Source organism: Neltuma alba, unplaced genomic scaffold (assembly GCF_004799145.2).
Source record: "Neltuma alba isolate B1F8T4 unplaced genomic scaffold, ASM479914v2 tig00012187_pilon, whole genome shotgun sequence".
Classification (NCBI taxonomy): domain Eukaryota; kingdom Viridiplantae; phylum Streptophyta; class Magnoliopsida; order Fabales; family Fabaceae; genus Neltuma; species Neltuma alba.
Window position 1 is genome coordinate 20,457 of NW_021636728.1, and position 72,089 is coordinate 92,545.

General features: G+C 32.4%; 3 protein-coding genes and 1 pseudogene across 4 annotated transcripts; 2 read left to right on the forward strand and 2 right to left on the reverse strand.

Annotated features, from left to right (window-relative positions):
* The first annotated feature begins 19,021 nt into the window (after nucleotides 1-19,021).
* On the forward strand, nucleotides 19,022-28,429 carry LOC114724395 (guanylate-binding protein 2). Its single transcript, XM_028910728.1, has 14 exons — nucleotides 19,022-19,467; nucleotides 22,013-22,174; nucleotides 22,335-22,400; nucleotides 22,521-22,664; nucleotides 22,796-22,909; nucleotides 23,167-23,268; nucleotides 23,399-23,584; nucleotides 24,050-24,139; nucleotides 24,208-24,342; nucleotides 25,039-25,161; nucleotides 25,269-25,354; nucleotides 25,426-26,038; nucleotides 26,230-26,307; nucleotides 26,851-28,429. The coding sequence occupies exons 1-14, from the start codon at nucleotides 19,213-19,215 to the stop codon at nucleotides 27,886-27,888; spliced, it is 3,192 nt and encodes a 1,063-aa protein (XP_028766561.1). The 5' UTR covers nucleotides 19,022-19,212; the 3' UTR covers nucleotides 27,889-28,429.
* A 2,436-nt stretch (nucleotides 28,430-30,865) lies between these two features.
* Nucleotides 30,866-35,648, reverse strand: LOC114724386 (NAC domain-containing protein 73). Its single transcript, XM_028910721.1, has 3 exons — nucleotides 35,089-35,648; nucleotides 34,781-34,970; nucleotides 30,866-32,026 (listed from the first exon to the last, which is right to left on the reverse strand). The coding sequence occupies exons 1-3, from the start codon at nucleotides 35,293-35,295 to the stop codon at nucleotides 31,401-31,403; spliced, it is 1,023 nt and encodes a 340-aa protein (XP_028766554.1). The 5' UTR covers nucleotides 35,296-35,648; the 3' UTR covers nucleotides 30,866-31,400.
* Nucleotides 35,649-53,349: 17,701 nt separating this feature from the next.
* On the forward strand, nucleotides 53,350-55,328 carry LOC114724443 (serine/threonine-protein kinase-like protein ACR4; annotated as a pseudogene).
* A 6,284-nt stretch (nucleotides 55,329-61,612) lies between these two features.
* On the reverse strand, nucleotides 61,613-65,594 carry LOC114724405 (receptor-like protein kinase HSL1). 2 transcript variants are annotated; one of them, XM_028910744.1, is made up of 3 exons: nucleotides 62,812-65,594; nucleotides 62,141-62,561; nucleotides 61,613-61,821 (listed from the first exon to the last, which is right to left on the reverse strand). In XM_028910744.1, the coding sequence occupies exons 1-2, from the start codon at nucleotides 65,405-65,407 to the stop codon at nucleotides 62,167-62,169; spliced, it is 2,991 nt and encodes a 996-aa protein (XP_028766577.1). In that variant the 5' UTR covers nucleotides 65,408-65,594; the 3' UTR covers nucleotides 61,613-61,821; nucleotides 62,141-62,166. The 2 variants fall into 2 exon arrangements, with proteins under 2 accessions (XP_028766577.1, XP_028766576.1); XM_028910743.1 differs by lacking the exon at nucleotides 61,613-61,821 and having other exon boundaries at nucleotides 61,863-62,561.
* Between the last annotated feature and the right edge of the window lie 6,495 nt (nucleotides 65,595-72,089).

The window sequence follows — 72,089 nt, forward strand, 5'->3', positions numbered from 1 at the left end:
GGATGCCAATTTAGGGTTTTTATCTTTGGAGTTAGAGAAATGCATCGCTATAGCTACTTCCATTGCCATGCTATTCTGCATAGTACTTTTGTCATCTGGAGCCTTTGTGTCAATGGAATACCTATTTATATCATATCAACTGCAAGTGGTGACATCAAATCCAGGCCCCAAAGCTAACTATTTTATCATATTAGACACATTTGTCTCCCTCCAAACCTTTTCCTTGAACCACACTATAAATGTCTTGTTATACTCATTAGCTATCTACCTATCACTTTTTTTTTCTTCAAATATTTGTCCCTTAAACTCTTCTTATGGTCATCTAAGTACGATTGAACTTCTTTCATATTATTTAAAATGTATAAGTGCACTTGGAACACTTCTTCATGGCCAATGCTCTTCACTTTGAGCCCTCGAGTTCCCTTACCTATCTCATCTTCATGTCGAGCCTGTGCCTCAACTCTAAATAGGTATCCTTTGCAAAAGTCCATAGCCCCTTCAGCTATATATCTTTCAATAATTAATGCCTCAGGTCAATAAAGATTCTTAAAATAACCTTTTAAGACTTTTATGTATCTCTCAAATGGATACATCCATTTTAGATATACAAAACCACAGAGCTTTATCTCTCTTGATAAATAAACTATCAAATGCACCATGATATCAAAAAATACCGGAAGAAAGTGTATTTTTAGTTGAGAAAGAATAACATACCTTTCATTTTCTTAATTCATCTAATTTTTCTATGTCAATGACTTTGTTGCAGATAGCATTGAAGAAAATATACAGTCTAGTTATCGTGCTTCTCATATCATCTTTCATAATGCCTTGAATAGCTATGGTAATAGTTGATGTATCAATACATGATAATTATGGGACTTTATTCCTACTAACTTTAAATCGCCTATCAAGACAAACTTTTCCACATTATAAGAATAACCTTGTGGCTCCTTAATGTTATGCAAACATTGTTATAAGCTAGTTTTCTCTACTTTAGACAACGTGTGTGCCACTGGTTCCAAATAAGCCCTTTTACGATCATCTTTTAGCTGTGAATGTAACTATTCTCTTATTCCTATTTCAGCCAAGTCTATCACATTGATTTTATCTTTAGTCTTTCTTGGTATGTGCAAAAGAGTACCAATAAGATCACAAACGTTTTTCTTCACATACATAATATCAAGACTGTGTCTAGCATCAAGATTATACCAATATGAAAGATCGAAGAAAATAGACGTCTTTTTCCAAATATTCTTCTCACCTGTAAGCTTCTTATTCTTACCAAAGACAACATCAATTTTGTCCACCTTACAATAAGCTTCCTCTCTGGTTAATGGCTTTGGAGTCATTTCATATTCTGGTAAGCCATTAAAAACCTTTTTCAATCTATTGTATGGGTGGAACTGATCAAGAAATCTCCTTTGATCGAGATAAACTATTTTCCTTACGTGCTTAAGTTGATGGTAGTGTGTGTCTACTTCACATATAGGACATGCTTTATGTCCTTTTACACTGTATCTTGACAAGTTTCTATAGGCAGAAAGTCATTTATTGTTGTTAAGATTATTGCATGCATCTTAAAAGACTCATGCTTATGTGCATCAAACACATTCATGCTTTCCTCTCATAATTTCTTTAAGTCCTTAATCAAAGGTGCCAAGTAGACGTTGATATTGTTTCCCAATTGTTTCGGTCCCTGAAATCATTATAGACAACATCATATACTTGCATATCATGCACAACTAAGGAGATAAGTTGTAAATCACTAGCAGAATTGGCCATATTCTATGTGTACTATTAAGAGTATCATAAGGATTGATTCCATCCTCACAAAGCCCAAGACAAAGGTTTCTTGGCTCACTACCAAATTCTAGATATATGTCATCTATTTTTTTCCATTGAGGAGATTCTGCAGGGTGCTAGAGATGTTTTTCATCTAATGTTTTCTCATCAAAATGCCATGTCAACTTTTTTACTTCCATTGCATTAGCATTAAATTGTGATATTTTCATAAGATACCATCATACCTTTAAAGGTTGCCCTTTAGGTGTCTCATTAACATCACCATCACAACCTATGTCCTTCTTTACTTTGTATCATGAAGTTTTACATTTTAGACACTTACTAAAATCGACATACTCTTTCCTTTGTAATATGTAATCATTAGGACAGGCGTATATCTTTTCATGGCTCATGCTCATCTGAGACAAGATTATCTTTGTAATAATGTTCTTCCTTTGTAATATTTGGAAGAACATTATCAGTTGGAAGCATATCACCTAGCAATTAAAGTAACTCTATAAAACTTTTATCTATCCACACATTAGTTGCCTTTAAATGAAATAATTTCAACGTAGTTGTCAACCGTGTATACTTAGAATACTCAAGATATAAAGCTATCTTCACATCACTCTACAAGTTGTCATTTACATGTGATTGCGAAAAGAACCATATTCCAATATCATGAATCATATCACTCATTCTATCATTTAAAACACCCACAACTTCCTCTTCTTCAACCAGTGGTGTTGTTCCTTTTTCGTTATATCATATCCATCTTGTATATCGAAGATTTATCCCCTCACAAAATAAGTGATCCATTATATCATCAATAGCCAATCGTCTCCCATTCAAAAAATTGACACTAGAGCAAAAATAGTTTCTATTTTTATTATAAGCATTCCTTTTAGCAAATTCAGTAAATTCTTCTACCTCATCTCGCTTATTCTCAAAGCACTCATTCAATTACGATCCATTTTACTAATATATAAGTAATTCTAAACAATTTAATTCAAGACCAAAATCAACAATACTTTAATTCAATTCAACTCAATTCCAAAAAAATTAAAGCAACTCAAAACTAATTTCAACAATTTAATCTAACAAATTGAGCAATTTAGAAAATTTAGAAATAAGAAACATAAATTAAAACTTTTTACAGGAAATAAAAGATTAACTAATATTAATTAAGTTTTTATCTTATAACTTGATCTCAAATATTAGAATTGTTAACTTCATTATTCAACTTAAATAAAAGTATAAGTTAATATTTTAAATATATTTTTATAGGTTATTGCAAATTGACATTTTTTATAAACAAAGAAATAAAATTAATTAATTACATAGTTAGTATTTATAGTTAATATATTTTATCATAAACTTTATTATACATTAATATTGATCATGGTTCACGCATGATTTATCCAAAGATGAGCAACTTGGTGCCAATAAAATTTTCTAGGACATGGGCAAATTTTATTCATTTCCAAAGAATATAATTTATCATAATTTATCATCTAAAATTTTTTTAGAATAAATAAAACATGTTTGCTTCTATTTAAACCCACCAATTTATTTAATCTAACCATTGTTTCTAGCTCAAATTCATATAGCTCATACATATAGGTATTTCATCAAATATCTAAAGTACAATAATAAAATCTTTAAAATTAATCTTTCTTCATAATTCGTGGCCATAACAGGTTAAGCATAAACAAATAAACCACTAACCAAACATCTAAATTGTAACAATAAAATTGCAAAACTCAAATTCATTGCTTATATATAGAGGCATTTCATCAAACATCTAAATTGCAACAACAAAATCACAAAACTCCTAATTATCATAAGTTCAAAAGCAGCAACACAAGTTATAGACCACCAATCCTTCAACTCAGATAAGATTATTGCTAACTTATGAAGTAAAGAAAGAAAATGAAGCTTTCCAATGAGACACACAAAGAGACCTACTATGATTATCCTTCACCATGGTGAGCTGTAGATGGCTCCCGTGACCAGAGGACACACCCATGACGAGACAAGACCCACAGACATCGACGACACCCATGGCGATCTGATCTGGGAAGGAGAGAAGGTAAGAAATTTGAGTAAGGAAGGAGAAAGAGAGGGGAGAAAACACGAGCAAGGAGGCAGATCTAATGAAAAAGGGAGGAGCATCGAATTTTTTTTTAAAAATGAGGACCCCATACTTGTTTGTTGGACCAGATGAGACCAGTATATCGGCCATACACTCGTTTGGTCTAATGGACCAAACAAGTATAGGGTCCATGCTCATCTAGTCTGGCCTAACAAATGAGTAAGGGGCTATATACTCATTTGTTTAGTGTAGCCAGATGAATACATAACCCTTTTCTCCTCTATTTTTAATTTAAGGAAAAAATAGGGGACGAAAAATGTACTTTTTTGTAGTAATGAGAGTAAAATACTCTGATTACCTTTATAGTTTACATCAATTATAATGATCTCCCTTCTATCTTAAAAACATGTAGTTTGGTCCAATCAGTTAACACCATTAGAAATATTCTAAAAAAATTCTAAAAAATATTATTTTAAACTAAAAATTATATTAACATAAATTTTATTTACAATTTTACTCCTTCATTCTAATAAATCCCTAAATTATATTTTTACAGTGACACGAATTTCATTCAATTAAGGCAAATGTAAAAGACTTGAGTAAAAATTTAACTAATTTTTTTAATAAATATATATATACTTGACTAAATATGTTCATAAACTTTTGTAACCAAGATGTTTTTAAAAGTTTTGAATTATAAATTTAAATAATTTATAAAATATTTCAAACTAAACTTTATGATAAACAAAAATTATGTATTTGAAATATGTTTTTACACTTTAAAAGAAATCAAAGTAAATAAATTTTAATGAATGTGATAAAAAATTAAAATTATAAAATTTTATTATTTAAATCAAAATTAATAAATTTTATAACATATTAGAAATTTTAAAAATATATGTATTATAATTATTTTTTGGTTTTATAAAAAATATTTTTTGGAAAATGTAAATATCTAAATAATTATTATGTTAAGAAGGGATATTTTGGTTAAAAAGTAATTTAAAGTCAAACTTAATGGTCAACTAACGGTTTTGGTTAATAGAAATGAAATCTTAAATATAGAAGGAAAGTTTGTGTAATATAAATTTTAATTTTAAGGGAGGTTTATATAGGTTTTCAAAATAGAAGGGATGTTTCTGTAATTGAGATAAAATAGAAGGGTGCTCGATGTATTTTACTTAAAAAAAATATAAGAAAGACATATAATTAATTATGGATAAAAATAGAAAAAAGTGAATTAAAATTTTAGACATCTCCAAAGTATAATTTATAAAAAAAGATTAAAATATTCAAAAAGAAATTAAAACTTATAAAAAGGAAAGGGGGGATATAACTAGTTTTGAAAGGGGAAATTGAGATAAATCTCTCATAAAAGATTAATTGGCAAATTGTTTAGATGATTGATTGCACACAAAAAAAAGTTGCACATAAAGAAAGTTAAATTGCACAAAGAATAAATTATTTACACAAAACATTATTTAGACATAAGGGATCACTTTTCATATAAAGAAAATGACTTGCACACAAAAAAAGATGGATTACGCATGAAAAAAGTTCATTTGCACAAAAGAAAAGGATACTGCGCAAATAAAGTTAAATTACACACAATAAAAGTTAAATTGCCCAAATCTCTTAGAATTCATTTGCCAATTAATTTCTTTTTGTAATAGTATGATTATGCAACGGAAGATAAATTGATTGGCAAATTGTCTCTTTGAAAATTGATTCCACAAAAAAAGATAAGTTACAAAAAATATTATTTAAGTATAAGAAATTACTTTTCACGTGAGGACTATTACTTGTACACAAGAAAAGTTCAGCTGAAAGATATCACACAAGTGAAGTAAGTTGTCCAAAACGAAAGTTGGATGTGCTTTTCCTTTTTGATATGAAGAAAATTAAGTTATTACTTAAGATAGAGTTAACTATTTAAGCACTTCCAAAAGCATACGCCCATTTTCGCATTAGGTTTATTTCTGCAATTAAATATTAACATGTAATTTTTATTATTAAGGATAGTCTGACAAAATTTTAAAATCCTATCCATGTGCATTTTTACTAGTAAAATTTCCATGCGCTAGAATTTTATTAGAAACATGATGTCTATCCGATCTCTATCTACCCTAGAGCGTGATGAACTGGTCTGAAAAATTATATATTTGTTTATTTGAAATGATCTTTCAAATTTATGACAAAAATCATAAAACATATTTCATATTAAAATCCAGCCTTAATCATTCCCAGACAAATATATTATTTTTTATTTACTATTTCCTTTCCCAATATCTTTGTTGTAGCACATGTAATTTTTTGTGTGACTAAAATATACATCTGATATTTTAAGTTTAAATCCAGTTTCAGTTTAACATTGTTAAGTTTATGAAACACAATTTTAGTTCTTTTAAGCTGACACCGTTAATTTCTTTTAACCAAAATACTAACAAGACAAATTTAAGCGAGTAACACGCAATAAATATTGACAGCTTATATATATTGCCAACTACATTTTACTCTTTTAATATATTATTTTAAAATTCAAAATATAAACATATTAACGAATTAAATTACCCCGTTATTACTTAAATTTGCCTAGTCAGCATTTTGCATTAAAAGAAGGGAAATGACATTGAGGTCCCACAGAACCAAAAATATAGCAAAAAGGTCCCCTGAAATCCCATAATTTTTCTGAAGTCCCAAAGGGACTTGGATGCAATTTTCAGAATCTGGAAATTACCCTCTTGCCCTTGCTTATGAGATTCGAAAATGCTGAAAGGAGATTAGAGCCTCTATTTTTTGTTCGACCGGAAGAAAGCTGAAACCGTGTTGTGCCTTTGTGCTGCTGGAAATCCAGTGACAACCCATCGCGGTGCTCAAATTCCCCTCACAACCTGCCGAAAATCGTGAGCCTTTGTGCTGGTTGGTGTGTGTTGTGATTTAAATTGGGTGTGTAGAATGATAATGGGTGCTCTGTTTTTGGGTTGTTTTTAGGTGGTTTTCCTCTGTTCTAACATTAGTTTAGTGGCAAAGAAAGAAAAAGATGAAGGTTAGTGAGGGTAGAAACCCTTAGCACGAAATGGGACTGTATTGTCAATCAGGCCGCGATTGTTGTCAATGTGTGCCGCTACACTTGTCAATGTAGCTCCTTAAGTTGTCAATGACAGTTGCGTGCTTCTTGATGCAGGTTTAAGTTACTGATGGTATTTCAAAGCTTTTGTTTTTGGTTTAGGATTCAGAAGTTAATGAATGGAAAAGCTATGTTTTTTGTTGGTGTGTGTTGTGATTTAAGTTGGGTGTGTAGAATGATAATGGGTGCTCTGTTTTTGGGTGGTTTTCCTCTGTTCTGACGTTAATTTAGTGGCAAAGAAAGAAAAAGATGAAGGTTAGTGAGGATAGAAATCCTTAGCACGAAATGGGATTGTGTTGTCAATCAGGCCGCGATTGCTGTCAATGTGTGCCGCTACACTTGTCAATGTAGCTCCTTAAGTTGTCAATGACAGTTGCGTGATTCTTGATGCAGGTTTAAGTTACTGATGGCAAGTACATCTGGAAAACATCTATTTTGCTTTGTTCACATAGGGAGAAAGTTTATAAATGATGGAGAAGATAATATGAGATATGTGGGAGGTAGTGTAAGAACAACCAATGTAAAGAGGGCACAAGTTATGAAGAATTGAAGGAAATTATATCATCAATTGCTGGAAAAGAAAGCAACTCATTTCTTCTGAAATTCTCAGTTGTGTTTGATAAAAAAACTTTTGTGGAGTTGGTAGATGATGATGGGGTGGAACATTTGATAAAGTTCAATGAAGAAAGTGGTCATGTGTATGTCGAAGAAAATGAAAATGAGGACCACATAGAAGCAACAAGGATAATACAATGGAGGAGCAAGATGTGTAAGTATAGTTGAACAAAACTGTAAATGGGTGTGAAGAGAATTTTTTGTAAATGGATACACACCAATAGTTAGTTTCTCGTAATTACATGCAACCCCTGTGTTTTTTTGGGATGGGTTGTGAAATAGGTGTAGTTTCATGTATATGAAGGTGTAAATGAAAGTTGACTATGAATTGGCATGTTAGATTCTGTTGTCATTTAAGTTGTCATACCTGCACCCTGTATTGTCATTAGACCTGTTATGACTTATCAATATAGCACTGTCACTTGTCAATTAATTTGCTGATGTAAGTTGTCAACAATATGAATTCAAGTTACATAACCTGTTTTAGTAACATATGATATTTTCAATCACTCTGTCATATTATATTTTTGGTTATTTGTCATATATAATCATTATTAATGAAGTGTCAATGGTTGCACTGTGATTTGTCAATGGTGGCATAGTGACTTGTCAATCATGTCCTTAAGACTTGTTAATGGTGGTGCTGTGACTTATCAATGGTGGCACTGTGACTTGTCGTTGGTGGCACTATGACTTGCCAATGGTGGCACACTGACTTGTCATTGGTGGCAATGTGACTTGTTAATGGTAGCACACAGACTTGTCATTAGTGGCAATGTGACTTGTCAATGGTGGCACTGTGACTTGCCAATGGTGGCACACTGAGTGGATTTTAAGCACCACGGTGGATTGTTAAAGTTACAAAAATGAGGCTGAATAGTTGATATGCCTTGCTTGGAGTTCAAAGTATTTGTGAAGATTGTATGCTCTGTAGTGGTTACTATATTCCTTTGTGGGGATTTCTATTTCCATATTGATGATTGCGTCTGAAAAAGAGGACGAATAAAGGGCACTTTAATCCCAAACACTTTATGGCAACACAGACTATGTGTATTTATTTGCTGCTGTTATACTTGTCAATGACTACTCTTATAGTTGTCACTAGCAGCCTGTGTAGTTGTCACTGCATGCTCTGTTAGTTGTCACTGGATGCTGTGTTAGTTGTCACTGGATGCTGTGTTAGTTGTTATCACTTACTGTTAGTTGTCACTGGATGCTGTGTTAGTTGTCATCACATGCTCTGTTAGTTGTCAGTGGATGCTTAGTTGATTAGATGTTGTGTTAGTTGTCACTGCATGCTCTGTTAGTTGTCACTGCATGCTCTGTTACTTGTCACTGGATGCTGTTACTTCACACTGGATGCTCTGTCATTTCTCACTGGATGCTCTGTTAGTTGTTAGTGGATGCTGTTTTTTGTTACTGGATGCTCTGTCCCTTGTCACTGGATGCTGTGTTACTTGTCACAATATGCTCTGTCCCTTGTCACTGGATCCTGTGTTGTTAGTAAAACCTTTTGATTATGTGTTTTTTTTTTTTGCAGATGAACTGTTTCCATACGATGTTGCGTGCTGTTAAGCCAGATGAACTGTTTCCATACGATGTTGCGTGCTGCAGGATATACCATGCCACGATACTCCAATGATGAATTGCAAGAGTTGAAGGTTGGCTGTTTGTGGTGGTTGGTTACCCATCCACAAAATGAACATAGGGATGAAGTAATGTCAATGCTATCAGACTTCAACAAGAGCAAGAGGAGGAGATAGAGGAGTCCATTAATTTTTTGTTCTGTTATGCCAGGATGTGTTATGAGATGATTGGCACCTAAGGGTGTGAGCCATGAGTGGCAATAGCTTAATGGTCAATAGGTCCTTTTGTAACAAATTAATCAAATTATGTTTATAATATTATTATCTTTGTTATCAGATGTTATGATACCAATTTCTTGGGGACAACTCACATTTTTATTTTTTTTGTTTTATATCTTTATTGATATCGACAAATTTATGTAATATTAATAAGTAATATAACATGAGTTAATGACAAGTGATATAACAAATGAATATGTGGATATTAACAATTGATATTCAAAATTTTTACAACTGAAGGTGTTATTTATTTGTAATGTTAAGTAATATTTATATTAAAATATAATTAATCAGAAGGTGTTCCTCAGAGTTATGTTCAATTAACAAGTCACTCTGCTCTATTGGCAAGTCACAGTGCTACTAGTGACAAGTCACAGTACTCCATTGGCAAGTCACAGTGCCACCATTGATAAGTCACGGTGCGATGATTGACAAGTCATCTTGCCACCAATGACAAATCCGTGTGTCACGAATGACAAGTCATAGTGCCACCAACGACAAGTCAGTATGCCACCATTGGCAAGTCATAATGCCACCAACGACAAGTCACAGTGCCACCATTGATAAGTCACAGCGCCACCATTAACAAGTCTTAAGGACATGATTGACAAGTCACTATGCCACCATTGACAAGTCACAGTGCCACCATTGACACTTCATTAATAATGATTATATATGACAAATAACCAAAAATATAATATGACAGAGTGATTGAAAATATCATATGTTACTAAAACAGGTTATGTAACTTGAATTCATATTGTTGACAACTTACATCAGCAAATTAATTGACAAGTGACAGTGCTCTATTGATAAGTCATAACAGGTCTAATGACAATACAGGGTGCAGGTATGACAACTTAAATGACAGTAGAATCTAACATGCCAATTCATAGTCAACTTTCATTTACACCTTCATATACATGAAACTACACCTATTTCACAATCCATCCCAAAAAAACACAAGGGTTGCATGTAATTACGAGAAACTAACTATTGGTGTGTATCTATTTACAAAAAATTCTCTTCACACCCATTTACAGTTTTGTTCAACTATACTTACACATCTTGCTCCTCCATTGTATTATCTCTTGTTGCTTCTATGTGGTCCTCATTTTCATTTTCTTCGACATACACATGACCACTTTCTTCATTGAACTTCATCAAATGTTCCACCCCATCATCATCTACCAACTCCACAAAAGTTTTTTTATCAAACACAACTAAGAATTTTGGAAGAAATGAGTTGCTTTCTTTTCCAGCAATTGATGATATAATTTCCTTCAATTCTTCATAACTTGTGCCCTTCTTTACATTGGTTGTTCTTACACTACCTCCCACATATCTCATATTATCTTCTCCATCATTTATAAACTTTCTCCCTATGTGAACAAAGCAAAATAGATGTTTTCCAGATGTACTTGCCATCAATAACTTAAACCTGCATTAAGAATCACGCAACTGTCATTGACAACTTAAGGAGCTACATTGACAAGTGTAGCGGCACACATTGACAACAATCGCGGCCTGATTGACAACACAGTCCCATTTCGTGCTAAGGGTTTCTACCCTCACTAACCTTCATCTTTTTCTTTCTTTGCTACTAAACTAACATCAGAACAGAGGAAAACCACCCAAAACAGAGCACCCATTATCATTCTACACACCCAACTTAAATCACAACACACACCAACAAAAAACATAGCTTTTCCATTCATTAACTTCTGAATCCTAAACCAAAAACAAAAGCTTTGAAATACCATCAGTAACTTAAACCTACATCAAGAAGCACGCAACTGTCATTGACAACTTAAGGAGCTATATTGACAAGTGTAGCGGCACACATTGACAACAATCGCGGCCTGATTGACAACACAGTCCCATTTCGTGCTAAGGGTTTCTACCCTCACTAACCTTCATCTTTTTCTTCCTTTGCCACTAAACTAACGTCAGAACAGAGGAAAACCACCCAAAAACAACTCAAAAACATAGCACCCATTATCATTCTATACACCCAACTTAAATCACAACACACACCAACCAAAAACACAGCTTTTCCATTCATTAACTTCTTAATCCTAAACCAAAAACAAAAGCTTTGAAATACCAAAGGCAAAAACGATTTTTTCATTTCTCATTCCCAAATAAATGCACAATTTGTCAAGAAAGGTAGGAGAGGAGAGAAAAGAAAGTTCCACACCTGAAGATTTGTCAAGCTTCAACATCTTCTTCACGCATGGAAATCCTCGTATTTACAGAAGTTTCACCATGATAATTTTGCGTGGGAAATCCTCACCAAATGAACTTCTCCGTCTCTTTTTCTAATAACAGGTCCAAGGCAAGAGGGTAATTTCCAGATTCTGAAAATTGTATCTAAGTCCCTTTGGGACTTCAGAAAAATTATGGGATTTCAGGGGACCTTTTTGCTGTATTTTTGCTTCTGTGGGACCTCAATGTCATTTTCCCTTAAAAGAAACTAACAGTGTTAAATTAAAGGAACTGAAAACATGTTTTGTAAATTTAAGTGATTAAAGTAAAATTCAATGTAAATTTAAAAGAGCAAACATATACCTTAGTGTGTTTTTTTTGGGGTCTATTATTAGTTTATAATACATTTGTTCCATTTGTTCCTTCCTTTCATCTAACGGATTCAATGGTTAGTTTGGCTCAACGAGAGAAAAGAGAGGGGAGGGATTTTAATGGAGAGAAGGGGAGTGGAAGAATTTTAATATTACCTTGTTTAGATTTATAAAAAAAAAGGAAGGAGAGGAGTTTTAATATTACCTTATCTGGTTCTAAGTGGAGGAGAGGAAAAAATATTTTAACATAGACAATTTTACCCTTGTTTTATTTAAGATTATTTTTTCAAATTTTATAGAATGTTTAATAAAATATAATTGTAAATAACATTTAATATATTGAGCAATACTTATGCCAAAATTCTCATATATTCTAGAACGTGAAATATTATTAAAAAGAAGGCCAAAGTAATGTTCAGCCACAACTTGTACTGTATCCCATATTTGAATGAAATGTTTGGTCATGTAAAAGAGAGAGCAGCGTCTGGAGACAAGAAGAAAAGGATTTAGAGTAGTATATGAATATTAAAAATAAATATGGGTATAACGGTCACAACATGACAAAATATTATCCTTTCCCTCCAAATCCTCCCAATTTTGGAGGGAAGGTTGAGGAGGGGTGAGGAGTTCCCTCCACTCCTAAAATTTATGTGTTGTCAAATGAGGGGAAATGATTAAAATCTTTCCCCCTCTCCTCCAAATCCCTCGTACTAAACACACTCTAAAGCTACGAAAGGAACAGATCATCGGGAAAAAAATTGAGCAATCAATTTCTAACCATGAATTAATATTTTATTACGTGATAAACTAACATAGTACATTTTATTAATATCCAAAAATAATTTTTTTTTCTAGACATATTTTTTTTTGGAGGCAATCAAATATTGAGGCACTATGAAACACTAAATGTGAATACTTTTTCTAATAAAAATTTGAACATTAATTAATCACCCTGTGAAGTACTAGTCTCTTTGGCTAGAATGAACCTCCGCTAGTAATATTAAGAAAATAAAAGTAAAATATTCTAACTTCTCTTGTATTTTGGCTTAATTACATGACCTTTACTCTATTTTAAAAATGTATAGTTAAGTTCAAACCATTAACACCATTAAGAATATTTCAAGAACATGTTTTTTTAGTTAAAAATCATATTAGAAAAAGTTATTTACCATTTTACCCTTAATCATGCTAAATCCTTAATTTTAACTAAAATTGTTTAGAAGAATGTTTCAAAGTTTTTTTTTCTCTTCCTTAATTTTATTTTTTAAAAATTATTTATTTTTCTAATGTTTTTTTAGACAAAACTTAAATAACTTAACTAATGTAGGCCTTACAAGTTTGATTAATTCTTTAAATAAATTTATAATTAAGCAAATATGCGTTTAAATGTTTGTAACAAAAAGTTTGTTTGAAAATTTTAAATATTAAATTAAGGGGGTTTTTAAACCCAAACATAATTTTAGAAGTGCTTTTACGATATATGAAGTAAATATGTAGATGAGTTTGCCTCGTTTTATGAAAAAGTGTTTTTGAAAAGCACTTTTTGAGTTGGCCAAACACCTCCTAAACTATTACATAATCTCTTAAACTTACATCACTTATATTATATAATTAAAAAATTGCATTTAAAACATTTTTTAGCCATCTATAGAAACCTAAATCAATCGATTTGAATTGAGGTAGTGAAAAATTAAAATTATAAAATTTTATAATATAATCAAAATTAACAAATTTTATAACATATTAAAAGGTTTGAAAATATGTATTAAAATAATTTTTGATTGTATCAAAATTTAATTTTTAAACAAATATAAACGTTTGGCATAAAAAAATATAAATATTTAAATAATTCTTATGTGAACAAGGGGTATTCTGATTAAAATAAAAGTTCAAAAATCAAACTTAACAGTCAACTAATAGTTAAATCAGTGAAAACAGAATCTCAAATATATAAAAAAAGATTTGTATAATATATGCTTTCAAAATAAAAAGAAATTTTTGTAATTTAGATAAAATAAAAAGATGTTAGTGTATTTTACTCAAAAAGTAATTGATCATCATTATTGTATACATCAATTGGATTATGCATCCTTTTGTATAGCCCGTAATAGGTGGGCCACTGAAAAGCCCATTTAGTGGGGAAAAAAACTCAATTCAAAGCCAAGATGGGCTTTTGTGGCCCACAAATTGTTACTGGGTCATCTGGTGGCCCAACAAATTGATCAATGGGTTGTCCTTATGGAAGAGTTGTAATTATTTCAAAAGAAAAAAAGCATAACCAACGGAGATTGGGTTTAGTGGAAGGAGCTAGTCTTCCACAGTATGGTGAACCAAGGTTCGAATAGCTGCTGAGAGAGGTGCTTACATTTAGTACCCGACAGTGTCTCGAATAGAATTGCCTCCAATAAAAGGATACCTATATTTTAGCAAAAAAAAAGAAAAAAGACATACCAACAAAAGTTAGATCTAGTGGAAGAAATTAGTTCTTCATAATGTAGTAAACTAAGGTCCGAATCCTCCTGAGAGAGGTACCCACATTTAGTATTCGACAGTGCTTCAAATATGATTGCCTCTAATAAAAGGATATCTATGCTTTAGCCAAAAAAAAAAAACAATAAGAATTAGTTCAGTTGGTAAAAAGTCGGCTCATAACCTACAAGATCGTGAGTTTGAATTCTGCCGCAAATGTAAAGACGTTATTGGTAAGTGATCTGTAAGGACTCTCTGGGTCCATAGGTATGCTTTAATCCTGATGAACCCCGCAAGCAAATGCTCAACCCTCACAAGGAGAGGTGCCCACAATGTCTAACAATGTTCAAATAAGCCTATCTCCTAGAGCTAGTAATATGGGTTGAATCTGCAAGTCCAACCTGCCAAAAATGACAGGTTAGGGTTGGCCAAAAGTCAACTCGCCACCACCTTAAAAAATATAACCGCACCATCATAACCCGAACCTGCAACGGGTTGGCCCACCTATTTTTAAAAAAATAAAATAATGAAGGCAAAAGTAAAACAGATTTTCACTTCAAACTTCATTACCATTAGAAATGATTAGATAAAGAGGGTTATTCAGTGTTGCTCATTGGTTTCATTAGAAAAAAATGTGTGAACTTGTATATTATCATGTTAGGAAATTGCATAATCATATACTATTTGTATTTTATTGTGTTGTAATTTTTATTTGGATGTTTGTAATATTTTATATCATTTCTAGTGTTTTTATTTTTGATTATATATAATTGTTAACATTTAAAAAAATAAGAAAAATAATAAAAATAATAAAAATAAAAAGCAAAAAAATAAAAATTCTAGCTGGTTGGTGGGTTAAGGTTGGCAAAATACCAATCCGCCAGAAAACAGGCATTTTGAACCGGCATCGTGTAACCCACAGCTCACTATGGCCAATCCACAACCTGCGGGTTGATCTGTTTTACCAGCTCTACTGTCTCCAATAAAAAAAATTTGTCTCGCAAAATAAAAATCTTTTTGATGGCCCCCCCCCCCCCGGGACTCTGAAATTTACCTCGCCGCTAATAGCTTGGGACGTAGCACATATGCTTTATCATGGGATACTGGTCCCCAGTCTTACTTTATTGTTATTAGTCTAGACTTACTGAGAGAGATTCTGATATGAATCCCTTTTAATTTGTTAAATTGTGTTTTCATACATGGAGAGTGTGTATATACACACACATATGTGAATGTATTATTTTGTTTAAAAAAGATATATATATGAATGTATTATTTATTGCCAAAAAAATCTTTATTTTATTGGACCACAAACTTTTACGCTTTTGCCTTTAAGAAAACATAGAGGTATGCAATTAAAAGAGATAGAAATAATCATTACTCTCTTTAAAATATACGGAGTGGGTCGCACCATAATTTTTATTCTCTTTAGCATATGTTAGTAGTTTTTAAATTTTATCTCAATGTGCATTATTGCATGACAGAATAATAGTTGATTATTGGTTAAATTATACAAAATTTTCCTGAATTTTACATCAGAGGTAAATAATCTCCTTAATTTTTAAAATTTTACCATTAATTTCCCCAAAACATTTACGTTTATGCATAGAAACTCACATGTAATTAGTTTTGTTCATTATTAATTTGCACATGACTTAAAATTTTAAAATATTATCTGCATACAACTTGAAGTTTTAGGGGGCATATATGTGTATCAGTGTATATCAAAACAAGGGGCATTAAAAGTTTAAATTTACTATTATATTTTAAAAGTTAAGAATGTTAGTTATACATGGTTCTAACTTCTAAGTTCAGCGAAGTCTAATGTAATTAGTCTTGGTTACTCATAATTTCAGCTATGTTACCCTATACAATTCACCCTTAGTAGGAATTTTCCAAAACAAATGAAAATGCAACATTATAAAGAAGGAAATAAAGTATTTGGAATGAGTTGCACAAAAAGCGAACTAAAGAGTTCCCAAAAACAGCTCTAATTAGTTGGCCATCATTATCGATGAATCCAACTATGTGTAATCCTCTTTTGTCCCAAAAGGGTGGAAGAGGCACATATCAAGCGTTATCAAATATATGTACTTGCTCGTATATCAACCCAAACTTAGTGCATAAGTGTGTTTATTGTAATCAATTCATCAGTTCAACTGATCAAAATTCCCTCATGTCAATCATTAATCTTGACTTCCCTTTTGGTGCAAATTAAAGTGGGAAAAAAGGGAGCAGCCAAATTTCTGTACTTGTATTTGGGGCAGTAAAAAGTAAATTTTGACGGAAGAAAATTCCTCAACGTTTGATACACTAATTTGCCTATTTCTGATTTTTAGTATAAAATCTAGTTTTTAATTTAATTTTATAACTTAAATTAAATTATAAATTAGAGTTTATATCAAGGAGAGGAGATAGTGGGTTACTAGCTTTCATGCTATTAGACTCAAGTCTATTGGCCCTAACATTTAAACACTATACACATCAATAGTGCATTAGAAAAAGAAGAGAATGCGTTTAAAAAAGAAGTAGAAATCTGAAGAGAGCTGTGTTTGTACATGCTAATTACATTCCTGAATGTAACAGAAAAATAGGATTAGAGTATTAAAAGCATTATGAATAAAATGAGAGTGTTGGATGCATTTTTATTAAAAAAAAAAATTCCATCATATCCTCCTATTGCAATGTGCTTAATTATTAATGATATGTTACACACAACAGAAGATATGTTACACTCATAGATCATAATTGTACTTGCTTAAATTCATGTCCTTTTAGTCAATTAAATTTTTAACTAGAGATTTTTTTACCAATTTTCCCTAGCTTCTGAGCATTGTACAATATGAAAATTATCGGAAGGTTCCATTTGCAACTTTCTTTCTATATAATTTTTAAGCGCTTCGTGTTCTCCGGATTGATTAATACCTATTCATGTGTTGTGAATTGTGACAAAATAAAACGTGGTGTCTAAAGATTTTTTTTTTGCTAGCTAGGATAAATTTAGGCACATGTATTTTTATATCTACACTTTTTTTTGAAAAAAAATTTCAATATTTCTAATGTTCATAGTCAACGCTTGCCTCCATTTGCCTCTATTATGGATTGAGATTGTTGTAGCCTTTTTAGAGTTGATACGGGTAAAATGACATCATAGTAACTCATTTACATGCGAGCACGTGTGAGACTCTCATCACTTTATAGATATATATATATATATATATTTAATGTAAATCCATTTAAATTTAAGACTAATCTCTATTTCAGGATTTAAATTTATGTTCTCTTATTTATGGGATGACACTGTTTATCATTTCAACCAAAAGTTTGTTGTTGTACTCTTTCGGTTCTTAATATAGGACTTAATTGTTGAGTTGGTTTTAGTTCTAAATATAAGACCCATTTTTCATATTTATCAACTTTCTCTAAATTACCCATATGGATACTCCCTTAACCATAATCAAGTAGAAAAAGAAGAGGAGATATTAAGAAAGATGATTACGGTATTTTAGGAAAAACGTGTCATATTTTTTATAATTAACTAACTTACCTAACTTCCTTAATTTAATCAAATTAGTTAAATGGGTCTTATATTAAGGATCGGAGAAGTATTATTTATTTAATATATTTTTTTTGCCAGCTATTTATTTATTTATTTAATATATAGTCTTATATTTGTCATGGGGTGGGGATTTTTGTACATTTCCTGGAGTTAATAGACAAACTTGTACTATGCTTTGAGTTTATGATTCCAGCAGCTCTATGCAAAGTATTTAGAGTTTTCTTTCCCTTCAGCTAATTAATTATTTAAATATCAATATCTTTCATTGCAGTTTTTCTCTTCCACCAACAAAATATAGATTAATGATAACGCCCAAAACAATAAATAATTAAATAAACTCTAAACCCTCACGCCGTTTTTTTTTCCTTTTGGTATGTTGTATGAAATTTTTTAAATTTATATTGTCCAAGTCATAATTAGTGGATGATAATGATTGATATAAATTGCATATTTTTATGTATTTTTGGCTTGAAACATTTTTATGTTTTTAATAAATAATTAGATATTGTTACCAAAACATAATTACATATTAATATTGGAAGTTTATAATTGATTTTAATTGATAATTATGGTAATTATATTGTCATATATTAACATTAATTATTAATTAATACTATATACATAATATATCAATTATTCAATTTAATAGTTGTAGTTGATATATTTTGACCAAAAAAATTAATAGTTCATATATCATTACTTTTATTTTGGGGTTAACATGATTTTTTGTCCTTCAAATTATGAATGGAAAAAAACTGAGAAACTAAAATTTAAAATTTAAAATTTGAGAAATTAAAATTAAAGTCAGGGTAAATTAAAAAAAAATTATATTAACCTTTATTTTATTAGCCCCTTCTTCGTTCCCCGGTTTAACTCGACGCGCCCGCTCGGAAACACAGAAGGAAAACAATCACGTCTTTTTGACCGCCAAACCCCTCTTGTTTCTTCTTCCCCAATTTTGAACCACTTCGTCACTTTCTCTTCTCACTGCTAATAAAAGTAGCACTGAAAGAAACTTCCCAAAGCCAAGAAAGCAGGCTACTCTGTAACTTTGAATCAAAAGGGGAAGTGGAAACCATAAAGCAAGGCCAAGAAGCAGTCAGAAAGTAAACGCACTAGACATGCTGGGATTCTTTCGAAGAGACAACTCCGCCGATGCTTCACCACCATTCCCGGCGGCGACGTCCTCGTCGTCGCCTTCTGTGCCCCCGGTGACTGGCCCGGCGAGGCCCATACGATTGGTCTATTGTGACGAGAAGGGAAAGTTTCGGATGGATCCAGAAGCCGTCGCCACTCTTCAGCTTGTGAAGGAACCCATTGGCGTGGTCTCTGTTTGCGGACGGGCTCGCCAAGGCAAAAGCTTTATATTAAATCAGGTAAATTTTCGTCCCCTGAAATGGAATTTCAGCGAGGGTTTTTAGTTTTTGGTTGAAAGGGAAGTTTAGGATTAGGGTTCATATTTGCTGGCGCTGCTTAATTAGGGCTTTGAAAGGTTTCTATTTTGTTGAAGGATTGAATATTTGATATTTGGATAATACTGTTGTGCTTCTGCCCGCGATCATATTTTTCTTGACTAAATTGTTGTTGAATGGCTCTGAGACCATTCTTACCAAGCTAATACAACACGGGAGATTGGATTTTTAATTCGGGGCTTGTGGAGAGCCCCCCATTTCCCTGTTTATGTGCGACAATTACCTTGAGGATTGTGAATAAATAGTTTTCTTTCTGAATATTTATGTGCGGCAATTTTGGAGCTCTTCTGGAGCGTGTAATAGTTTGTAAGAGTGAGAAACTCTTGGGACCTTTTTGTGTATCTTCTAGCTCTGCTTGATTGGATATGTTTTGAGAGACAGTTAGTTAAAATGTAACTGAAGAGATGTGAATAGTGATCGGTTGAGAGCTTATGCGGTAGCTTTAAGGTTCCTTCATAAATCGTTTGTAACTTCTTATTCTATTCTTATTTATTAAAGGCACCTTTTGTGTGCAAGAAATTTTGTATCAAGGGTAGGTGGGAATGCTGAATTGTTTATTTTTATATGTAGCTAAAAGTTAACATCCTGATGGACCTGGCCAAAAAGTTGCTCCAGGAATATGGTTGAATATGGTTGATTGTTTTGGTGGGGTGATTTAAGGGACTTCAATATTACACGTGTTTTGGGATTCTGTAGTATAAGATCTAAAGAGGAAAAAACACACACATACCGGTGTGTCTGCATATGCAAACACACATTTCCATGCATAGAGTCTGTGAAGAAAAACAATAGTCGTGATATACGCATAGTCGAGTGTGTATCTGTGGAGAACAGTAGTCTGGATCTAGAAGAGGAGAGAAAGAAGCTTGATTGTAAAGGAAACCTCAAACTGAAAAATCATTCATTAAATCTCCTTGGTTCATACTGAAGGCTTATTGTGAGGTCAAATCTCATGTTTAAGTTTGGTTACACTATAGATTGAGACATGCAGTCTTTGGAAGACTATAAAAATACTTTTAACCATGGAATGCTTCTGTCAGATCAATTTGTGTTTCTTGTTTTAGGAAGCTTGTTTCATTAGGAAAAATAAGGGGAAAAAAATAATAAACTAGCGATATAGTATTGACATAAGCACTATCTAATAAAGAATTTGATTTGATTGTTATTAACTTGGCAGCTTCACTGGTTTGCAAATCTCCCTATATAAATTCATTGTAGATATAACTTTTATCATTCGTAGCTATAAAATTCTCTTGAAAGCAATTCACAGTAGCCTGTTTATCATGATTTGATGGAAAACATTTCTGACTCATGGGAGAGTTGTTTCATGGCTGGAATTGATGGGAAAATCACTTTAATTGTGCAAGTTGTGCTAGGAATTCCAAATGTAAGTTTCAAGGATTCAAAACAACCAGCTTTCTCTTGTTTAGCATGGTTTGTAAATGACTTGATGGACCTGAATTTCAAAGATCATGTTCAGCCACTCCTTTTTTGGATAGGCTTGGTGGAAAATTTGCCACGAAGAAATTGATTAGTTTCCACTTCCTTCTCTAATTTATCTCTAGTACCGGCCATGTTTTATCTATATGTTACCAAGAGTTGTTAGTTTAGAGTCTGGTCTAGTGTAGTGTTCTCGATGATGGACAAAGCTCTGGGTGATAGTGATGACATTTGTCTCACAAAATTGGAGAACAATTAGTTTTGGACTTGGTTAGTTCTGAGTTCTGAGTTGTTGATGTTGTTGTTTAATAGCTTATTTGAGACTGTGACTTATGCTTAGTTTTTATTTTTTCTCATCAGGGGTTCCTATCTGATATTTGTGTGTAGGCCTTGTCTGTTGCCAATTGGATGCAATTGAATTCCATTTATATATTACATCACTATTCATGATTGTCAAACACTAGTAAGGAAACCTTGTTTAACGTAAATTCTCAATCTTCCAAAGCATATGTTCTTCAGCTGGTGTCCACTTCATCCTCCAAACCTTAAGAAAGAACACAACTTGATATCATAGGATCACTGTGTCATATGTGATAATTTTTCTGAGAAATAAAGGTTATTTTCCACTGCTAAACCATCTATTGAGTCAGATTTCCAATTGTACATCTCTTGCTTCTTTCAGTCCTTCAACACAACAACTGTACCCAAGCTTTGTTTCCAGTTCTAGTCCTTCTAAGGTTTCTCCTATAATAGGTTCCTACTTCTTTCGGTTGCCAAAAGGTGCTTGCGTCTTACCTAAAACAAGTGCCTAAGGAGGCAAAAGATGAACGCCTTTTGGTGCCTGACTTAACCCAGCACCTCTCATGCTATGACAAACAGCAGGGGTCTTTGCTGCCTCACCTTAGCACCTTAGGTGGTGAGGCAGGCGCCTTTGATTGCACTGGTCCTGAAATAAGATGAGGCCATCTAATTGCATTCTAACTTCATGCCTTTCATATTTATATTGCAGCTTTTAGGGAAGAGTAGTGGATTCCAAGTAGCACCAACGCATCGGCCATGTACCAAAGGTCTGTGGTTATGGAGTGCACCTTTGAAGAGAACTGCACTTGATGGAACAGAGTACAATCTTCTGCTATTAGACAGCGAAGGAATAGATGCCTATGATCAAACGGTCAGATTTTCAGTTTTCCTAGTGATAAATGTGTTTTTCTCCTATTGTAGATAAATTTCTATTTGTAATTGTTATATTTCATTTCTAGTTTACATACAGGCATCTCTTTGTTTCTTCTTATTTGACTTGTTAAAATGTTTTGCCCCTTTGGTTTATACAGGGAACATACAGCACCCAGATATTTTCATTAGCTGTGCTTCTGTCTAGCATGTTCATTTATAACCAGGTGTGAACCTCTTCTGATCCTGGATGGTCACTTTGTATTCTGTTGCCTGCTATAGGATTTTACTCCATTTTCTGTTCCCTTCTCTTCTACATTTCTTGCTGAAAATTTTCTCTCGTTCAGATGGGTGGTATTGATGAGGCTGCCCTGGATCGTCTGTCTCTTGTCACTCAAATGACAAAGCACATTCGTGTCAGAGCATCTGGAGGAAGGACTTCTGCATCTGAGCTTGGGCAGTTTTCCCCAATTTTTGTTTGGCTTCTTAGGGTGAGATGTTTGGAGCCTTTTTGTTACTGTTTGCCACCAGCTAAACTGAAAATATGAACTTTGAAGTTTGATGGTTTTGGTTTTGTAGCATAGTTGAACTATTTAGTTATTTTCTGCTTTGTTGCTTGCAGGATTTCTATTTGGACTTAACAGAAGATAACAGAAAAATAACTCCTCGTGACTATCTGGAACTTGCTTTGAGGCCTGTCCAAGGGAGCGGAAAAGACATAGCTTCTAAAAATGAGGTATTTTTTCTGATTCTATCCCAGTTCTCTGTGGGCTCATGAAGGCATGTCACAGATATTTCTGGTTGAAATTTGAACAATATATTCAGCTGGACATACAACTTATCTATCTGTTAAGATTTCAATGATTATGTACTGTATATGGTTCGTGATGCTGCATGTTTATAGTGATTGTTTTCTTAAGCTCTTAAAGAATATTGGGAACTATTTTTCTTTTTTTGTATGATTCCTAATTATCCGATAATATCAATCACAAGATTCGAGATTCCATTCGGGCTTTATTCCCAGATAGGGAATGCTTCACCCTTGTGCGACCATTGAATAATGAAAGTGATTTGCAGCGACTTGATCAAATATCGGTTAGTAACTTGCCATCTCTCTCTCTCTCACACACACACACACACACCCACACCCACACCAGTACTTTTTTCCTCTGGTTTTGCAATGTATTGCCCAACTACATGCGGAAATTTTATCTTCAATATGCAGTTGAACAGATTAAGGCCTGAATTCCGGTCTGGTCTTGAGGCATTGACGAAATTTGTTTTTGAAAAAACAAGGCCCAAGCAAGTTGGGGTGACCATGATGACAGGTCCTGTGCTGGTTGGCATTACCCAGTCTTATCTGGATGCTATCAACCAGGGTGCTGTGCCAACTATTTCTTCCTCTTGGCAGGTCAGAATCATACTTTTAGATGATAAGTTGACCTGTGTGATAAAAAGATTTGCTTAATGTTATAAAATTTTCTCATGAGTGTAGTGCTTGTGGTTGTGTAATGAGCTTTCCCCCCCCCTCCCTGGGGAGTTGTTGCTAATTTACATGTTTTAACATTTCAATTAAGCTTTTGCTTTTCATTTTGAGCTCTGCACATTAATAATTTATTTCTCATCTTTTCAAACTTACAAAATCCAGTGGAAATTCACAGAAATTGTTAGCCATTGGAAGATTTACTAGAATCTTCTCTGTTTCTTGCCCAGTATAATTCATCAATGGGAGAAGAAACTTAACGTTACTGAGAGTATAATATCTATATACCATAGCTTAGTCTAACTTACAGTCTGAAACATTTTCTTAATTTGATGTTCTTTTTGGTTTTTTTGTCCGTTAGATATTAGATATTAACTGCTGGTTTTTTGGCAGAGTGTTGAAGAAGCTGAGTGTCGTCGTGCGTATGATTCTGCTGCTGAAATGTATATGTCCTCTTTTGATCGTTCAAAGCCACCTGAAGAAGTGAGTAAACCATATTCATAGATGTGGAATGTTTGTCTCCTTTCCTTTCCTAATGATAGTGACTGCAGGGTGCTTTGAGAGAAGCACATGAAGAAGCGGTTCAGAGAGCAATGGCTGCCTTTAATGATAGCGCTGTAGGGATTGGTCCCACAAGAAAGAAATATGAGGGCCTTCTGCAGAAATTCTTCAAAAAAGCATACGAGGTACTGGATATTTGAAATTAGCCGTTTGTGGCTCATTATTAGCTCACTGGTTATTTTGAAGCCTATAATCTGATGTTTTCTCGTAGTCTGGATAACAATGTTAATTACTGTGTGCACTTATTGTATCTTAATTGATATTTTTGTCTCCTTATTTGAATAGTTTCTATTTCACAACATCTAGTGGCTGAGTTTCTGTTTACTTGCAATTTGAAGTGCAATTTAGTTGTTATTTCTAAAATTTCTGGAGGGCTGTTACGGATTTAAGTTCCTAGTGGGATTTTCTGATTACAAGGTGAACCTATTTTTCTTTTGCCTATATGCACTGTTCTGTTGTAGTCTTCTCACTCTGGCCCTCAAGTTTTTGTCAGTTTTGGGGTTCAAATTTTTCTTTTACCTTCTGGTTTAATTTGTTCTGTTGGGTTGTGCTTATGTTGAGTATTTTATTTTGTTTTAACCTTTTATTATTGACAGAAGTAATGAAACTAGCAGCAATTATTATTATTATTTTTTGGGTTGTTTCTTTCTAGCTCCGTACTCCCTCCGGTTTTAAAAACAAGGCTTATCAAAGAGTTTTAGTTTGGTCCTAAGTATAATGTCCAATTTTCTCGCTTCCTATATTGTTTCTTTCCTATAATATCCTATTTGTTGGGGCATTTTTATCTTCGAGCACTGACCAAATAATTTCCTTTTAACCAGGATTATAAAAGGAATGCATTCATGGAGGCTGATCTTCGATGCTCAAATTCTATACTGAGTATGGAAAAGAGGCTCAGGGCGGCTTGTCATGCTTCAGAGGCAAGCATAGATAATGTTGTGAAGGTAATTGTCAAGACTAAAAAAGAACTTACCAATGCATCTTCTATGGTCTTCACTTTTGCTAAAAAAGGGTTCCTTGTTGAACTAACGACTGAGAATGTTGGATGCAGGTTCTTGATGCTCTTCTTTCTGAATATGAAACATCAGTTCAAGGTCCAGGGAAGTGGCAAAAACTAGCCGTCTTTTTACAGCAAAGGTTTGTGGAGCTATTATTATGCCATGTTTATTCCATCCAACTCTTCCTAATTCATATGTTGTTGACACCAGTTTTGAAGGCCCAGTACTGGACCTTGTCAAGAGATTGATTGAAAAGGTTGGATCAGAGAGGGCTACTCTTCAAACAAAATGCAGAATGATTGAAGATAATATGGCCCTACTCAAAAAGCGCTTGGAAGCCTGTGAGAGTCAAAAGTCAGAGTACATCAAACGCTATGAAGATGCCATCAATGATAAGAAGAAGCTTACTGATGAATATATGAATCGCATTACTGATCTGCAGTCAAATCGTCGCTCATTAGAAGAGAGATATTCTAGCTTATCAAAAACATTGGACTCTACCAAGCAGGAAACCATCGAGTGGAAAAGGAAATATGAACAAGCCTTGTCAAGGGAAAAAGCTGAGGTAGATCAAGCTAGTTCTGAAGTAGCAGCTCTCAAATCCCGAAGCAATGCTGCAGAGGCAAGGTTGGCAGCAGCAAGGGAACAAGCTCAGTCTGCCCAAGAAGAGGCTGAGGAGTGGAAACGGAAATATGACATTGCTGTTAGAGAAGCAAAAGCTGCTCTGGAGAAGGCAGCTAGTGTTCAGGAACGCACAAACAAGCAAACTCAGTTAAGGGAAGATGCTCTAAGAGAAGAATTCTCCAGCACTTTGGCTGAAAAAGTGAGTTCTCTCCTCATTTGTACCTTCACATTTCTTTAGCAAATATTTATTTGCCTAGTATTGCTGGCGTATGGAGATTGGTACATCAAAGTTAGGATCCCTGGTTTCAGCTTATCAGTTTTCCATATGTTGCATGCAATGCAAATGCTGTTTACAGTATATGATTCGTTCCATCTTTGCTGACTATGCAGGAGGAAGAAATAAAGGAGAAGCGTGCCAAAATTGAGTATGCTGAGCAGTGTTTGACAACTTTGAAGGTAGACTTGAAGGTGAGATTCTCAGATTAAGTTGTTCAAAGGAAAACTCTGCAGATTTCTTGCACTTTTTGTTTATCGAATATGCCAGAGCACTTTAGTTCAATAGTGACACCTACACAATAACTCCTCAACCGCATAAGACCACTCAATTCACTCGTACTATGGTTCCGTTACTTTCTTAAATCATTACCTCGTGATTTGTTGCGCTAGAAGCAACTTTTACTGCCATATAGTGATTCTTAGGAGCTCTTACCCTCAGCTTGAAGTTCACAAATGTTGCTACTTGTTACAAATAAAACCCAACGGAAAAACTTATGTAATTTGCTTTGTTGGGCTTTTGTACAATCACCATGGGGAAAGGTTTGGGATATTGGGAGTTTGAATTCATATATTATGCTATATTGAGGCTTTAACTGGAAATTTTAGGTGCTTTCATGAATGGGAAAAATTTATTTCGGTGCTTCAAGCTTTTGCATTGTGATTTTAATTATGATTTGTTATTTGGACCACTTTTATGCCTTTTGAGGTTGAATTTCATATGTCTTGCTTTTGCAGGCTGCTGAGTCAAAGATAAGGAGCTATGATGCAGAAATATCATCATTGAGGTCTGAATTAAAAGAATTGGCTGAGAAGCTGGAAACAGCAAATTCGAAGGCCCAAATGTATGAGAAGGATGCTATGGTATTTCAGCAGGAGAAGATTCATCTGGAGCAGAAGTACCAATCTGAGTTTGCAAGATTTGCGGAGGTCCAAGAAAGGTGCAGAAGTGCTGAAAAAGAAGCTGCAAGGGCTATTGAAGTGGCTGACAAAGCACGGGCTGAAGCAGGAATGGCTCAGAAAGAGAAGAGTGAGATGCAGAGGCTGGCTATGGAGAGACAGTCGCAAATTGAAAGGGCTGAAAGGAGAATTGAAAATTTAGGGAGGCAGAAGGATGACTTGGAAGCCAATTTGCAGAGAACAAAGGAGTCGGAGAAGGATGCACTTTCCAGAGTTGCAGAGCTAGAGGAAAGGGTGGAACAAAGAGAGAAGCAAATAGATTCACTTTTGGATTCAAATGATGCGGAGAGGAAGAGTAATGTTCAGATTCTTCAAAATCTTTTGGAAAGTGAACGCGCAGCACATGCAGAAGCAAGTAACAGGGCTGAGGCTCTCTCTCTGCAGCTGCAGTCTGCGCAAGCAAAGATTGATTCTCTTCATCAAGAATTGACCAAGTATCGACTCAATGAAACATTAGACAGTAAGCTCAAAACTACTTCCCATGGTAAGCGCTTGCGTGTAGATGGTGAAGTTGGCGTAGAATCTGTTCAAGACATGGATATGAGCCCAAGAATTATGAGGGGAAGCAAGAGATCGAAGAGCACTTCCAGCCCAGTTAGATACACCCATCCAGAAGATGGTGGTTCCATCTTTGAGGGTGATGACAACAATCATAGTCAGCAAACGAATGAAGAGGATTACAAGAAGTTTACAGTCCTGAAGCTTAAGCAAGAGCTGACAAAGCACAACTATGGTGATCAATTACTACAGTTGAAGAATCCCTCCAAGAAAGATATTCTTGCCCTTTATGAGAAATGTGTTCTTCAAAAGTTATAGCAGCATATGTTGGGGGCTTATAGAATTGAAGACTTCTAACCCAAAAAGAAAAAAAACGAAGGTCTTTACATTTAGGTCTTGTTATGATGCATCTAATCGCCTCCAGTAGCTGACACTGATTGGTACATAGGCCCACATAAATTTCTGTGGTATAGGTGAGATTTAGGACTAGGAATGCTGTGTCAATATAGTCATGTTTGAGTGCTATTATTCCATTTTGGGTATGTTTTCTTGGGTTTGTTTCCAATCACCGTACTGTTGGCCATGGAATTTTAGTCTTGTATTTATTTATGGGGTGCCTAGTGCTTAGTTTGGCTGTATTGCGTACAGCGTGTGTTGTGTTGTGTTCTGTAGTGGTCATGCTTTGGGGGACCAGTAACCATAGGAAAATGGTTCGGAGATTAGGTGGTGTTGAATCAGATATGACTTGCCAATTGTGCCTCATCCTAAAGTCGATTTGTTTACTGATTCTTTTGTGCAGCTTGTATGATGTGGCATATGGTTGTTATTAAAACTGATGTGTTTTGGTTGTCTTGTTTTATCTCTGAAGGAGCTTTACTTTGAAGCTAAATATTAAAAAAAAAAGAAGAAATTACTACCTCTGGATCTAGTTAGGAGGTTGAATTTGAATTAAAACGCAAGATCTAATGTATTTTGTTTTTCATACTTAACAAATGATTGAAGAAGGTATTTTAGAGAAATTAATACATATTTTTAACAAATAATTGATTTAACTAGTTTGTTAAAACCAAAAAAAAAAACTTGGTTCCAAATGTCACTTGGAGGATAATTAGTAAATTTTTTTAAAATTTTGTTCATATTAAATATGATAAAGAAAAGATGTAAGAGAACATTTTTTTTAATGCCTTTTCGTATTTGTGAAAAAATTATTAATTTAATGTTTTTACTTTTTTTTGTGATAACTCTGGTACCAGCTGTGTTGAGCAACTAGCTAATCCTGATCGCAGGAATATGAACTCGCTAAGGAGGGTATTTTGCTCCCGCTAGGGGTGAGCAACAAACCCATTACCCGCTAGCCCGCACATGACCCATGAAATTTTTGCCCATTTAAGCCCGTCCAATTAGCCCAAATAAGATATTATAAACGGGCGGGCTTAAATGGGCGGGGTAGCCCATTAAACGGGTTGGGCTATGGGCAAGGTATTGGGCTGCCCATACCCGCCCGTTTAAGTTTTAAGTTTTTAAAAATATTTTTATTCTTCATTTAATTGATGATATTGTTTCTCATTCATCTTTTATCAAACATTCATGTTTGTCTAAGCTTTTATTTTATCCTTTAGGTAAAAGTTGGAATTTTCAAAGTTTATGAGACTTTATGATTGATGACTACTTTTATGATTTTATCAGACTTTAATTGTTTGCGAATCTAAGTGAGGTTGTGTGATTGAATATGGTTGATGCTATTTCATATTTAATTTGCTATTTGGTATGTAAAATTTATTGACAGCTTCATAAGGTTACATATACAAAATAACTATACTGAAAAAAATTTAAAAAAAATAAATGGGTTACCCCGTAACCCGGTTAGCCCAAACGGGCTGCCCCATAGCCCATTTAATACGGGCTAAATGGGTTACTACCGGGTTATGGGTTAGCCCATGCCCATTTATGAATAAATGGGCGGGCTATGGGCTAACCTTCGAGTTAGCCCACCCCGCCCATTGCTTAGCTCTAGCTCCCGCTAAGTTAATGCATATTTTGCTATGCAAGGAAGATGTACAAATGACTTACATTGGACCTCTTTCAATGTTTTTTAACATATTTTTTTAATAAATTTTTTCAATAAGATCAACAGGATATAACCTTTGATCTATACGAAAATCAAGCTTTTTGCACTCTATCTAATCACTTATTGTCCATTATATTTATTTTAATTTTGATTGGGATTGGAATATGGATTTCATTTCAATTAACAGAGACGTTTCCAAAGTCGCCAATTGAAACTAAATTATACCCAAAAAAAAGATCCAACACATGGGCTGGGTCATGCATTCTGCGAGGAAATGGCCTATTTATAGATTCAATCCAACGCTTATTTAACTTAAGCTGTTTTAATGTCTTGGAATCCTTCAAATGGTGGCTCCTTCACTCTTAGAAGTGCGTACTACTTAATTGAAGAGAATCCCCCTCAAGCCTATAATCCCACTTCTAAGCTTATTTGGAGATGGCGAGGAGTGGAGAGAAGTAGAGTGTTTATGTGGAAGGTTCTACAAAACAAACTTCCTACAAATGCTTGGAGGAGTGCGTGGTCACAAGCTTCCCCTCTCTGTGACCTTTTGTAACTTGGAAAGAGAGGCCCATATAAATCCAACTGAGGTCATTAAGCAGAGCTGGAAGTATTTTACTCAAATGTCTGTTCGTGCTAATGATAAGGCCGAAAGTAGCTTTGGGAATTTAAATACATGGCTTCCTCCTCCCTGTGATTGCATTAAATTGAAGACAGATGGAGCCATGTTTTCACTATCAAACAAGTCTGTTTGTGGTGGAGTTCTAAGACATCCAGATGGCAAATGGATAGAGGGTTTTTGTCGAGAAATAGGCCAATGTAGAGCTTTAGAGGCTGAACAATGGGGATATCCTAGAGGTTTAAATTAAGCTTGGGAGCTGTGTTTCAAGAAAGCAATTTTGGACTCTGACTCCAAGAGCTTAGTTGAGATTTACTCTTCAAAATTACAAGGCATGCTGAGCTATGATTGGGAGGTCAAGATATATGGTTGGCTGAACTTAATCACCACAGTCACTCATCTTTGTAATGAAGGATAACTTCCGACACTTTGTAACTCAACTGATTCCCTAGCTGGAATATTGGCATGAAGTGGCATATTTGAATAATTCTATAGTAATATATCATTTATAATAATAATGTCGTTCTAATAAAAACTAAAACATATTTGAATAATCAAAGAGCGAATATGAATCTGCAGCAAGTAGAGGATAAAAAATGAATCCTAGTTAATTTCATAATAAAATCTACACAGCACATCAATCATTTTATGAATAATAACTGTACACATTCCATCCTTTGTGTTTTCTCAACTTCAATCATAAAGGTCAATTACAAGTATGTCCAAATCCTAGAGCTCCCTTTTTCTCTAATCTCATTCAAATAAATACATTTACTTATTCATAATACAATAAAGAAAAAACATAACTCTTGCATGCACTCACTGTACATACACTAAACAGATCAGATTATACACATAAAATTCCAACATAAAGATCCAAAATCTGACCATTAGTTACATGCATAATATGAGCACATGCAAGAGAAAATCCCATAATTATATGTATATGTAGATATATTGTCGGTTAATGCTGTGACTCCTTTTCAAACGTAAAGAGAAAGATAGATATATAATAGTCGGCCTCCGGTTTATAAGATTCCCAAGTCAGAAGTGGGACCTACTATTATATTTCTATCTCTTTTTTCGCTTCGGATCAAACCTTAATTAGAATCCACACCAAGAAGCTTTGGATTTTTCATGTGAGGACTACATTTTTCTGTCAAGTCTTCCTTTGTTGGAATGATCCATAGCTAAACGAATGAAGGGAGAGGCATGGTCACCTTGAACAACCAAGTTGGGAATAAGTTGAGGAGAGCTTTCTGAGTTACTATGATGTCCCAAATGATGATCATAACTTATGTAAGGAGAAGGATTAGTGTAATAGTCCACAAAAGCTGCGGCTGTTTCTTTATTACCTATGATCGCTGTACTGTCATGGATGTTATTATCGTTGTTTAGTAGTGTCCCTTTTGTGTCAAAAGGGTCCTTCATAATGGAACCACATTGTCTGGGTTGTGTCTGGAAGAAAACCTTGGAAACAACTAACTCTCCATCCTTCTCTTCCTCGTTGGTTCCCAGGTGGTACTGATGCATAACCCAGTTGGTCTTTTCTGGTTTCTTCTGTCTGCCATAGTTGGTGTAGAGAACGAGGATCTTCTTGAAACCTTTGACGGCACCATTACATAGGACTGGTCTTGTTTTGCCTGTTTTGTGCCACCTTGTCTCGCTTCCTTCTTCGTCTGTGTGAACCTTTCTTCTCTTTCTGGTTCCTGTTGTGTATGCCTTTGAAGGCCTGTGAAAGAAGTGCCGGATCTGTCCATCTTTGCTTACCCCTACATCACACAAACACAATATATGTTTTGTATGTATATATCTGTTTAATTTAATTCTTCCAAAAATGACATAATGTATAATTGGTACTTCCTTCTATCATGAATGTATGAGCTAAATAACTAATCTACAGAAAATATTAAAAAATTAGTTAAATTATTTATTTGTTAAAAATACGTGTTAGTTTCCTGAAATATCCTATTTAATTATTTGTACTAGAATCTGCCTCTATTAATGCAAATCCTTTTAATATGCAATCGATAAGAATAGTTTGAGAGAAAAAAAAATCATATACTTGAGAAATGAAGTGAATTAAAGTTTTATATTTAAGATCAAAGCAAACCCTTCAATTAGCTTGTACATTTAGGACTAAAGGGAGTATCTAATTGAAGGAGAAAAAAGAAATACAGGACTCTAGAAACTTTTCTTTAAGATGATTGAATTGTTGGTATAGTGAAATTTCAGAAACTAGAATATTTTTATATAGACTAAAAATTTAAGTACGATGAGGTAGCTAAAGAATCACACCAAGAAAACATTCTAAACAGTTGTAAACATTTGATTTTGTAAAAGTCAAACCTCATCACCAAATAGGACACCCTCTTGAAGAGTAAAAAGGCAGCAACATACCCAGTTTATGTTCCTTGGTGATGTTTGAAAGTTAGTTGACTACCATGTTTAGAATCATGTAGACACTTTACCATAAAATAAGAAAAAAATTACAACTAAAATTTTTTGAATTAAATTTTTTTGAATAGTAACATTAATTAGATCTGTCAAGAACAATTAATTTTAACATTGAGTCTTAGAATAATTAAAAAAAATGAAAAGACATTGACATATATCTCTTTCTAGATAGTTAATGTAAGATAAGAGGCTAATTTTAAGTTTGGTAGGCATTCCACTTCAGGTGATTTCTTGTATCACAATTAAATGAGTTTGTTAAAAGGGGTCACATTAACACTTCCATGTGCATATTTTAACGTTTCTTTCAATATAACATCTCACACTCGCACTCCTAAATACCTCCATAAGTTTCTCTCCTGCGTTATAAATACAAGAAAAGACCAACTGAAAGAGATATTATAATTCTTAAGCTATATTAAAATCTTTATTATTTATGTATAAAAGTTGGTCTAATTAGTGGTAATGCGGCTTATTAGTATTTGACTAAGGGTGTGAGTTTCCCTTTTGACAGCAAGACCTTTTTCATGAGTAAATTGTAAATGTTTTTTTAGGTGGAATCAGGGTATCTCTAAGTCACATTGAATTTGAAACTAATCCTTTTTAGGCCAGGAGCAGTTAAGGAATAGCTCTCTCACCAAGTATACTTCTTAAGACTCGAATGCATATTCTCTTCCATACAGGAGTGAGGTTGCTAACAATAAATTGTAAATGCTTTTATGCCTTAAGAACTACTCTTATCCAGACTATAATGAGCTCTTGAACCCAACTTAAATAATTTTTCTTAGAAAATTTTCTTATCTTTTCATTCCTAGCTAGTTTATTTTCTCCCCCAAATTTTGTAACTTTCTTTTATATGTTGGCTAAATTACACAAAATTCCTCTGAATTTTGAATCATAGACTAATAACCCCCCTTAACTTTTAAAACTTAGTAACAAGTCCATCTAAATTATTGACTTTGTATGGACAAACCCTCATCATTAATTACATATAACCTCTCAATATATTTTTGTGTGTATATAACCTCAAACTTAAAGTCACATGCATATAGCCTCCTAAACTATGATATATGTGCATATGAATATTGAACAAAACTACTGGTAGAGGAGTTATCTGCATAAATATAAGAGTTTAGAGGGATTTATTATAAAGTTTCAAAGCTTGAAAAGATTATTTATGGTTATGTATAACTTTGCTGGTTGGTGGACTTGAGAATATCTCTATTGAAAATTAATGTGTTATGTAATATTTAGTGTCTCGCCAGTCATTCTCCACAGCTTTTATTCCTTATGAGGAAAAATCATTTTCATCAATAAAAGCTGAATCCTATGTGGCAAATTCCCTGCATAATGGCACATCAACTTGATGTGAATTGGGAATTTAATTTCCTATTCATTACGAAATAATGAAAAAAAAAAAAGCCCAAGCCCAAAAAAAATAAAGGGAAAATCCTGCCAAAATACTTCTAAAATTTCAAATTCCAAATTAGAAATAACTACAAAAATATATTGTCATTTGCTTTTCAAATATTATCATTATCAATTATTATCAAAATGTAGTAAAAAAGGTGATTTGAAATGTTAAAATTCAACGGTATTTTTTCGGGATTCCCCCAAAAATCAATTTGATTGATTTTCAAGTGTTTTTTCCTATATGGTTGATGCCGTTTTTCTCACAATTTTTTTTACATCTTTATAAAATAAAAGGAGGGAAAAAAAGAATCTTGATATATCCTTGCTTGAGAATCAAGATTGATATATCTTTTTAAGTAAAACCTGGACTTGCATCTTTTATTCTTCCCAGCTAGTCTAATTGTGTTAGCCCTTTTCTTTTACCTTTTGAATATCCCCCCTTCATAATTAGTACGTAATCAAAGAATTAATTTTTGTAATATCTCACAGATGTTTTCTTAAGGATCTAATTATAATTAGCCCTTTTCCTTAAATGGCAATCAAGAGGTATATATATCTCAAACACAAGTAAACAAAACGATTAAGCAACAATATATAATAATAAGACCAAAACACGAATAATCATAGTTAACAACAACATCATGTGTGTGTGTGTGTACCTGGAAGCTTTTCTGGGTGAGTATAACAGATGCCATTTTCGCCTTCAAGCGTTGGAATGAACTCATCAATGAGAGGATGAAGCTTACGCACATCAGACAGAACTTTGGCCTCCAAATGCTCCAATATTTCTTGATCGTTTGGATCAAATTTCACTCCAGCTGGAAGCCCTGGAAGCTCATGAATCCCAGCCTATAGAAAACCCAGAAATTATCAAATTCAAACACAAAAGAAAACAAAAACATGTCAACTTCTGAAACATAAATAACACAACCTTAGCTTGTCAGAAAAATTATACTTATATACCTACCTGATCTTGGAGTTGAATGTTATGGCCGCATGAAGGGCAAGTAACGGTTCGAATCTCGGAGGGTTTTGCTGCGACGGCTTGTTGATTATTAACTGAAGCAGCAGAAAAAGGAGTAACAATGGAGGGCGAATTAATCATCTGAATCGCCTTATTATTACTATTATTATTCTGCTCCTCTTCGTCTGATGACTCGTTGCACCATGTCATCTTCTTCTTCTTCTTCTCCTTCTCCTCTGAATCACTTGAGCTTCAACTATCTTATTATTACGCCCACACACACCCAGAAGCACAGAGAGAGAGAATCGTAATAAATAAATCAAAACCAGAAGAGAGAGGGGGGAAGAAGAGGAGGAGGAATAAAGAAAAGGTAAAGAGATGGGAAAGGAGTATATGTAGGTTGTCTCTTTTGGAACACGTTTTTGGGCCAAGTAGAGAGAGGTTATCGCCTTCTTCTTGCTGCTGTATGTATCAGATATGGCTTCTCTGAGAATGATCCAAATGGTTCGATGAATAATATTTGTTCGTGGCGTTACGAACCGTTGGCACCTCACGCCCACACAGAGAGAGAGAGAGAGAAGGCAAAGGGTGTAAGCGATAAAAGGAGAGCGAGAAGCAAAGGGCGATATAGAAATAGGGAGGGGGTTGCGGCGATTGCTTGGACGTCAAGTCTTGGAGGGAGAATGATCCTGTGCATACGCGTGTACCACGCGATGCATGCACTTCCCTTGGTAGCTTTCCCAAGGTGACACATTTTGTAGGGCCTACTACTTACTTTTTTTCTCGGAATATTAATTTAAAGAATGAAAGAATAAAACAGCTTGAAAAAGCACCTAAGTTTTTACACTCAAGTTATTATGGTAGGTGAAAAAAAAAAAAAAGAAGTAAACTAAACAATTTTAACCCTTGAACCCTTGAAGGGTTTTATCATGAAAAAATTGCAACAAAAAAAAAACGTGAAAGTTGTAAAATCACAAATCAGAACTCGTTGCAAGACTTGTATAGGTTTTGATGATAATTGGATGTTAAATGACAGCAAATTTTTGACAAAATACTTGATTTGCAATTTCACAATTTTCACCGTCTTTTTTCTTTTATTATTATTATTAGTCTATCTTAAAACATTAGTTCTCATAGGTATAATAGTATTAAAATCAAATAAAATGTCATAAAAAATATTAAAGTGGTGATATGGACTTATCAGATAGCATCTAGTTGGATACTGTGTGAATAATAAAAGGAAAAAAACGAACAAATCTTCAAAACGCAGCAATTTCACCCCCTCCTTTTTCTTCATTACTTTATATTTCAATAGCTATTCACTTTGCTGCATTCTGTTATTCATACAAGATTTAGTCATGTGCCATTTAATGAGTCCCCATTACTATTTTTAATTCCATTAATGACGCTTCAAGAAATTTTAACACAGTTACATTTTGAAGAACTAACATTTTAAGACAAGCTAAATTTTAGAGATGAAAATCACAAGTTTAAAATTTGAATGACCAAAATTAAAATGGGTCTAAATTTCAGAGACTAAAAGTTATATTAATCCTTGTTATTATTACCGTGAAAATGCCAATGGATTTCTATAAGTCATCACAGATGCCTCGTTAAATTCAGGCTAATTTGAAATTGTATTAAAGAAAATGAGCATTGAATGATGGTTTAATTTCATGAAAATTTAATGGTAAAAGTTGTTACATTAAAATACATTTATGAATATCTTTTCTGTCATGACAGATCATAATTAAACATGAAATAATATTTTGAATGTTTTTAAATTTATTATTAGATGTACACTCATTTAAGAAAAAAACGAATTAAATCGTATTGATAATAAAGTAAATCATATTTTAATGAATTATATAATAAGATAATATTATATATTCCCAAATTCATATATATTGTCAAAGGAAGAATTTTATAATTAAATTTAATTGAACCAAGTATGTTGTGTTTTAATTTTTATACTAGATTTTCATGTGTGCGAATTCAACATTCGATTATGTGAAGATTGCTGAACAAGGGAGGTGTCATCTTCCATTAACCATAACTGAAATTTAACATTACTTGTTGTCTCGAGGTTTTCAGGCAGATGTCATGCTTTATGGAAAAGTTCACGTATGATCTAATAATTAAACTAACCCAATATATATAAAAACTTTAGAATTATTCAAGAAAACTACATTTAGTTATAATGACTTTATATAAGGAGCCCAATTTAATGAAAAAAAGTATGCACGATTTGCATTATTGAAATATGTTTATGTAACATATAAAATTATAAAGGGAAAATTGCCATGAAATCTCAATTAAGGAACATAATTAATATAAAGTTTCAATGACAAGAGAGTAGGTTGCAATGACAAATTTAAAGGTAATAAATGACAACTGCTCACTTATTATTGGAACTTACTAGTAATTATTTTTTTTCTTGGGATCTTATTATAATTCTCCTAATTATAAATGAAAACAACACAAGGGTTAAGTCAATTAAATTAAAGAATTCAATATCCTATAAACGTTTGGTCAAAAAAAATCCTATAAATGAGTCTTGAATTCAAGTTTTGTTAGTTTAAAAAAAAAATTTAAGTTAGAAGAGTTTCTCTCCGTTTAAGGCCAATATCGAGATATTGAAAATCGGTTGTTAGACATAATTGAGCCATGGTTTTTGGCCAGAAAAAAAGTTCGGTCGAGGTCACCCTAGTCATGACTTAAAAAACATAAACCATACAATACACAATCCAACAAAATAAAGTTATCAAAGCACAAATCTACCAAACTGCTATTACTTTTATAACTCAAAACAATGTCATTCCATGCTCGGCCAAAAAAAAAAAGGTAAAATGACTCAGTTAATGCATTCAAAACTTTTAATCAGACCGGTCAAGGAACTCATTCACCGGTGCGTGACCAGCCGACCTGGGTTGGACTACAACTTAAATCCAAATTAATTAGCAATATCAAATAGTGGATATATAGTTGCCGATCGACAGGAGTAATTTTTTTCTTCAAAAAAGAAGGGGGGGAAAAAAAGAAAAGAAAGAAAAGAAGAAAAGGGAGGTGGTGAGTAAGAGTGGAGATGGGGCAATGAGCTGATTCTTGGGAAGACGTTTCACCTCTTCAAAGAGACAGTTGGGAATTTAGCTGTTGTGTCAAATTTGAGTGCCCTTAACGCTATATATTCCCATTTTTACAGACACATACCTACGAACTAACCTTACAATTATGTATTCTTCATCTCCAATACATTCTATTCATTCCTTCCTTTTCACATTGCCTTTTGAATTAGTTGATCGCATTAATTATTTTATTAATATCTAAAATTGACTACGACTTCAATATCTCAACTAGCTGTTTATTCCAATATTGTCATATTATTTCTGTGCCAGGTTCAACGAAACTGCATTCAAATAATGCCGTGACTTTATTATTAATTATCCTATGGGATTTTGAAACCAATTCAAGTAGGTCAAAATAAATATTTTTTTCTATTTTTATTATTTCCTTTGTTGCGTTTATATTAACTTTAATTAGTTTGAATGTGATAACATGATGTTTTTCTTAACTTGAATTACTTGTCATTTATAAATTCATTCAAGTTTAATTTTTTTTACTTTGCTTATTTGACTGTGCTAGATTTGAGCATTGTTGAATCCAATTCGAACTCGAGATTTCATATTAAGCGGCCAAAATCTCTTTTACTACGACATCTATTGGTTTATTCAAGTTTGATTTTAATTAGTCACTTAGCTTAATTTGTGATAGATTTTCTTTCAACTTTAATTCTTTTCCCGATTCGTTGGTTGTTTTTCTTGTATGCTTTCATTTTTCAATTTATGTTTGTGCTGTTTTTGCATTCATCTCTATACTTTTTTTGTATTAATTATTTTATTTTATTTTACTGACCAGTGTGAGTTTGCTGAATAGCACGGAGCATACATATACATAAAATAAGAATTTTCTTACAAATTTTACAGCAGCGACTTCTGGTTTAGCTTAAGGCCATAGGCCTAAATTAACATCGAATAAAAGAAATTAAAAAAGAAAACAAGAATAAATTGTTCAGAACTATTAAAGCGGTGCATTAATTAGTAGCTAATAAATTAATTTCGGAAAAAATTGGAAAAAAAAGTCTTCCATTAAAAATTTTATTGGTAAGAAAAACATAAATCAGAATATCGATACTTTGTATAAAATTTGTTCAGATTTTTTTCACCAATCAACTTTCTAATAGCTTTCTCTTCATTTTTTTCTTAATTTCATGGTATGAATAACATCATTCAATCTTCAATGAGTTGTACACATTTAATCCATATTTAATACCATAGGGAATCTATTGCAACATTAAATAATAGATGATGATACTTCTTCAACGTGTTTTGATTTTAGCTTAGGGCGCACGAATGTTACAGTCAGCGTCGTCTTCAAACGAAACGGCAACTTCTTCCAACATACGACACTTCCACGAAAACGCGACGCCGTCTTTTTCGTATTATTTTTTTTATTCGTTAAGCGACGGGTCGCGGTGGTGCGGCGATTTGGTCAATTCATATTGACGATTGTATGACGTGGAGGTTTATTAGTGGTTGGATGGTCGAGAGGTGCAGAGCGGTGACATGATTACGAGCACAGGTGAGCGAGCCGACACGTCTCGGTGAGCTTCTCGAAGAAGCCACGCAAACGAGAAGAAGCTTAAGAAGGAAGCTTCTTCGTTTTCTGTTTGGCTTTTGCATTGACCTTTAACGTACCGGAGTTTTCAGGCCGCAAATTAGGAAATGTTTTGCTGGCAAAAAAACAAAAGAGAGAAATGTTTTTTTCCATGACTTATAAATAATTAAATATCATTCTGCATGGTGTAAAGTTAGGAAAAAAGTTTTGTAATGATTTACTCCCTACAATGTAATACTACTGTATAGGACATTTTTTATGTGTTATTGTTTCAAAATGTAGTACATGGCATGGGTTTAAGAAATTTCTTTCTTTCTTTTTTAATATAATATCTTTCTATTTTACATCTTTCAAATGCATAAAACTGGTCTAATTATGTGTATGGATACTGATATACTATTCATGGTACTTAATATGAGAGTTAAATGATTAATTCAGATATATTAAAAAATTATTTAAGTTCATTTTTCATAATAAATATATGTTAGCTGTCCTAACTACTCTCTTTCAATATTTGAGTACTGAAATTAGCTCTTGGTTGGAAACCCTTACATTCAACATAGATATTTTGCAAAAAAGAATTACAAATTTAGGTGAGATTTTATATTTAGGAACAAATTATCAATTCTATAAATAGCTTTCATGTCAAGGAACACAGATAATATTGATATTGATGACGATGATCTAAGTCTTTTCTCAAGCCAATGAAAAGGGAGGATTTTTTTATTTATTATTGTTTTAAATATAAGATTTAGTTTGTAGCGTAACCAGATGTGATAATAAGTTTGATTTTTGCTATTGGTAGCCCAGTTTAATTGACTTTTCTTGTACAACCGATGATTTTTTCATGATTTTGTAGTGTTTGGCAATATCTAAACTCGTTTTTTCCCCTGCAATACAAAATTTAAAAGAAATGAGTTTTATTGCTTGCAAGTTATATATTAGTATTGAAGATTAGGCGAGCCTATCTTTTGCGATGCTATGTGCATTATATAATTGGAAAAAGTGACGTTTTTGTGAATTATCTCGATTCCATTTCATCAAATTAAGGGAGTGTTTGGCAACCTCCAAATCATTGTTTTAGAAGCATTTTTTCGTAAAACAAGGTAAATTTCTCCTCATATTTACTTCGTAAACCGTAAAAGCACTTCTGAAACTATAGTTTGGTTTCTATCTAAACACCTCCTAAAACTTATAAATAATACAACTTGTTTTTTTTATTTGCACAATTAAACACACTACGCACACAAATATATGCCAGATTCAAGCTTGGCATCTTACTGTGGGTGATATTGTTATTGGAGCAACTTACCGTTGACAAGTAATGTAATTTGTTATAAATTTGGTATTTGATAATTGAAGCTGATTTTAATGTTTTTTCATCTATAACCATTTAAGGAACTTTTTATCTCATTGTGTTGATCTCACAAGTCATATCCACAACGACTAAGAAGTCTTCCTTCTTTCCTTATTATATTAGTCAGAAAAAAAACCATTTACTTTTACCCGAAGAACAATACTTATATCAAATTGCTTATATATATTATATCAGGTTGTCCAATCACATATACACATGTATCCTATTTAAAAGTATTAATATTTAATAGTATTTAATTATAAATCCACATGAAATAAAAATCGACACATGTTAATGTATTATTGAAAAACTTGACATAATGAATATAAAAAACTGAACTTAAGTTTTCTCCAAGGGAAAGCCTATTTATCAATAATTGAATAATTAAGTTTTTATTAACTTATTTGTATAATATCTGTAGCTAATTTTAAATTAATGACAATTTTTAAATTAGAAGCACATAATTAATTGTTATGATGGAGGATTGCGAGGATAAGCCTGAAGAAGTTGTTCTACACGTAAAGGAAGATCTTGCTGAAGAAGGCGGCTTCAAACTTTTCTCTGTCTTTTCTTTTATTGGTTGATTGTCTATTATAATTATTAAAAATAAAAGTTCATGATAATTAGTATCTGGGACGTTCTAGAATTTTCATCCATAGTGGGCATTTTCCTTCGATCAATTTCACCATGGAAAAATGTTTTAAAAATATGATAACTTGAATAAAAAAATCACCAAGTATCTCGTATGAATGTCATAAAATAATTAATATAAATTAAAAAATTAATAAAAATTTGCACTATCATGAGCCATATAATCATTGGACGGTAAGGTTATAGGACGGATCTAGAGGAGGCAACAATTGGTTGCTCCCTATAAGGAAAAAAAAACCATAAACACTTCAATTGGTCATAGAAAAAAAACTGTGTTGCTAACTCATACAAAATTTTAAAAGAGTACATTTAGCCCTACGCTCCATGTTTTGTTTTCAATTTGGTCCCCGATCATCATGTCTTAAATATGCTGTGCTACCAGTAGGCAATTTGTTAGAAAGATAAAGGATCACCTAAGATGAGTTCATTTGTACGTAGTTATGCGTGGTCAAACGCATAAAATTATTATCAATACTGCCAAAAAAAAAAAACTCACTCGCATCCTCTTAGTAAAAAGTGTAATTTAATTTGTTGTAATTTTAATTTTTTTGCCATAACTTAGAGTATTCTCAAGCCATCTTAGGCTTGAGATTAATTTCTATCGGGTAAAAAACATTAAGATTAAAATCCTCATAACAAGTATGTTTCTTGGAATTCGAATTTATATTATGCTCCTTGCAGGGATGAGATCGCTTATTATTTCAATCAACAGCTTATTGGTAATTTGTCACAATTTTAACTATCATATTGTCATGATTAAAAGCGAACCATGACAATTTCAAATGTGAAAATCACACACTCATGCACATAAAGAGGAAGAGGAAATAAAGACACATACACGCTTGCAAATATTTAATATCGGGCTCAAAATGGAATTTCATCCAAATGTAACGGATCGTATTACTGCCAAGACAACTAGCTGTTCATATTTATTCCATTCTTTTGAAAAAGAAGAGAGTTTCATGACTAAAATTGGAGATATATGTGACTTCTTTTAAAAGAAATATTCTTAGGACAATCACCTTGTGTAGGGTGTGAATTTGAACTTCTTTCCTCTCGTATTTGTTGTCCTTATATTTTGATGATTATGATATTTCGTTGGATGTGTGGTATTGATTTGTGTTTCAATAAGTAATGTGAACGTTTCACCCTGAAAGAGAGAAATTCTAACCGTTATTGCCCACATTTTGTCCAATTATTTATTATTATCTTTTTTTTTATTATCATGATTTACCACTGCAATTTTTTTTTTTAGCTCAAGGTATTCACCGCTATGATAATGATTAATTAATCTTCTGGCACCGTAAACCTCTCCAAGGGGCTTTAGTGCTCGCCACAAGCTAGGAATATAACCACTGACTAAAAAACCTGACTCAGTAATAACTATGCTAAGACTTGTGGTTTCACCACTGAAAAAATACTTTCGTTATTATCATATGTTGACTTTCAAATGGAGAATAGTTGTTATGGTCAAATTTTCAAATAATAATGCCCCACAAATTATTAATAGAAAAATACAAGGTTCCGAATAAAATTTTAGGTAAAAATTCGAAACTTTTAAATGTATAATATCATTCATGTGGTCTATATTATACACTTTTTTGGTCCTTAATACAAGATTTATTTAACTAATTTAATTAGACTAAGAAAATTAGCTAAGTTAGTTAATTATAAGAAATATGACATGTTTTTTTTAAAATCATAATCATCTTTTTTAATATCCTATCTCCTTCACTTGTATGGTTGAGGAGTATCGATGGGAGTAATTTAGAAAAAATTTATAAATATAAGAAATAGGTCTTATATTTAGAACCAAAATTAACTTAATAATTAGATCTTATATTAAAAACCGGAAGAGTAATAAAAGGTTTAATATATATAGATATATATATATAAGGTTCGATACTTGGGCATCAAGAAAAAGAAATCATAAACCAAGTGGTCCCGTATTTATGACATGCCCCATAACCAACGCGTTGAAATTTTACCCAATCAGTTGGATTAAATAAAATAATAGTTACTTTTTTAAATAAGGTAAGGTAGATCTAGTACTACATAATGTTTTGTAATACATCCAATATCCTAAAATATTTTTTGATATATCTAGCTCCGTAATTTTTTTTTTTGCTTTGATTCTAAATGCACCAAAAATATTTTTAGGTGCTACATGCACCTAAAAAAATATTTTAGGGTCTTGGATAAACAAAAAAATACTTCAAGATGTTAAGTGCATTTATAAAATTACTTTAGGCTATTGGATGCACTCAAAAAAAATACTTTCGCATGCTGAAATTTTTTGGCCTGAATTTCAGAATTTTGGATGCACTTTAACTCTTTTAAAATAAAATGTTACTCTTCCGGTCCTAAATATAAAACCCTTTTCATGGTGTAATACACCACGAAAGGGGTCTTATATTTAGCACCAGAACAGTAATTTTATTCAAACAGAAAAAAATCTTAAATTTTTTTGTCGAAATTATAAAAACGACATCTAATCTAACTGTTTAGATATACTTGTGTAGGCTTCTTTCCCCCTATTACATGGCTACATGCTACCTTTTTATTAAGTAATTAGTTTCTTATAATATCCTTTTAGTTTATATTCCTATTTCAATAGCTTTAATATGAAAAATATAATTTAAATTGTAAAACAGTTTTTAATTTATTTTCAAGCGAAAATTTATATTAATAGTAATGTAAAATATAAAACCGTATGAAAAGCTATAGTATTATTAACAAGCTATAACCATACTTTTCATTACAAGTTTTTTCCCCAGACATGTGGGACCTGTCCTAAGTCCTTAGAATTAACAGCTATATTTTTAAGTTATAAATTCAAAGTATATTTAGAATATGTTGATTATTACAAGATTGATCATTAAGAAGACATTATAATTTTTCAGAAATTAAATTAACTTTACACTAAAAATTTCTCAAACAGACATAGGGTAGAGCGGGCCAATATATCTGATTCCTCATCTGGTTGCTGTCACAAAAGTCAATAGAGAATTTATGAATTTCCATTTACAACTTTACTAAGAAAATCCATTGTATTTTCAAGTTATCATTTTACGCAAGACATGACCAAATAATATAATAATAAATATTCTGCAAAGACTCGCCGGTCTTTAATTTGTCGACCTAGTCAAAGTCTTTTTGTGGAAATTGCCATCTCCACATTATCTGATTTACCAAAGCATTGTCAATGCGAATAAATTGATCTTTTTGATTGGCCACGTCATAGTTCTGAAATCGATTGGATTGGATTTTACATTAGTTTTTCCTAGCAGAATCTAAAAATGACATCTTTTTGAATCAAAATAAAAATGGCAGCGTACCTATGCTTTGTTGCTTTAATAATTTTGTTTTATTAGATTATGTGCTGTTTCCACATAAATATTTCATTTACATATAAATTAGTGTCTTTTTCTTGAGTATTTGGATCAAAGTGACGCCAAAAATGTGTATACAATGTGAAGGGTGATTGGACAGCCCATAAAAGATGAAACTCCTATATCAACATCTAGGTATTCCCTTGCTTCGATTCAATATTTTGAATTATGCACATAAAGTATCTTTTTTATATGCACAACCTTGAGCCACGTAACAAGTTTATTCCTATCTTAAATATAAATATTAGTTTATTTTGCCTTTCAAATTTATAATTTTTTACTAAAATATTTCTATTAATTATAAATAATAAAATGTTTTTATTAAGAGATAGATACAATGCGCATGATTAAAAAATGTATTTTAAAAAAACCAACATGTATTTGTTACAAGTAATTTATTTAACTAATTTTTTTAATATTCATAAGTTAATTATCTTTATCTTATATTACTACTGTATTTTGCCATCTTACTTGATCAAATAATTAAATTTGAAGACTAGAACAATCTACTAATAGACAAAAAAATTTCAAGAGAAATGAGCAGTGTTTGGCCGTAAAGGAAAAACTAAACCGAATTACTATATGATTTGATATGAAAAACGATGGGCAAAATATTTATGTCCGTTATCGCATATCTGAAAAAAGGCTTTTTTCTGTATTATTAATCATGGTCCCTTTTTTTGTTTGGTGGTCAAAGCTATTAATCATGTTTTATATTTATCAGAAAGTGCAATGTATAATATTAAACGGCCACCCCAATGACAATAAAACCTTTTAAGATTATATATACTATCATTCTTTTACCTAAAAATTGTACTATAGACATTTAGTTTACGTATAATTATTTTAGTATACAAAATTTAGTTATATTATAAAATTCTCTTAAATATATATATGCAAGTTAGTCCTCCATTCATTTTGGAAGAACATGTAATTAAAAAAGAGAGAGAAAAATCGCAAAAAATAACAATTGAATTTTAAAATTCTAATTCAAGAATTATTACAAAAATATTTGTTAGTTAGTCCTCCATTCATTTTGGAAGAACATGTAATTAAAAAAAGAGAGAGAAAAATCGCAAAACAAAAAAATAACAATTGAATTTTAAAATTCTAATTCAAGAATTATTACAAAAATATTTGTTATTTTATTTGCTTTTTCGAGTGTAGTTATTTTTTTTTTACAAATGTAGTAACTAATACTAATGTGAAATTTTAAAATTCAATAATCATTTTTTAAAAATTTTTCCAAAAAAAGTTATAGTCTATTACTTTTACTTTTAGTAATTAATTATTTGGTAATTGAATTATTAATTTTAAACATTTAATGTTAAAATATGAATAAATATAATCATTTACCAAAAGGATAATTAAATTATTGGTCAACTCAGACTTTGAACTTAGTCGATGTTGGTTTTTTTAATAATTTGCATTCTTAAAATTTACAATGTTGAAATTTGCTTTCGAGGGTAAGAGACCAAAATGCCTCCCAGATCTGCAAATCATAATTTAGGACCTTAAGGTCATGAAATTGTTAGAAAACTAGCATAGGGCTAAACCTTATAGCAAAAATACCTACAAGCCTCAATTCAAAAAAGAAAAGAGCAAAATAATAACAACCATGCAAAAAAGTAACAACACTTTAACTTATCAAGTCACAATAACAACTAAGGCAATGACAACTAATTTCAATGAAATTTCTTGTTAAATGTCAATGACAACGACAATTTAATAAGTAACAATTTAACTTATTGAATGATATCAACTAAAAGAGGAACAACTAATTTCATTGGAGAGCAATTGAGTCATTTCGCAAAAAAATAATATCAAAGTAATTAATCTCTGAATACTTCATAGTTATTAAGTCATTTAATTTTGAGGGACTATTTAAAAAACAATGATTAAGCAAAATAATTGCGTAAATAAGTGAAAGTTTTGAGACTTTTTGGTTACGTGAAGACAAGAAATTTTCACTTTGAGGTAAAAAAGAAGGGTCGTGTTCAGAGGGGAAAAAGGAACCTTCAACACCATGTGGTGGTCATTGGCATGGGTAAGCAACTCACAAAAACGACAATGAAAAAACAATTATTGAGTGAGAATCAATGACTTTTCATACAAACATAGCAGCTGGGAAAACTTAATTATTTTGGATATTACATTTAAGTTACAGTTAAAAGTCTGTATATGAGATTTCCATCAACGCAAAAAAGTGATGTGATTGAAAGAAGCGCTCGGCATTAGAAAACCTTCCCCCGGGGGGGATATTAAGAAATTAAAATAAATTGATGTTTTCTGGATTTTTGTGTTTTTTGTTTTCTTGAGAAAGAACACATATACTGATTGTTTTTGACATCATTCCTTTGTAAGTTTTAACGCAGAGAAACTTTTCTTTTCTTTTCTTTTTATTAATCATGTATTTTTTAATTAGAGGCTTGTTTAAGACACTATTAAATACTAAATATAAACACTTTTTTAATAAAATTTGAGCATTAATCTGAGAAACAAACTCTTTTACTAAAATTAGCTCTGTTAGTCAGATAGAACTTTTTCCTTTTGACTCTGAAACCAAAAGTTATTGTTGTGTAAGCTCATGATACAAACGTAAATAAAAGGAGCTTTTATAGCTTTCATTGTATAAACTCATTCCATGCACAAGCTGGCCCATTAAGCTAATAATTTCTCCTGTTTTTTTTTAATAACAATACTTGAACACAGACAAAAACTTTAGCCTGAAGATTTATTTGTTAATTTTTTTATAGTTGACAAATGATCATAAGATTCTGAATTTATTTGTTAATTTATGATTGCACATTGTGGTGGATGAACATAAATGTGCTATGTCTTTCAAATTTCTTGAGTTCGGTTTGATTATAAACGAAGAATTAACTTAATGTATGTTACACTTCTAAGGAAAAATAAGATTGGACGATGCAGATTATACAATATGTGGATTTGAAAGGAGTTATATAGATTAAATTGAAGATTTTTTAATTACTGAAATTTATGAGGAAAAAAAGTAGTGTGGTTAGTGAGTTAGTATAATCCATCAATCCAGGCGATCAGGTTGGGATTTTCCCAACCCATAAAAAAACGATTCAGTTGGGCCAACCCGTTTTATACACGCTTCAAGGTATCATATGGGACTAATGGATTGGATCTAACGGAATTAGAAAAGTGTTTATATTTAGTACTCTTTTAGTCTTTATACAAGACTTATTTAACTAATTTAATTAGAATAAAAAAGTTGAATAAGTTACTTAATTATAAGAAATAAAGACTTATTTAACTAATTTAATTAGATAAAAAAGTTGATAAGTTACTTTATTATAAGAAATATGACGTGTTTTTTCTAGAATACTATAATTATCTTTCTTAATATCCTCTCTCTCTCACTTACTTGATTATTTTAGGACTATTTAATAACTTAACAATTAGGTCTTATATTAAGGACCAGAAGAGTATCTAATAATACTTCGAAGAAGATTACCTCTAATAGAACGATACACGTGCTTTGAAAAAAAAAAAATATAATCCTATGTAATTACATTCCTTAGTTTCTATCTTTCTATTTTACATGTTCGAAATTAGTTTATTTTAAGTGATTTGTTATTGCATATGTGAAAATAATTTTATGTGTAAAAGGTTTTTTTTTGTTTTTGGGATTGCTTCCAACTGCCCACTAAATACTCAGATCTCGCAGAATATAATTGAAATTCCCCAAATGACAAAGCACAGGCAAGTCAATCATAGAAAACCCATCAGAAGATCATTGGCTACAACAAAACCTTGACTTGTGATTCTGGATATCATTAAATATATTCACATGACCAACAGGAGTTGAGTCTAAAGAAAAAAGCTAGTCCTCACAACGTAGTGAACCAAGATTCTAATCTCTGCTGGGAGAGGTGCCCACATTTAGTGCTCAACAGTGCCTTGAATAGGATTGCTTCTAATAGGAGGATACCTATGCTTTAGCAATATATATTCACATATCCATGGGATTGGGTCTAATCCAAGTGAACTAATGTGGTAAAACAATGTTTGAATTCTTTTGAAAGTGGTGCTCGTATTTAATGTTTAAACTGTATTGAATAGAATTATCTCCAATAAGATTATGCTTATATCTAGCAATATATACACACACGTAACATTCACAAAGTGCATCCATTGTCTTACCAAATAATAAAAATGCATGCACAAAGGCTATAGACATCGTAAGAAAAAAACAAAATAACAGGGCAAATCAATTCATACTTAGAAAATCATGAATTTGCATTATGAAAGAACTAGCTCAAATAAACTTTTATTTCATGTGTAAAAGTTTTTTTTTTTATTGCTTCCAACTACCCACTAAATACTCAGGTCTAACAGAATACAATTGAAATTCCCCAAATGACAAAGCACAGGCAAGTCAATCATAGAAGACCCACCAGAAGATCATTAGCTACAACTAAACCTTGTCATTAAATATATTCACATAAAATACCCATGAGATTCTACCTAGTCCAAGTGACTAGTTCCTCCCAATGTGGTGAAATGATATTTGAATTCTTATTAAGAGTGGTACCTACATTTAATGCTCAAAATATCTCGAATATGATTGTTTTCAACAAGACGATATTTATATCTGGCAATATATATATACACATATAGACTCACATAACATTCACAAAGTGCATCCATAGTTGTCTTACCAAATAATAAAAATGGATGCACAAATTAAAGGCTATAGACACCGTAAGGAAAAAAAAACAAAATAACAGGGCAAATCAATTCATACTTAGAAAATCATGAATTTGCATTATGAAAGAACTAGCTCAAATAAACAACATAAACATGATATATTGACAAAACATAGCACAATCAAGATCTTTTATTCATGCATTACTATCATTATAAAGAATATAACTTACCACACAGTTATTATCATTTTGGCTTAGAGAAAACATAACTACTGGAACTTATATACTCTTTGCAATCCTTATTATGAGGCGTCTAATATAAACGAGAGTCTGCATTATAAGTCACTTGATGGGGTATTAATTAAGTTTTTCTAATATCACCCACATTTAAAGTCATTAACTATAAGAGAGAATATAACACATATATAAAAATAAAACATGGGTAAAATCAGAAATTTATTTTATTTTTAGATAAAGTTAACAACTTAACCACCCTTCCTTATTTTTGATGAGGTAGCTAAAGGTGTCTTATAATAAAATGGAGGGAGTATGTAATACACGTTTTTTCCCTTAAATACTGGCTCCTGTGAGTGCTTAATGCAATTTCCCTTAATAATTATTCATAACATGTATAATTATAGTTTTAAATGTTTTAAAATTTGATGTTCATGAAGTGACTAGATGTAATTTGTTTGGCCAAGCATGGAACTTTATATTCCATCTACATCCATGCATGCATTATAGGAAATACATATAAGTAGTTTTCAAAGGATTGGATGTGACAAGATGTCAAATCATGAGCTTACTTATATGTATTATTGTGAAATGCTAAAAATAAATTATGAAGTACATGAATGGAAGGAAGCAATATGGCATTATTGTTTTTTGATTAAGATAAAGAAACATCATAAAAGATTCAGATCTTACAGCATTAATTGGTGGGCCTGACTTGGAGAAAGGAGACAAGCCCAGCATGATCATGATAAGTCCATGGGCCCCAATGTGGCCGACTTTGGAATCTCTTTCTCATGTTCATGTGGTTTAAATTTCTATGACGGAATTGTATAGCTTGAAATGACCTGCAGTTTGGTCATTATTATTCATTGCCAATGTTGTTGAAAATGTTATTCATATTATAATACTTCTCCTATTGTTAGTCTAAAGATAATTTAACTAATTTACATAAATTAGGGAAGCTAGGCAAATTACTCAGGAAAATAGTTAAGTCAAGTCTCTTATATTCATTATGCTAAGTTCTCTAATTACATATGACCATATGTTTTATTGTTTTTATATGAATTTATAACAAAATTTTATTAAATGCTAAAATTTAAAAACATATAACACATGACCATGTGTGACTGGAGAAGTTAATATGATAGATATAAGAAACTTAAAGTAAGTATTGTCCAGTTACTTAATTCTAATAAATATAATATGATTTTTCTAAATTACCTCTATGTAATATTATATTATATATCATTTTATAACTTAACTAAATTTATTTGGGAGGAAATAGTACATAGTCTTACTTTTAACTATATTGGAACTCATTTTTTAACTAGCTTTATATATGAAATCGGAGAAGCAACTTATTTCGACTTTCTATAATTCTAATTAAAAAATAACTAAATATGCTAATTAATTAGGATATTGAATTGTATTGAAAACTGAAAAAAATGTAGGATCAATTAAATACCTCACCCTTCTCTGTTGAATAATTGACTCGGTACTTTCATGATTAGCATCAATTAGGCTATCCCTATTCTGTCATTGTTATTGTTTATATGGAACATATCTTTGTCATCTAGCCAATTGAGATAGTTTAAATTTTTTATTAGAAAACTATTCTTAATATTCAACCATTTAGCTATATGGAAAAGTCTATTTTTATTGCAAAAAAATATTATTTTCTCACAAAAATACAAAAAAGAATTTTTTTTCCCATAGAATTTACACCCTGATCAATATTAATTCGAGTATATCTCATGTTTTTGCACGGAACCTGAGGTAAACATTGCTCCCTCTTATCTTTAATATAAGAGATTAATTTATTTGAATATATTAAGAGGGTCAGATATATCTTGATTTGTCTAAAACACTTCTGTCTAACATTACATAATAACCCAATTTATAAGGTAGATAAATTAGTTTAGAAAAATAAATATAAGAAACAAAATAAGTTAAAGTCCTGTATTCAGAACTATATCTAACCTCTTCATAGCTTTTATGTTAGAGATTGGAAGGAGTATTATTGATGACTTGTTAATAACATAGCTTCATACATTTATTGATCCTTTTCAATTTAATCATAGTAGTCCTTTCATGTGAAAAGGACACACTTAAGAAATGGCCGTGTGTGAAGCAACTATTGGATTCCAAGTCATTTGCACATCATTATCATTTCAATATAATTTTAACAAAGTTAATTTCTGATCCGCTGATAAAGTCTGCCTACCATGAACTAGGGGTGTTCATGGAGCCCAGTGGCCCGCTATGCCCGCCCAAGCCCGCAAGAAAATGCCCAGCCCGTCCTAAAAAAATTGGCCCAAAAAATATATTGGGCATGTTCGGGTTGGGCAAATTGTCGGGCAGGGCTGGGCATCGGGCACGGTATGATGCCCTGCCCATTTGGCCCTGCCCGCAAAAATATATATAATTTTATTTATATATATTTTATTTGTCTCATATTTATCTTCTAAATCAAACACATTGTTGCATCAATATTCAATATTCATTATACTTATTTATTTTCAAATGATTTTGAGAGTAAACGTGTTATCATTTACTGCAATTTGTATAACCATTTTCTTTTTTAGTACAAACATTATGACCATTAGCAATTTATATAATGGATCCATGCTCTTATGAGTATTTGGGAGTTATGGAAAAAAAAAATATTTACATTTGGTTGAGAAATTTTAGAAACTAGAAAAGCAATTAAGTTTAATAAAGTATACTAACAACATTTTTGTTTGTCATAATTTACTCCTCTTAGCTACTATAAAATGTTGTTTCATAATATATTAATTAGAAATAACTAAATTAAGGTCAAGTTGCCATTTTAATATAAAGTTACATTAGATTACCTAGAGGAACATAAATAACTAGTTAACTAATATAGTATATTGATTTGCTGGGCATGGAAGCCCGCCCTGCCCAGCCCGCATTTGCCTAGCCCAAACTTACTAGGGCTTTTCATGAGCAGGGCTGGGCAATGGGCTGCATTTTCAAGCCCATTCATTTTTCGGGCTGGGCATCGGGCAAGAGTCCTGTCCTGCCCAGCCCTGCCCATGTGCAGCCCTACCATGAACCGCCACTACCTAATCCATCCATAAAACTTCAACTTTCTACCAATCCACCCATTTTTTTCAAACAAAACTCTCCCACCATTTTCGCATATATATATATATATATATAATATCATAATCCAACAATAATACCCCCCCCCCCCCCAACCTATTATATATATATACACATCCCTTTTTCACCAATCAACCATCCTCCAAAAATGAGCCTTTTTGCTGATCATATTGCTTATGATTTGGCCATCATTGGTCTATCCATATTTCTGTTTGTTCTCGCCATTGTTCTCTTCTTCTCATGCAAGAAGAAACCAGTTGAATCTGATGAAAGGGAAGAAGGAGAAGATGAAGAAGATGATGAAGAAAAAAAGGCAGTGCCGCCTGCCGTGAAGATCTGTGGTCGAGCGTACTCATTAATGGACATTGATGCTGCAACTGATGGATTCAACCAAAGGAGGATCATGGCCAAAGATCTCACAGGAACTTTATACGCTGGTGTGTTAGAAAATGGACAACTAGTGGCTGTGAAAAGGATTCATCCTCTTCTTGTTCTCAGAAACGCTGGTTTGAGTGGCTTCTCCTCAGTTCTGAAATGCCTCTCTTCAGCTCACCATCCCAACGTAGCTTCCATTATTGGGTTCTCAGAAGCACCAGGTAATAATAATGAATGTGACTAGATTAATTAGTTAATCTTTTAATTCTTTTTGTGGGATCTTTTAGAGTTTAACTTCTATTTGTTGGAGTTTCTATTCTTTCTTGGTTTGTGCGTAAGAGTAACAAATCTGAGAGGTGGTATCTCCACTAACAAACACAACAAGGACAAAAGCTGTTGAGCATACCATGTGCTGTGATTGCAAGTAAATCAAAATTGATAGAGATTAATTATTTGCATTATTTTCTCAGCTTTTTATGCGTTTTATTATTCAGAAGATTTTTTACTTGTAAATGTTTAAGTAGGTTTTAATTTGTTTTTATTATGGATTCATTTCGTAGAATTCGGAGAAAATATATAATACATTTTCACGGTTCAAACATTATTTGAATGCTTATTGTTTTATTCACTGTTTTTCTTGTGAACTATCACTCGTGTTAAATATACAGGCCAAGAAGAATGAAATGAAACAAGTAATCCTTAAAGATAAAACATAGTTATTATATCCATACTTAACAAATTAAAAAGATAAATACGAACTAGTGGGTAATAATTACAAGAACATGCCGGATATTGAAAAGCAAGAATCTCTTTCCTCTTTGATACCAGATCTGAAAGTTTCTCAATAATGTATCCAAATTATTGCTGTATATTATTGAAGGAGACTCTTAACTATTATTTCACATTGGCATTACCCCACCAGGTGAAAGAATCATAGTGATGGAATTTGTGGGCACACTGAGCTTAGAGTTCTATCTGCATCAAAACCCAGATGGCAATCACTCTTAGATTGGAACCAGAGGTTGAAAATAGCAGCAGGAGCAGCACGAGGGCTTCATTACCTTCACGAAATGGCCTCACCAAACATAGTTCATGGCTGTGTCAAGTCCTCAAACATCCTCATAGACATAAACTTCAGTGCCAGGGTTTCTGACTATGGCCTCAACTTTCTTGCTCCCCAAGAAAAAAGAGCCCTAATAGGGTATGTGGATGAAGAGTATTGGATCACTACTAATGCTGTTAATAATGGAAGAGGAGGAGGTAGTTGCAAGGAGAGTGACGTTTATGGGTTTGGAGTGGTTTTGTTGGAGATTTTGAGTGGAAGAGGGTGTGAAGAAGGGTTGTTAGTGAAGTGGGCATTGCCACTGATCAAAGAAATGAGGTATAGTGAAGTTTTTGACCCAAGGCTGGTGATTCCTTCAGAGATTAAGCCTTTGGTTAGGTTAGCCAAAGTTGCTTCAGCTTGTGTTGGCAATTCAAGAAAATGTAGGCCTTCCATGGCTCAGGTGTCAACCATTTTGAACCATTTAGAGAGGGAGGTATGCCTCATGACATCTCAAGATTAGAGTGCTTGGCAATCTAGCTCAAATCTAAATTAGTCGATAGGATCAGATATTGTAAGACTAATTAAAAAAATAAACGATAAAATAGGTACTTAGACTTTTTTTTTTTTTTCCTTGTCGTGTTTGGATTTAGTACACGTCAAATGTAATTAGAGAATGTTTGGATGAAAATAAAATCACAGTTTTAAAAGTGAATTTATAATATATAAAGTAAATATATAGAAGAGTTTGTCTCAATTTGGAAAAAAAATGCTTTTTAAAAATACTTCTATGGTTTTCCAAATACCCCTTAAGAAGAGGTTGCTACCATCAATTTTGGAGCAAATTAGGAATGAGAGATTCTCACATCTCTTTTGTATATGCCTGTTTAAGTCTTTTATTGGTATAATTTGCTCAAGGAAAAATCATACTTTTGTCTATGTATATGATTTTATTCAGTTATGAAAAAAATTATAACGACATTGTTTAAAAAATTTATGCTACCATGATCTACGTGCAAGCTCCTTATGTTGACGTTAATCAAGTGTCTGTGTGTGTACTTAGCGTGTGAAACATTTTAACAAAGACATAAAGAAAAAGAGGTTTTGCAAGATTAAAAGATTCCAAAAAATAAAAAGGTTGAGAGCTTTTGCATTAATTCAAAAATGGTGAGAGGCGTTTTTCAGAGGTGACAGGTTGAGAAATCAGGAAAACATGTTCGACCGTGGGACGTTGAAATTGAAAGGTGGAGCGGTGCCCTCATTATGCAGATCGTGAGATCTCATCACTCCTTTGTTTCCTGTGGGACAGGTGAGTGGGGCCCTTCCCGGGATGAAAGAGGACCTGTAGTACTGTACATACACGAAATTTAAAAAATTACTCTTCCGGTCCTAACATGAGACCCTTATATTAGTGTATAAAAAATCTTATATTTAAGACAGAAGAGTAGTTATATAGTCTAGGTTTATCCAACACTTTAATATTATTTTTTAGTTACATTTACCATCCTAAACCTAAAGATTTGTCAAATTTGACATTAGTTGGTCAAATGTACTAAGTTACCGTGTCAATGTGTCACTCGGTTCATTTTCTTTGGATTAAGGTGTAAAATTGCTAGAAAAAATCTTCCTCAAGATTGTGGGTATCCAGAAGTTTGTTTTTTAAAATTAGAAGGTGTTTGGATGAAACCAAACCATGATTTGGAGAATAACTTTTGAAGAATAGATTCTGAGGAAAATTGATTTTGTGAAGAATAGATTTTGTAAAAAAGTGATTCTGAGAAGTAAGAGTGTTTGGATAGTTGTTATCAGAAGTACTTTTTATATGTACAAATTACTAAAAAAAATAAGTTAATATGATAATTACATAAAAGATAGATTTTATGATATATTTTAATTTGAAAGAATAAAATTGTTAATAACATATTTTTTACCAACTTAATTAATAATACATAAGATAATATAATTAATAAATAATTAATATGTGTATATATGTTTATAAGATATAAGATTAAATATGTTTATAAAAAAATAATTGAAAAATATTAAAGTCATATTATTGTTGACATCTACTCTGACAAGTACAATCATACTTTCCAATTTGAGCCAGAAACAGAATGGATTCGCTTCTCCAGAAACCATGGTTTTGGGTCCAAAACCATAGTTTTGGCCCAAATCATGATTTCAGATTATTAGTCTAAAATTGATGCTGTTTGGGTGACATCTCACCCAAACCATGGTTTTGCCTCCCAAACCATGGTTTTGAGAGTCACTCAAACAAACCCTAAATCTAGACTTTAACCCTTTTTCTAATGTATTAAAAGAATTTAAAATCCGGTCAAAAAAAAAAAGAATTTAAAATCCTAAAGTTATCTATTCGAATCCTGTATCACTCTTACTACTTATATAATTCAATTAGTGTCGCGGTAAATGTATCTAATATTTGATTATGCAATTGACTGCCGTTTTCTCCTCTTTTTCTTTTAAATTTAAGGACAAAAATTGTTATGAATCTTATATTGAGAAGCCACACAAATAAGGTTTCATTTATAAGTGTAAGAGACTCTTTCCTTGGAGATTAATCCTTTGAGATAAATTTCCTTTAAACTTGTAATCATAGCAAGAATACATGTCCAACCCCAACATCAATTTTTATTTTTAAATCTCATTGTCTCGTATATTCCTCTTTCTTTTATTCATTTGGACTGGATCTGCTTTTTTAGAAGAAGGGAAAGGGGTTTTTTTTTAATACATAAAAAGGAGTTTCAGTTCGACTTTGGATTCATTACGAGGTTTTAAAGAAAATTTGATCCAACCCAATAGGGTATGGGTTGATTTAGTGGCTAATCCAAAGTGCATAATTTAAATTCAGATTGGATTGAAACTTATATTGACAGTGTTGGGCCCCATTATTTATTCCTGGAGTTGGAGCCCCATCATCCTCTCAAGTTATTGTTAATTTCCACACACACAAAAAACTTTATTCATTTGTACCCAAAAAAATTAATTCACTGTAAAAAATTTTTAAAAATATGTTATTTTAATTTACTCATAAAAATTGAAAATGATGAAGAAATATTATAGATAACTCAAAATTCCAAATAAAAACCATCGCTCCATGTAGGTGAGTTTCGGAGTGAGTTTTTTCATTCTTTTCCCCCCTAGCTGGATGATACTCTTCGCCGTCTTTAATATATGACCTAATTCTTGAGTTGGTTTTGGTCCTAATATAAACTTATTTCTCATATTTATCAATTTTCTCTAAATTACCCTTATGGACACTCCTTTAACCATAATCAAATAAAAGAGGAATAGGAGGTATTAGAGAAAGATGATTATGGTATTTTAGGAAAAAAATGTCACATTTCTTATAATTAATTAACTTATCTAACTTCCTTAATCCAATCAAATTAGTTAAATAATATAGAACCGGAGATTAAGAACCGGAGGAGTATCTATTATTATAACCTCATTGTTGCATAACATTTTTATTTCCTATGTTATTTCTTAAAAAAATTTGAGCGTCACATCTTTTTTCCCCCAAAATTATTTTATTCTATATACCAACAAGTCCACCAATTGTAAATGTAGGAAGTTTGAGTATTATGAACTGGTTTTTTGTCTCATATATATGTGTGTGTGCACGGGGATAAGGCATCAATTTTAAGAGGAGAGAAAAAAAACAAGAAGGAAAAAAAAAGAAAAAGAAAGCTACCAAAGAACTAGGCTTAGAAGATAAAGCAAATTCAAAAAGAAGCTAGTATAGGCCCAACAACGTGTCCTTTTGGATGCAAATCTATTGTTTTCTCTCTTGATATTACCTGTGATTGAGATAAAAGAACTTATTTCTCATAATAGTTGATTTCCTTAAAGTGACATGTGTAAGTGATTTAAGAAATGGACATCCTCTCTTTGATCCATGTCCATTTATGTATGAAAATGGTTTCTTTCTTTCCTCTAATTTACTTGGTATCGATTAACCTAAATTCCTACCCACAAAGTTGATTTAGTTTTCTTATATAAAGCAATAGTTTTGTAAATATGACAATATAATAATGAAGTTCTTTAAAATATACAGTATCTACAAAGTTAAAGTCATTAACAAAAAAAAGTATTAAAATTAATATTTTTGCAATGTACACTATATTTTGTATCGAATACCATATAATTGTAACAAAAAAAAATTTATGTTCTATTTAGTCTTTCTAGTCTAGCTTTTCATTTTTTTAATTAAAACCACACTTTACCATAAATTATAATAAGCCAGTGCTTTAAGATGATAATGATAGCGGCCCATCGGATTTATAATAAAAAAATATATAGCATAATTATTTTTAATAAAATCAGAGGAGAGCACCCTTTCCATAGATAAACAACTCATCATGAAATCTTTAAGAATTTATATGTAAAAGTTAATTTAGCGAAAAAAATTAATTAAAAAAATGGTGTGGGGTGTTCAAATGTAATATATATGTATTCACTAGTTGCATACATCATGTAAATTTGGAAACAAAAAGTTTGACAAAAATTGGAAATAAATAAAAAGAAGAGTAGAGAAGGAGACCTTCCACTCTTTCTCAAATTTACAAAAAATAAAGAGAATTTTTAATGGATAAAAATAAAATAAAGAAAAACGATTAAGATAAAGATACAAATTTCATGCCTACATTCTTCTTGTATTGCTTTTTCATTATTTTCTCTTCATGTTAATTTTTTACACAACCATATTCATTTATTTTTAGTCATTTCTTTATACAAGACACGAAAGCCATATTTTATTACTTTATTTCCATTCCCATTTTATTTTAATAAGTTTTATTTTTTAAAAACGGTAAATTTTAGAATTTCACCAAGACCAAGATTGAATGCATTGCACAAATAGTACTTATGAAAATACAATTAGATTATCAACTAATAAAATTCTTCCATTGAAAACTAGGATTCGGACCTTTGTTCATATTGGGGGCATAAAAAATGTTAAACACACTCTTGTGGAGATTTAGTCAAGAATTATGCAACCAAAGCTTTACATCAACCTATCAAAAAATTGAGGAAAATTGCTGAAAAATTCTCAAGAAAAAGTTTATTGCCAAAAGGTATCTAAGAACTGGACAACTCTGGTCCATTAGCAAGTGAAATCTTTTAGTTTTATGTAATTTATCTTCAACTATATACAAATTTCTTTTATTTTATACATAGTTAAAAATAAGTTGCATATAATTGAAAAATAGTTACAACTAAAGATATATAACACCTCATCTTTTAAACGGATTTCATGTACCTTGGACAACAAAATTTTACAACAGGTGAGTTTTGAACAATTTTTCCTTTAGATATATTTTACAACCAGCTTAAAATAGTGGATTTTACATCCCTTTTTTTCTTTGTTAATAGAAACATAAACTTAGCTTCACTTATTAATAGAAAAACATCCATGTAATCTCTTAAATATTTATTACTTTCTAAGAATTTTCAATTTTTAAATTAATTAAGAATAATTCTTAAAAGCTATAAGTTCTTTCAGATAATTGGTTTTAAATAATTTTCTTTTAACAAATTCTTAGGAGCACACTATAAACTCTGACAGACCCCTTCCATTTTTAAACAATTAGATCAAAGCTATCAGACAAAAAGAACCGCATGAGTGGTTAAAAACAGACAGACACAGAGACACACGAGGATGAGAAACAAAACAAGAGTGCCATATTATATATTGTTTATTAGTTAGCACAACTACTCTGTACTGCCAAAATAGCATGACCCAAACCCCGTCCTTCTCCCTCCTTCACAACAATAAATTCCATTCCCCTTTCTTCCCCAGCCTAACTAGCTGCACAAAAACAACCATTAACCAAGAAAAGATCCAAATGCCAAGATTCCATTTCTGGGTTTAAACCCAAAAGACTTTTCAAAGAAGAATAAAAAAATGTCAGTACCACCAACTCCAGAGTTATTGTCCAAAAGTATAAGCATGTTGTAACATATATATATATATATATATATATTTATACACCATGATATCTCAGACAAAGGTAGTAATCAGCACAAGCGGATGGAACTTGCAATTTAATGAGGGGGGCCATGTGAGAATGAGCCCACCTAACAACGCCATTAAATCACAGCTAATATAGCTGTACCCAGCACATACCTGAGGCACTGTGAAAGGTTAAATCCGCAACCACAGAACAGTCAAAAGCATTTATGTGGGGAAGTTCCAGTGCATGGATGATTCATCTGCAAGTTCGTTACTATTCTGGGAGAATTCTAGTACGTGAAGGTAACTCAATTTCGTATAGTGAAGATCCTATTTGAGGCAAATGGCTCCACAATTTCAGTACCTAGTGAACAGAGTCAGATAGATTGAATCTCCCCAACAGTAAAAATAAGATAATTATATATTCCTATAGTAGTACTAATGCAAACATCCATCTGAATTTGGAGAGGAACCTCCTTGATATGGACCTATTTTACAGTGTGAGAACAAGAAAATCCGAGAAAGCAAAATAATTAAAACCCCCGAAAAGGAAGCTTCAGATCTTTCTCCCTTACATATATATATATATATATATATTTATACACACATGATATCTCAGACAAAGGTAGTAATCAGCACAAGCGGATGGAACTTGCAATTTAATGAGGGGGGCCATGTGAGAATGAGCCCACCTAACAACCCCATTAAATCACAGCTAATATAGCTGTACCCAGCACATACCTGAGGCACTGTGAAAGGTTAAATCCGCAACCACAGAACAGTCAAAAGCATTTATGTGGGGAAGTTCCAGTGCATGGATGATTCATCTGCAAGTTCGTTACTATTCTGGGAGAATTCTAGTACGTGAAGGTAACTCAAGTTTCGTATAGTGAAGATCCTATTTGAGGCAAATGGCTCCACAATTTCAGTACCTAGTGAACAGAGTCAGATAGATTGAATCTCCCCAACAGTAAAAATATAGATATTATATATATCATAGTAGTACTAATGCAAACACCCATCTGAATTTGGAGAGGAACCTCCTTGATATGGACCTATTTTACAGTGTGAGAACAAGAAAATCCGAGAAAGCAAAATAATTAAAACCCCCGAAAAGGAAGCTTCAGATCTTCTTCCCCCCCCCCCCCAAAAAAAAAAAACCGTAAACTTGGAGGGTTGTAGGCTCTACAAGTAAAAGAACAGGCTTGCAGCTTCTGTTTCTCCTTCAGGACCAAAATAACACTAGCAAGAAGTTGAGCAAGAAGTTGATAGATTGAATCTCCCCAACAGTAAAATATAGATATTAATATATCATTCCTAGTAGTAGTACTAATGCAAACATCCATCTGAATTTGGAGAGGAACCTCCTTGATATGGACCTATTTTACAGTGTGAGAACAAGAAATCCGAGAAAGCAAAATAATTAAAACCCCCAAAAAAAAGCTTCAGATCTTTCTTCTTTTTTCCCCCCTCAAATTCCGTAAACCTGGAGGGTTGTAGGCTCTACAAGTAAAAGAACAGGCTTGCAGCTTCTGTTTCTCCCTTCAGGACCAAAATAACCCTAGCAAGAAGTTGAGCTAAGGTACACTCCCATGATCAGAGCCATCGTCATAGTAATATGGTGACAACTTCCCATCTTTCTTCGATGCCTTCGTTTGGTTACTGTCTGTGCCTACTTCTTGCAACATCTTCACCACTCTTCTCATGGCCGGGCGGTTAATTGGAAGAGGACTAGTGCACATGAGGCCAATGTTGAGGACCTTGCAGATCTCTTCTTTGAAACAAGAATCAAGACTGGAGTCAAGTACATGATCCACGCCTTTCTGATCTATAGTGGTGCAGACCCACTTAACCAAGTCCTTTTCCCCAAATTCTGGGTCTACCGGGCGTCTTCTAGTTACTAACTCGAGTATGACGACACCAAAACTATAGATGTCGCTCTTCTCATTCACTCTGAGCGTGTATGCATATTCTGTTTCAAAACAAAGACAGTGAATTTTAGATCCCAGTGTGACAAAACATGCAGAACATAATCAAGTAATCAACTACGCTAACGGACAACATAGCAGGAAGTTGAAGCTCTAAATAATGCAAACACAAATCAAGTTCTGATAATTATGTTAGGGCTATGTACTAAACAAATTTAATACATTTCGGACCCATCAAATTAAGCAAAAATACTACTCAATAAGCATTAAATGAAACTTCCGTTGTTAACTAACCTGGTGCAATGTATCCGCATGACCCAGCTATGGCAGACATGGATTTAGCTCCCTTAGCAGTGGTTTCAACAACCTTAGCAACTCCAAAATCAGCCACCCTTGCGCCAAAGTCACCATCCAGCAAGATATTGTTGGATTTTACATCTCTATGAACAATTGGTGGAACACAGTCATGATGCAAATAAGAGAGGCCTTCAGCAGCATCAACTGCTATCTTATACCTTGTTGGCCAATCCAACAATCCACCTTTACTACTATGTAGCAAATCTCCAAGACTACCATTAGGCATGTACTCATACACCAAGAGCTTGCAGTCCCTAGTAGTACAGCAACACCACAACTTTACAATGTTCTTATGCCTAATTTTGCCAAGAGTCTCAACCTCTGCATCAAAAGCATTGTCTTGAACCTGGCCTTTCTCAAAATCACCACTCTCTATGTCCTTCACAGCACCTCCCCATAGTTTCTTCACAGCAACTGCCTCCCCATTGCTAAGCACTACCTTGTAAACTTTCCCTGATGACCCACTTCCTATCACATTGTCATCATCAAGGCAGTTCATCTCATCTTCACCAAAACCCAGTTTATGGAAGGACATCAATGTCCATTTCGATTTATCAATGGCTCTTCTTGCGTTCTTGAAGTTCCTATACTTGAAATAGAACCAGACCACACCAATGAGAAGCACCAAAGTGGCAATGATGAACATAGCTCGAAGTAACCAAATGTAACCTTCATTTTTAGCATCACTTCTGCCATCACATAGACCTTTCAGATCCCCACATAAACCAGGATTACCCAAAAAGCTAGTCCTGTACATATCCTTAGCCAACTGAGGGGGAAGTTCTCCAGAAAGTCGATTATAAGACAAATTCAGCTGGTTAAGCTTCAAATTCTGTAACCCACGAGGAACTTTCCCGGAAAGTTGATTGTGGGAAAGGTCAAGAAAATTGAGCACGGACAAACTCCCAATTTCATCAGGAATTTTGCCACTAATGTCATTGTTGGCCAAATTCAACTCATTAAGTTTCTTCAAGGATCGAACTCCCTTGGGGAGCTGGCCAGAGAGTTTATTGTTGTGAAGATCAAGAGTTCCAAGTTGCCCAAGATTCACAATACTATCAGGCAGCGACCCAGTAAAGTTGTTATCACTCCCAGAAAATTCCTCAATATTTTCCAACCATCCAATCTCATCAGGGATCGCTCCACTGAAATTGTTCTTCGATAGAATCAATAACGACAGATTCCCAGCTCCAGCAATAGTTGAAGAAATTGGACCCGAAAAAGAGTTATCAACAAGCTCCAGAAGGTATACATGCGGAAGCCCCCATATACCGGCCGGAACTTCGCCGGACAACCGGTTGTAACCGAGCCTAACTCTTGTCAAGCTCTGACACATCCCCAAACTCGCCGGGATCTCACCAGAAAACAAATTGTATATCAGCAGAAGCTCCTCCAACTGCCCCTGGTCACACAAACTAGCCGGAATTCCTCCCCAGAACTGGTTGGTTGACAGGTCGATCCACCGTAATGGCGAAATTTTGCCAAGATTCGCCGGCAGCTTCCCGGTGAGCCTGTTCCCAAACAATCTAAGCTCATAGAGATTCGGAGAGTCAGCTATGCTCTCCGGCAACTCGCCCTCGAAACGATTTTCGTAGAGATTGAGGCTTTCCAGTGGCAAACGACACAAATCATCCGGAATGGTCCCCGTGAGGTGGTTCATCGACGCGTCGAGGAGCCTCAATGAAGTGAGGTTGGACCATCCCCGAGGCAACTCACCGGACAATGAGTTATTGTACAGTTCAATCTGGTTCAAACTCGTCATCTCCATAAGCGAACTCGGGATCGACCCGTACAGATTATTGAATGCCAGGTCCAAATCCCTGAGCTTCTTCAACTTCCCTAGCGAGTCGGGAATCGTGCCAACCAGGTTACATTGCGTTAACCAAAGCACCTCGAGATTAGTCAGGTTCCCGATCTCCGGCGGGATCCGACCCGGATAAAACGGGTTATACGAAAGGTTGAGCATCTTCAATGTCGTAATATTACCCAGAGAAGCGGGAATGGTACCTTCTAGAAGATTAGACACAAGAGAAATAACCTCGAGCTTCCGAAAGCTCCCAAATGAGTCAGGAATAGGACCCGAGAAATTGTTTCCGGTCAAGTCCAGGTATCTGAGATTGGGCAGTAGAGACAGAGTATGCGGAAGTTCACCGGTGAGGAGATTCTGGGAAAGGTCCAGATGAACGAGGGAGCGACAAGAGGAGATATCTGCAGGAAGGGTTTGATTAACAGAGTTGTTGAAGAAAGAGACGAAGGAGAGGTTGGGGAGGCGGCAGAGGATGGAGGCAGAGAATGGGCCGGCGATATTAGTGTTGGAGAGGTCAAGGCGAGTGACGGAGGAATTGGAGGCAGCACCGCAGGTGACACCGGACCAGGCACATGGGGTGACATCACGGGGGTTCCAGGAGGAGAGAGAGGCATCCGGGTCGTCGAGAGAGAGCTTGAACTGGTAGAGATAGAGACCCTCCTGGTTGAGAGAGAGAATGGAGGGAAGAAGCAGGAGTAACAGAGGAAGAAGAAGAACGGTGGACATGGCCGGCTCTGCTTCTGGAGAACAGAGTAGGGGAAGAAGAGTGAAGAGAGTGTGGGGTTTGGGTGGAGAATTTATCCGAAGACAGAAACAGAGAGAGAAGGGAGGGGGAGGGAGAGAGAGAGAAGGGGTATGAGTACTTCACTGCACGCACCCAAAGGGAGGGGAAGACAGAGAGAGTGAGAGAGAGAAGAGAAGGGTAGTGAAAAACAAAGACATAATGATAGTGCCTTCTTGTATTTCAGAGAACTGTAAAACTTGTGTCTATGGTCTTCATCCCTGCATTTCGATTTCTTTTCAGTTAAAGTAATGCTGATTCTTCTGCCCCAGTGAATTGAACTTTCTTCTTCTTCTTCTTCGTTCTTTTCAAAAAATTGAGAAAAAAAAATTCCTTTTAATAATATCCACCCAAAATCTCATTATTAAGTGCCCGTAGTTCCTTGGCTTTTTTTTCGTTGGCTAGCAACTCATGGGTGTTTTCCTTATTAAGCCATACCACTTTAATTTATTTACATTAGCATATGCTCAGAATTATAAGTCGTTTTCAATTAATGTTGGATAAAATATTTTTCTAACTGCATATAAGTATTTTGTGTTGCATCTAGAACCTTAATTTATTTTTCAAGTTAAATTTTATGATTATTAATTTAAGATATCGGATGAGCCAAAAAATAATTTATAATGTTAAACGCATCTAAAAAATTAGTTCAGATGCCTCGATGCATCAAAATATAATTTAGACTGTTAAACTCACTTTAAAAAACACTATAAGGTATTGGATACATTTCAAAATACTTTAGGATACTATATATCTAAAAACATATTTTAGGACGCTAAATATATTAATCTATTAATTTTTGCACAAAAAAACAATTAATATATAATTAAAATCTTTCTATTCATTTTGTCTCTTCCTTTGTTTAATGGGATAACTTATTCCTTGGCAAATTACCCAACAACACGTAAAGAAAAAAGAAAGTGAAGAAGTGCATATTTATTTTTTTTTATTACTATTACTATTATTATTTATTATTTTTTGGTGATATTATTATTTATTACTCCTTCCGTTCCTTATTATAAGAGACAAATAACCGAATTACGTTGATCAAAAAAACAGTTAAAATTAGTTAAGAACAATTAATATGTAAAAAGTATAACTTTTTTTCCAAAAATGCCCTCATTAATAAGGAGAGAGAGCATGAGAGAGAACAATAGTAAATTCTCAAAAGAAAGAGAAGTGGAAAGGAGAGAGAGTGTGAGTTGGAGACAATAAATATGGGTAAAATAGGAAATCAACACAAAAAAGTAGAGACAACTTTTAAGTGTCTCTTATATTTAGGAACATGCTATAAGCATCAAATGTCTCTTATAATAAGGAACGGAGGGAGTATTAGTTAGAGAAGAAAAACGACAGAATCGTCATAGACATTGAGTGGAGTAACAAACTTAAAGGGGAGCAAGACATGAGTATTGCCCAGTCACAATCAAACACATTGCTTTCATGCTGCCTTTCTTCTTCTTTTTTTCTATTTTTTTAAATTTATTTCTTAAAAAAAAATAACTTCCTAACCTTTTCACACACATTGTTCATGTGTGAGAGAGAGACTAGTTTGAAAGCATAAATGAATTCAAGGCATGAAATTTAAGTTTCTAAAAGCAAGACATGCTTGGTGTATTGTTCTAGTGGTAAAATAATTCTTTTTCATAGTTTTGATCTTACAAGTTACAATACATATGGCACCAAATACCTCTTTTTAAAAATTTTTATTCATAAGGTTATAAGTTAAAACTTTTGTGAAAGATAATAATTGCTCATATTTAATGCCCAATAATATTTTAAATAAAATTATTTTTAATAAATATATATATATATATATATATATGCGTAGCACAAAAACAAACAATAGCAAATTTATGACAGTATTTTTATAAATGGTCAATGAAAGAAGAAAAATGCAACCCTAAAGAATGAAACAGGAGAAGAAGACGAGAAGGGGCATACTTGAGATTTGACTTATAGTGCGAAATATCGTTGACCATCTAGAACGTCCCCCTTTAGCTTGTGGTTAGGAGCACCTTCGACGAACACGATTTTAAATGAAATTATATAGTAATTTTTAGTTACATATATATTAAAAATAAAAGTAATTTAATATAAATCTGTTGAGCAACATACTCTGCGTGGACATAGAGTCAACAAACTGTATTATTTACAATTTCTTTTTGTAGAAAAAGAAAAGAATTTTTTTTTTACTTAATTTAATATTGTAAGCTTGCAGTACAAATAACTATAGGTAGAAACGATAATTTTTCTCTAGCTGTCGTATTAAACATTATTGGGTTCAATTAAAATTAATGTTTCAGTAAAATTAATTTTCACCAAAAAAATTAGTGTTTCAATAACCGTTAAAAAAATTATCCATAATTGTAATGGAAGTAAAAGCAATTGAAAAAAATTCACCCAATCTTATTTCTTAAGTGCACCCAGCACTTCGATTATTATAGTGATGTAATTTTACTCATAATATTTTTTTGGAGCACTTTTACTGTTGGTTTTTTTGTGCAATTTTACCCCTGATGTAAGAGACAATTAACTGCATATTGATAAAAAAAATTAGTTAAAACTAGTTAGTAACAATAAATATATGAAAAATATAACTTTTTAAAAAAATCCTTATTTATGTAGTAAAAGGTCATAAGAGAGAAAATGTATTATCTAAATGATAATGAATGCAATAATATTAATATGAGTAGTTAAATGAAACAAAATGAAAAATTAACCCCAAAAAAAATGAAACAAGGTCTGAATATCTCTTACGAAGAGATACAAGTCATCATATCCACCAATTATTTATTATAAGACAAAAGAGTACAGGAAGTATTACAATAATTTATATAGGAGGCAGCACAAGATTTCTTGAAGAGACTGAGAAAAAATAATTCAAATTGGAAATATATATTTTTTTTTAAAAACGGTCCATTACCCAAAATTTGACAAAGCTCAAAACCCAAAAATGTTGCAATTAATAAGAACATGGTTCAATGAAAGAAAAATTAGCGTTCAAATTAATGCCTTGTGTTTCGTTCTTATCTTTTAGTGTGAAGATGAGACGGCTTTGGGGTGCCAAAAGTTAAAACCCCCCCCCCCCCCCAAAAAAAACACACTTGAAGGTTTGCCTGAAGTATGATTTAGTTTTATTAGTAAATTTGAAAAAACTCTACCTGACTACCGATAAGAATTAATCCAATTAATAAAGAATTCATCTAAAACCTATAAAATTATGAGTTTAAATCCTACAACTGAAATAAAATCTTATTAGTAGATGATCTTTAAGTACCTCTATAAACGCTCTAAAACCTAGAGATATGCCCTGACTTTAGTGGGATTCCAGAACCCAAATCGTCTAAACCTTTAGTTACCAAAAAAAAACCTCTATCTGATTTTTAATATTATAGTTAGATAATTAATTTGCTGATTTTTTAGAATACCTTTTCTAATAATGTGTGTTATAATTTTATAACTATCTTTTTGTAGAAATTTTCTTACTATATGCAATCAATAAGAACATTTTTAAAAAAATTATAAATTTAAAAAATTGAGATCTTGTATTAGAATCAAAATAAATCCCTTAGCTTGCTCTTATAATTATAAACTAAAATAAGTTGATAGAATTCCTGACCATGTTCATTTATTGTCAGTTCTTAGTTTGTAAGATACTATCAACTGGTGATATTTTCTCCCACGTCAGCCTTGTTGATATATATATTTTTTAGTTTTCTTTTCTTTTTTAAATTATGATCACATCACACGTGATTGGCTAATTGGGGAACACACACACACACACATAATATGTGTATGTGTATGACGAATTTTATCCAAGTTTATAAATTATTTCAGCTTTTCTTAAACTTTAAATGGATTTGGTAAAAAATGTTTAAATGGATAATGCCCTCCAAGTTTTGTTGGGCCACTAGGTTTAAAATATGTAAAAAATTACTAATAAAAATACTCATAAATTATAGAGTATTAACCAATAAATCACTTATTTAAGTAATGATATTTAAACTCACATTTTACAAAATATACATCACTATCAATTGAATAAACTTTCATTTGTCTGAAGAATAAAATTTTATCATATGCGTAAATAAAACAGTTTTAACCTAGTCAAATATTAAATTTGTCCTTTTTATCACAAGGTAAAGTTGTAAAAAGGTTGCATTAATTTGTTGGGGGAATTATCATGAAACCTAAATGAAAAAATAATTACTAAAAAAATTTCAATAACAACTCTGAAACTTTTATATAATTTTATTCTTCCTTTGATACTACTTCCGGTCCTAATTATAAAAACTAGTTAACTAATTTGAGGAGATTAAGGAAATAAGTTGAGTTAGTTATTTGTCCTAAATAGGTGTTTTCTTTCCTAAAATATCCTTATTAATCAAGTGTATTGATCAGAACTATCATTGTTAAAAGGATTACTTTGGAAAAAAATGTATAAATATGAGAGACAAAGTGAATTGGGATTTTATATTTAAGATCAAAATAAAAGTCAAACATGATCTTATATTAAAGACTAGAGGTAGTACCTTATAATACATAAATTTTCCTAATTCTTTTAACAATTTAAAATGAAGCTTACGTTGAATTAAACATTTTCTATTTTATATAAAATTTGATGGATAGATAAGCTATACTACCCATATATTTGATTTTTAATTATGATTTACAAAATACAGAGTAAATATAGAGGAGTTTTCTCTCAATTTACGTGAAATGTATTTATAAGTATTTTTCATTGTTATCCCAAGTAGGTCCATTGTTTAGAAATCAGAAATTTGGAAAAAGAAAAGAAAAGAAAAGAAAAGAAAAAGAACATTACAGTATAAACACGGGAGCAAAAGTGTAATTGTGAGCATTTGGCCCCTTTGTGGTGGAGGAAGGGGCTTTATAATATGAACATGATACCGTGTGGAAGAGACAATGGAAAGTACATGTTTGCAGTTTCCAATGGATATAATGTTAAAATAGCAAATCACACTTGCAATCACAAAAGCACATGAAAATTCCCAAATTCGAGGTTTGCGTCTGGAAAAATAAAATAAAATAAAAATGCTTCCTTGCTTTATAGAATAAAGTATTCTTGTGGATAAGTTTTTTCAATCACACGCATCCAGAGTTTCAGAAGACTAGTGCGTTATTCAAACCATTAAATTTAGCATGAGAAATAATATTAATAAAGAAAGACGTGTTCCTTTATTCTATTTATAAAATACTTTTAATATATTTATACAGTAAAAAAAATTTTAAATTTCGTTAACTTTTATTTAAAATTTAATGACTTTCTAGTTTTATCTCTATTTAATTTACATTATATTTCATATAAACAAAGTCAACACAATAATAAATGAGGAGTAAAATTGTACATCTATACAGAAAATTTCTCTCAGCACCCTATAAATAGAACGAAAAAATACCTTCTCTCTTTGCCCTATAAATAGGACCAGAGGAGTATAACACATTAAATTTTTAATATAGTTACGTATTTATGGTTGGAAATTTTTATAATTTTCAAATACTATTATTCTATTTTTATTTATAAATCATTTTGAATATGTTTTATATAAAAAAAAATAAATTTATTAACTCTTATTTAAAAGTTAACTTTTTATCTTCATTCCTTTTTAATAAATATTAGACCCCATAAGAATAAAGTTAACATAACAATAAATAAAAAGTAAAATTATATATTTTTATGAGAAAATTTTCTGTCTTAAAAATAGGTCTGTTTTTTTTTTCCTGTACCTTATAAACAGAACCAACATAGTATTGATTTTGGCTTATGATGTTTCCCTGGGTAACTACAAGAAGGCAACCCATCCCAAATATAATTACAGGATATAACATTCGATGACCTCATAAAAATATTAATAATAGTTAAGAATCTTAAAATTTTCAAGGAAAAAAATTACTAGTATGATCCATGGCTAGAATTACAATTTATTTGTGTTAATTTTTTTCAGCACTTATCTTATATAATTTCAAAATTTTTTAATATCTTTTCCTCATCTTTTGTATTTTTTGATATTAAGTTTTCAATTGTTAGTTGCCTTAAATATTTTAAGAAAATTATCTTCCACATTTTCAATACTTATTATTTATTTTTTTCAACTCTAAAAGCATAGATTTGGCCAAAAAAAATTCTAAAAGCATAGAACATGGACATTAAAACCATTTAAGCTGACTACTCAAGAAATTGAAAAACTGAGTATTAAAATTTTGAAAAATAATCCTAAAAATATAAAAGGACGATTTCTAAAAGGGCGAATCAAGAAAATTTTAATTACAACCAAGAATCGTGATCCTTTTTTGAAATTTCAGAATTTTAAGATTCTGAACCGTCGTTAATATTCTTGATTGTTATTCCCCCTCTTTTTATAAAAAATAATATCTCTCCTAGCGGTGTGATAGACTGATAATGTTGTTAAATATAAGAAATAAATCCTTTTATTCTTGATTGTTATTCCCCGCTCTCTTTTTATAAGAAATACTATCTCTCCTAGTAACGTGATAGTGTTCTTAGATATAACAGATAAATTCCTTTTTATCTGAAATTTTAAACTTGTCTTTTCACTTTTAACCCATAACACTTATTAATTCTTTGTAATAAAATTTCAATTC

Bases quoted from the DNA above. Each gene is read 5' to 3' on its own strand.
- LOC114724386 (XM_028910721.1), bottom strand. From the start codon at position 35,295: ATGACATGGTGCAACGAGTCATCAGACGAAGAGGAGCAGAATAATAAT. The intron at 34,971-35,088 runs GTAGGTATATAA...GGTTTTCTATAG, and splicing joins ACATTCAACTCCAAGATCAG to GCTGGGATTCATGAGCTTCC. The intron at 32,027-34,780 runs GTACACACACAC...TGTGTGATGTAG, and splicing joins TCACCCAGAAAAGCTTCCAG to GGGTAAGCAAAGATGGACAG.
- LOC114724395 (XM_028910728.1), top strand. From the start codon at position 19,213: ATGCTGGGATTCTTTCGAAGAGACAACTCCGCCGATGCTTCACCACCA. The intron at 22,665-22,795 runs GTGAGATGTTTG...TGTTGCTTGCAG, and splicing joins TTTTTGTTTGGCTTCTTAGG to GATTTCTATTTGGACTTAAC. The intron at 22,910-23,166 runs GTATTTTTTCTG...ATCAATCACAAG, and splicing joins ACATAGCTTCTAAAAATGAG to ATTCGAGATTCCATTCGGGC.
- LOC114724405 (XM_028910744.1), bottom strand. From the start codon at position 65,407: ATGTCCACCGTTCTTCTTCTTCCTCTGTTACTCCTGCTTCTTCCCTCC. The intron at 62,562-62,811 runs GTTAGTTAACAA...GTTTTGAAACAG, and splicing joins ATGCGGATACATTGCACCAG to AATATGCATACACGCTCAGA.